This window comes from Halichoerus grypus, chromosome 14, assembly GCF_964656455.1.
Source record: "Halichoerus grypus chromosome 14, mHalGry1.hap1.1, whole genome shotgun sequence".
NCBI lineage: Eukaryota > Metazoa > Chordata > Mammalia > Carnivora > Phocidae > Halichoerus > Halichoerus grypus.
Window position 1 is genome coordinate 14585996 of NC_135725.1, and position 72089 is coordinate 14658084.

Consider the following 72089-nt stretch of genomic DNA (forward strand, 5'->3'; position numbering starts at 1 on the left):
CTCCCATTGCTGGAATTATGTGCTCATTGAAACTGTTCACTTATCGGTCTCCACCATAAATCTTAGACTCCTAGAAAGACAGGACCAGTGCTGTTTGATCCCTCCAACCTCGCACAGTGCCCCCATGTACTTGTGGAACCATTTTAGTGGCTGGAGTTGGGTGTGGTGAAAGGAGCCCCTGCCAACTGCGATGAGGCTCTTGTACTTCTTTGGGCCAGGCTCTCCCTCCCAGCCCCCACCCTGACCTCCTTTTCACCTCCATCTCTCTACTTAGAAAGAGATAAATAATAACACACATATACAATGGGTTTACACACATTGTCTTGCTTACATTATTATTCCACAATAGTAGATGAGGTTTAAAAACTCAATACCATGCTCTTAAATTTGCAAATCTTTGGAACGAGAATTGGGAACAATGACAACATTTTGAGCTTCCCAGAAGGTAACAACGATAGGGATTTTTGTGGACATATGAGAGAAGCACATACACAGATGGTTTGCCTTTTATTGGCCCATTCTTGCCCAGAAGGCAACACTCCCTGAAACAAAGGAGCCTTATATTAGAAGGGTGTGGGGGTCACAGCAGCCTTCAGGGTGGGCCTTGTCCTTGCTCTGGTCTCTCCCTGGCCTGTCCTGTATCGTTCATCTTGTTACCTCACAATCCAGGGCTTGTGTCATTTTTCTTCTCTTGAGTGGAAATGACAGAGCTATAAAACATGCGTTTCTGATTGGTATCTCTGAGTCAGGCAAGGGGGCGGGGGTGATTAAAACTGGACTCACACATCTCTTCCCATCAGCTAAACCAGAGCTGGGAAGGACAGAAGGAACTCGTTAGGGGAAGGTCCCCAGGAAAATGTTTTTGGTGGAAAAGTCAGCAAAAGTAAGGCAGATTTCCTTTGTGCTTCAAGAGAGGGTGCCACCTGAGCAGGAGGCCTCTGGCAGAATACCCATGAAGACGTCAAAACAGGCTGTATTAAATCACTTCTAGAAAGCATCTCAGAACCAGAAAAAAAAAAGAAGCCCAATTTCATAGAGCAAGAACTGTGATCGTATTAAGCTCCGACAACTATGGCATTTGGCCAAGAGGGTAAAAATACACTGAAACTCCGAGAAGCCCCATAAATATCTTGAATAATCTCAGTTTGTGTGCCAAATGTGTCATCTTTCCTCTCTCTTCTCTCTCTTCTCTCCTGCCGCTCCTCCTCTCCCTTCCTTCTCCTTTCCCTCTTTCCTCCCTGACCTCTTTCTCCTTCTGTTCTTTTTTTTCCCTTCCCCCCTCTCCCTCCAATGCTCAGTGCCCTTTGCATCAACAAACATGGACAGACCTCCGATCTGGGCCAAACACTGTGTGAAGAGCCAGGGTGTCAGGATGAATCAGTTCTGTTTCCTGTCCAGCACTAAGGGTTGTTTGATAGCTCTGCCAGGTTCTTCTTGCCCCTTCAATTGCCACCTCCTGGAACACGCTCTACTCAGCAGCCTTGGCATTTTTTTTTTTTTTAATATTTTGTTTATTTATTTGAGAGAGAGAGAGAGAGAGAGCAGGAACACAAGCAGGGGGAGTGGGAGAGGGAGAAGCAGACTCTCTGCAGAGCAGGGAGCCCGACGTGGAGCTGGATCCCAGGACCCCGGGATCATGACCTGAGCCGAAGGCAGATGCTTAACCAACTGAGCCACCCAGGCGCCCCAGCCTTGGCATTCTTAATCTGTAATCTGTAATCTAAATAGGCAATTGGGATTTTTCTTGATCTTATCAAAATTATTCTCAGAAAAACTTTTTTTTTTTTTTTAAATCCTCCTGTGGCACATCCTCTAAGGATAAACAATGTGCTTTTTATGCCACCAACATTTCAAGTCCGGTCCCCCCCTCCCCCGTACAACCCCTGACCGCCCCTCTTCCAGTAACATCTTTGCCCTGTGTGCCTCTTCTTAGAAATTCCCAGCCGCCCTTGACCCTGCCCTCAAGTGGCTTACCACCTAGGGGAGTCACATTTAGATGACTTGCTTTAAAATTCTTTAATCACTCAAGCAGTTGATAGGAAAAGTTGCACAACTGACTTGGAAACTCCCACTTCAGCAGGTGGCTGTGCTTGGGCCTGAGGGGATGGGCGGAGCAAAGAGCAAGAAGCCAAGGCCCTCAGGGCTCCCGGGGCGATTGCATAAAAGACTGAGGTGTTGATTAGCACAGGGACTAGCCAGGACACTGGGTAATGCCTCCGTGCCTAGTTAGATCAAAAACAGTTCACCCTGTACCTAAATAATACCTTAGTCTCTGTACCAGCCTGATTGAAATCAGTTAACCTGTAGGCAAAGAGCACCACTCTTCCCCACTAAAGCTTTGGGCAAACTTTTTTCAGCTTTGTGCAAAGGATTGGGTTAACTCTTGCAAAACTGGTTCACCAGGAACAATGACTAAGTGGATTTTTTTTTTTAGCATCCGGCATATTGTGTCTGAGCAGCTATAAATATATTTACAAGCTGGAATTCCAAGGACGGGAGGGTATTAGCTTGCTGGAGCTGAATGATGGGCCTTCCCCCAGCCAGCATGCTGTGGTTTCATCTTCCTCGCTTACAATTTTATTTTCCTTCTCAAAGACTTTGGGTCATTTTCTCTTTCACACAAAGAATTTCTCTCCACCCTGCTCCCGTGTGTGTGTGTGCACGCAGGTGCGCGTGTGCGTGGGTTCTGATCTCCCCAGGGGGTGGAGAATGCCATGCAGGTAGGTCTCTGTTATGAAACGTACTATCTACTTCTTAACCATTCCAGTGATGAAAGCCAACTGACACACACACGGACCACGGTGTGAATCTGAAAGCCCAGAGATGTGTTCTTTCAAAGAGGAAGTGTTTGGGGAGTCTGAACAGCTCTGTCTTTGGACACTGATGTTTCTAGTTCCAGATCTTGGCGCTGGGGCAGGGAGAGGGTGTGCCAGCCAACGACACTGGACATTGCTGTAGGGCAGTGTTTCCGACTGTGTGTTCCCAGGAACGAGCGACAGGAGGGATGCTGCAGAAGTGTTTAGTGAAATAAGGCTTTCCAATAAGGGTGCTTTCTGGAGGTACTAAGTATGCTAATATGCCTTGGGCGTAGTCAAGGATGAGTTGTAAGATGCACCATTTTTCATAGTTTTCTCTGAAGCCATGTCCCCTGCAGCCTTCTCTGGCCTAGCGTTTCGAGACGCACACTTGTGTGCTGCCTGAAGCCCTAGGGAAAGAAAAGAATGAGGGAGGTATCCCCGAATAGAAAACTCCTCTGGTCATAGTTCCTGTTGATGTGGCCTGGTGGATAATTTTCCACTTTCCACGACTGATCTGGGGAAAGTAGACCCGACTTGGGGACTGCTGTGTATGGATCTAGGGCTTCTGGCATTTTTCTCGTTCCTTTTCACGTCTTTGTCCTATCTTGGCCCCATTGAGAAATCAACAGAATCCATTTGGTCACAGAGCGGAGCCTTTCTCCAGGATGAGGGATCATCATCACGTGTATATTTAGGCATTATTTACGATCTGTTCATCTGCCTTTTTTCAAGTTCAAGTCAGTTTGGTGAGCTAAGCACGCACTCAGAGGGATCCTTTCCCAGCTCCCCTGTTTCCTCCGCAAGGTGATTTCTCTGGCCGAAACTAACTAACCCTCTTACTGCCCTTGTAGTCACAATGCTGTCTTTCCAGTTCTCTGCGCTACCAGCTTGGTCTCTGGCGTCTAGGACTCCCCCTGGGAAATATCAGACTTTCATGTCTGTGTGCCACCGGGCTCGGTCCTGGCCGCCCTCAGAGTCACCCAGGCACCATGCCAGCCCATTGACTCCACTCGGTCCTTTGCCTGGAGGATGGGCCCAGAGATTTCCACTTCTACATGGCACCCCAGTTGATTCTGATGTCTGCCCGGGATTGAGAAACAGCTCTCTAGGTTCTGCTCACACAGCGCCCTGTCCTTTTTCTTGGAGCCCCGCCTGGGTCACAATTCCAGTTCCCCGACCTTTGCCTTCAGAGAGTGGGGAAAACAGAAGTATTTGTAAAGTCCCTGTTGGGTCTCAGGTGCTTTAAATAGGTTCTTTCATTTCATCTTCACAACACGTTTATGAAGTACACATCGTTATCTTTATTTAAGGATGGGAAAACCAATATTCAGAGAGTCTGGGTAATTTTTGAAAAGGCTCTCAAGCAGGCCATGGCAGCCGAGGGGTTCAGCCTCCGATCTGCCAGCATCGACAGTCTTCTTACTGGAAAAAGTGTTGTCCCTGGGCCAACAGAATCAGCCTGATCTGGGACCTATTAGAATGCAAATACTTGGGTGCCACCTCAGACCTACCCGGTTTCTTTGGGGGTAGGGTCCAGAGACCTGTATTTTATCAAGCCCCTCAAAATGATTCTGAGGCACCCTGAAGACTAAGACTATGTATTTCCCTGCTATATTGTCTCGTCTCTTTTTCCTTCTGTTTTTGCTCAGAAGAATTGCCATATTTCTTTCCCAGAAACCCCACTATCAGCTCACTGTGCCGTTCCACTCATATCTTTCTCCACCAGCAGTTTTATGATGCACACCCTGCTCATTTCCTTAGCGACATTCATGGTGTCTGAGCAAGCATGGGGATCCAACCTAGCTTCAGGTTTTGCACTCTCTTACCTCAGTCTCTTAAATCTTCCTTTGCACATTTTAAGACATTGAAGACACTGACTTCCAGCCCCTTTTTGAATTTGGGAGTGTGTGTGCATGTGTGTGTGCACACACCACCACACCCAGAGTGAAGTTTGATCACACCAGCTAATTTCTTCATTATGTGATATCCACCACCGCTGGCAGATCCCTACTGGTGGTCCACTCTGAGCTTGGATTCTCAGGTAAAGGACTGCAAACATCCAGTGGCCTTGGAAAGTTTCATTCAGCATTGGACTGTATCTCTTTAAAGTGAAGCAAGAGCGGGGAGATTCTTGAACATGGATCTGCTGATAACATGGCACCTCCTCAAAACTATAATCTCATTCAGGATTGGATGATGTCCAAGTCAAAACAGAAATGCTCCCAGGCCACTCTGTCAGAAGATTCGGGACGGCAAACACCTCTTGCTGACTCTGCCTCTCTCTGGACGTGCAGAAAGTCCGGGTTGCTCAGCAAAAGCCTGATTACTCCGTATACCAGTTTGATCCTACCTTGCTATTCAGACGACATTTGAGAAATGAATTTATTCCAGTATCTACCTTCATACATAATGCATAATGACTGGTGAAGGACTGGTGAAGGATTAGCATTTTGGAGTTCAAAATACCTGAAGTTTCCTTGGCTGGCCGAGGCATGATCGTTCAATAGAATAAGGGGAAATAGAAGGTTGACAAGGGAAACTTAGTTTAGGGGTGTTTATTTATTTATTTATTTATTTATTCCAGTTACATTTAGCTTTCCAGATTGTTTCTTCAATACCATCTCTCACCAGAATATTCCATGAATAAATATTAGGTTATATCGCTGGGACATCTGTAATGGTGATGTTATTCTGTTCCGTGGCACACTCATGGGATTGCATCCTAACTGGAATTGCAGTTGGTAGTTTGAGAAGCATTAGATCCATTTATATCTTTCACTCTCCTTTTCTAAATGTATTCTCCCTGGATTAGAGTTCCTAGCCGTGAGTACTCTTGGGTCAGCTTAATTACCAAAAAAAGAATTACGGATTCACCATACAGTGGCCTTGCAAGAAGTATCATGGCGACTCAATTTCAAGTTCTCCTCGAATTTCCAATATATTCTTGATATATTTTGCTTAGCAGTTTTTTTTAAATTTTTTTTTGTTTTGTTTTATTTATTTATTCATGAGAGTCAGAGAGAGAGATAGAGAGAGGCAGCGGCAGAGGGAGAAGCAGGCTCCCCGCCTAGCAGGGAGCCTGATGTGGGACTCGATCCCGGGACCCTGGGATCGTGACCTGAGCTGAAGGCAGACGCTTAACCATCTGAGCCACCCAGGCGTCCCTTTGCTTAGCAGTTTATTTGCCTTCTCATCACCCCTGTTTTCCCTGAGTAACAGCACAGAACTCTATCACTGGAAGCTGATAACGGGGAGTGACTCAAAAGTCTAGCTGTTTTCATTAGTAAGCTATTTGGGGGTGAAAAGTCCACATTTTACATTCTCACGCTCACAGCACTGTACGTAAGTCTGATTTTTTTTCCCGTCTTGGGTTCAAGAGAATATTTTGGAGATGATTGGCAGAAAATAGAATTAGCAAAACAGGGCTATCAAATTTCATGTTGAAAAGATTTAGAGGGAATGATGGCATCTTATACTTAACAATGAACATACAAGGATTTCTAAAAGTTGGCAAACTGTAAGAACAACACATTTAGAAAATTGTACTATGATTTAATGTTCTGGCTCTATAGCTGATTCACTTGGTTTTTTTGTTTGTTTGTTTGTTAATTTTTGTTTTTGTCTTCCCCTAAATGTTGAAAATGAAATTTAAAGCACAGTTGATCTTGGCTTGAATAACTAGGGATTTAGTTAATATCTAAGAGCTGATCTACTTCAGGCTCCTTGGAAGTTTCCAAGGATGTGGACTAGTCTTTTTTAATCCCTCTCCCTGCCGTCCTATTTAGTCTCTACCTGCTTTAGTTGTATGCTAATGTGCCACATAGAATTCTGATTTTATGGAATTGCTATCTCAATGTATATGGGGAAAACAAGATTTAATAAAGCCCTCGATTTTGAAAATCTTGAGTTTTTCCATATTAGATTTTTGGAGGAGAAACATCATCTTAATTTATTTCTATTTTAATAATCTCCAAGGCTTAATAATTAAATGTAAGTTATGGAATGCCCCCTTTCCAATATCCTACTCATTAAACCCATGCTAAACCTCAAAAATATTGAGTCAGTGGTCTACAATTTCCCATTCAAAACCTCCATAAAGCAGAAATAGAAATGTCCTCATTGTTACTACAAACAAACAGACAAAACCAATAACAAAAACAAAACAATTTTTGCACTTATTTCCAAGATGCTATGTTGGCCTTTGCATGGGTTTTATTTATTAGACATGTTCTAATAATCTTTGTTTTTTAAGAGCAGATAAAATAGCTTCACTGCTTTAACCTCTTTGTCTCTACCTCTTGCCATAGGACCATTAGCAGTCCCAAGAACAAGGGATGCACCCAAACTTCCAATTGAGTCAACTGACTACTCAACATCCCCTATGAGAAGTCTTATACAAGAGCTTTTGTTTCAGAACGAAGTACCGGGAAATTTTTGCTTCCCCCAAGCAATGGCATGTTTTTTCCTCCTGGGCAATAACAACCATGTAATTGAACATATTTTCCTTTGTGTTTGGCTGCCAGGAATCCCAGAGCCAAACTTCTAGCCCAATTTTTTATGGCCCACATATCTGGGTTCTTCCTTTCTCCTTGATATAGATCTTCGATCCTGACTTTCGTTTATACAAAACATGCCATTATTTAAAAAAATTGCCGAAGTCTAAATAGGCTGCCTGAAATTGTTATGGAATAAAGTGTGTTATAAATAAACCAATAAGTCAATTGTTCAAAAAACAATGCATTTTGGTGGGGAGATCACTTTGCAAATGGTCTTTCGGTTCCTAACTCAACCCACAGAATCCTCTTTCATTCCAGGGCACCTTTCCTGTGCATTTCCCACATGCCAGATAGATGTGTTCCCGGCAGGGAGGTTTACAAGTGTTAACAAGGCTCAGTCTCTCAAATTCAAATAATGCAAGACAAAACGAAATGGGTGTGAAGTAGCAATAAAAACAACTTGATGTGCGGGGACTAGGGAAACAACAATTCACTTTGCAAGGGCCTGAAAGATAAAGTGGTTTTTCAAAGGCCACAATTGAGGGCAGGTCATTTCAAGCCAAGGAGGCTGCGTGAAGAAAGCATAATGTCGCTATATTACGGCGAGAAATGACAAAACAGTGTTGTTGCGGAGCATTGTTAATAAGTAATAGATTATCATTAATTTTGCTCCCCAAGGAAGACAGGTTTATCTAGAGGTGAGTAGCACTTTTTAAAAGGGACTTTGGGGAATTTCAACTGTTAATTTTTTGAGGAGCCTCCATACTGTTTTCCACAGCGGCTGCACCAATATCCATTCCCACTAATGATGCATCTTCTTCCTCCACATCTTCTCCATTTCTTATTTTTTTGATGCTAGCCATTCGGACAGGTATGAGGTGATATCTCATTGTGGTTTTGATTTACATTTCCCTGATGATGAGTGATGCTGATCACCTTCTCATGTGTCTGTTGGCCATCTGGCTGTCTTCTTGGGAAAAATATGCTTTTCCTTTTCCTTGATAAGAAAGTGTCATGGGCACTTCCCGAATTCTTCTCTCGATCATGATCAGGGCTATTTCTGAATTGACAGTCAGAATGAAGAGAGAGAGCAAATGGGGAAAGGCGAAGACAAGACAAGAAGACAAGGGAAGGAAAAAGTGATGGTGGGGATGAGCTGTATTTTCCTAAGGCAGAGAGCGTGCATGAGGATGAAGTCTTCTCAACAAAGAATTTCTCTGAATTCGGTCTGACTGAAATTGAGAAGGGTGGAGTGAATAAGGCATGGAAAGATGTCAGTGGGGGAGTTCCCGGGTCAGACTGTTCTGCTGTCAGGCTGGAATGTGGTGGTGATTTGATGGGAAGCCCAGTTTGGTACAATGAAGCCATCGTTGACATGTGTTGTGTAGGGATGGGGCAATGAGGGCACAGGTGGACGGGGGGAGGAGTCATGGCACACCCTGGGGCTTGCCTGTATTGATGTTGGACTTCCACGGCACCACCCTGAACTGTTTGACTTTGGGAGCTAATTTACGCCATCAAGAGCCGCTTGAGCAGAACCAGAGGGAAATTTCATAAACAGCGAAGGCAGTGATTCTTACTGGCTGTGGGCTTTTGGAAACAATTTACACAAGGGCTGATTTCAACATGCACTAATATATACAGTCTAGCTGGCGTTTTATATGGAAACTTTAATAAACGGTTCTAATTGGTGCTTCATTTACATAGATTAAGAGTTCCACAGGCCCACGTATTAGGGCTTAGGGATTTGGGGTCATTTAATGGAGATGCCACCTTGATTCAGAGAAATAACCAATTTTAGGGAATCCTGGCAAAGTTAACCTGATACAAAGTAGGCAGTTTTTAAAAATTTTTACTCATTTTAAAAGTTTCTATTTAAGCAGTGATGGAATAACAAAGGCTTGGAGACAACTAAAATGCCCATCAGTAAGGAACGGATTATATAAAGTACGTCTATCCATAAAATTAAATATGCACGTTTAAAATAGTGAGGCATGTAATGCTAAGGCACACTGCCTAAGATGTATGCTTAAGCTCAGAAAGAAGATGTAAAATATCGTGCAAACACTGGTATACTAACATTTGTGTTTTTTAAAAAAAGAGGGAGGTGTGGGGCATCTGGCTGGCTCAGTCAGTTAAGTGTCCGACTCTTGATTTTGGCTCAGGTCATGATCTCAGGGTCGTGAGATGGAGCCCTCCATTGGGCTCTGCACTGGGCATGGAGCCTGATTAAGATTCTGTCTCTCTCCCCCTGCCTGTCCCCCACCTCTCTTAAAAAAATAAATAAATAAAAAGAGAAGGAGTCCTATATATCCATGTCAATGTATATGCTTAGTATTTCTCTAGAAGGCCACAGAAGAAACTAGTGATGGTGGCTGGCCCTGGGGAGGGAATATCAAAGATCAGCAGTAGGAAGGAGACTTAATTTTTCACTGCATTTCTTTTCATACTAGACAGTCTTAACTTGAGTTTCTTTTACTCTTGTCCAGTGGCTTGAACTAGCTTTCCATCTCTTTCTGTGATTCAGGAAAAGAGAACCCCTGTGTCAACATCAGGTGGGAGAGCTTTGATTTTCCTGTCCTGTTTGATGTGGATTTATCCCAGATTCCCCCACAGCCTGGGTCAGGGCAGGTACTGACTGACCTTGGCATGAAGTTATGTTGTTGTTGTTTTGTTTTGTTTTAAAGGCTCTTCTTCAGATGGATGAATGAGAACAACTCCCTCCTTCGGTGTGAAGGTGGCATAGTGAACACAGTGTGATGGATCTCATTCACCACTTATCCCTGTGGTTAGGTACTGTTGTGGAGTCTGTGTACTGTGCAACCATTTGCGGTGGTCCTAAACTGGGTCAACTTGCTGGCAGGACTGTGAATTCCAACCCCCTCACTTGGCACATCACTAACAGAAAACTCAAGCTCTAGGTAGCTCTTCCCTACTTTTCCATTTGCCCTTACAGTCTTCAGGGTGACCAAGTCCAAGGAACTACTGTAAGTCAATGTGGCAAATGATAAGACTATCATAGAGAAGTGTCTATGAAAGATTTCCAAAGAATGAGGAGGAAGCAGGTCACTCTGCATGGTGATGGTTGCAACAAGTGGAGTAGTCTAGGTCAGCCGTTCTCAACTGGGACCCTCTGAGGAAACTTGGACAAAGTTTGGAGACATTTTTGGTTGCCTCAAATGGGAGTGGTGGTGTTACTGGCATCTAGTGGATGGAGACCCGGGATGCTGCTAACACCCTACAATGCACAGGGCATCATGCCCCCACAAAGAATTATCTAGCCCCCAACAGCAGCAGTGCTGCCATTGAGAAACCTGGTCAGATGATGTGGTGACAAATAACTTTAAAAAATCCCAGTGGCTTCACCCAACAACGAATTAATTTGTCCCTCGTGCGGTATGTCCAACATGGGTTGGCAGTGCAGCCCTGCTCATCCTCCTCCCATCAGGGAGTCTGGTTGAGGGGAGATTCATTTCCAAGTGGGTTTCCACCATTTCTGTGACAGGGAAGAGAACTTGGTGGGTTGCACAGGAGATTTTAAAGCTTCTGCCCAGACTTGGCATGTATCTTTTCCAATCACATTCCATTGGCCATGATGTAGCCCGTAGGCCATGCCTAAATTCAAAGCAGGTGGGACGTGCATTTGCATCTTGTACCCAGAAGGAGGAGAGAGGGAATAATTGTGAACTGCCCTCATGACTCTCACACTGATGGTCGTGGTGGTGTGGCCCTGGCCTGAGGATTCAAGGAAGGCTTCTGTTCTTGTCGCCCATCGCTGCCTAATGTACCGCCCCAAACTTAGGGGCTGAGGACAACAATCCTTTAATTTGCTCCTGGAGCTGAAATCTGGATGGGGCTGGATGGGAACAGCTCATCTCCATACCATGTGGCGTCATCGGGGGCAGCGTGAAAAGTGGGGGCCAGGATCCTCTGAAAGCTTGATCGCTCACGTGTCTGGGAGTTGGTGCTGGCTGTAGACTGAGACCTCAGCTGTGGCCGTCAGCTGGACCACCTACCCATGGCCTCTACATGCGGCTGTTTGGCTTCCTCACAACATGGTGGCTGGGTCAACGCTGCCAGTTTCTTAGAGCCTGAGTCCAGCAACTGGCACAGTGTCACTTCATAGTCTGTTCATCGAGGAGTTCTAGAGCCTGAATTTAAGGGCAAGGAACACAGACCATGTTTCAGTAGAAGGGAGGTCACAGAATCCGGGGGCCGTGTTGCAAAGCCGCTTCCCAGGTCCGTGACGGGGCTGAAGAGATGGCAAGATTTCTTTAGGTGCAGTTTGGGGGATGAGCATTCTGAGCCCAGGCATATCAGAGCTGATTTTATTCCAGTTTTTCAGCTGGTCCTGCTTCATATCTACTCACTCCTAGTGCCGACATCAACCTTGTAAAGATGTCTTGATCCAACTATACCATATATATTAAATAAAGGTGAATTGCAATCTGGGTTTATTCTGATTTAATCGTCTAAGAATAGACATCACTCATTTTCATGAAAACAAGTTAAATTATTAAAGAAATAAGGCTACCCAAATTCTCTGTTAGATATTTGTTTCTGTAATAATAGTTTAATTTACCTCAATTTGGGGAGTTGGTATATTAGTGGCATTGACTCTGCTTTGGATTCATTTTGCTTTGAACTTCATGGTTCCATTTGGACTTCAAAGCCGGCTGGACCTGACCTGAAGCACTTTCTTCTGGAATAAGATGAGGTAGGGGTGGAGGAGTAGCATAAAAGGGTCACGATCTTTCTGATGTTGAGAATTACTACCAATACCCACCTGTGTTCCTGCCTTTCCCGAGTCAATCCTAACAGCATCATTCAGAGAGCCACAGAATTTTAGAGTTGAGAGCATCTTTCAAGGTCACCTAAGATGACCTTCCTAATTTTGCCCAGGAGGAAAATGAGAGAGAGAGACAAAGTGACCTCCTGGAGTTTCGACTCACTCTGGCGCAGGAAGAGGAAGGGCAGCTGGAGTAACTGGAGGGAACCCACCGATAAACCACAGGGAATCAGATGTTTCCCCCTGCGCTCGCGCCGAGGGAGAAACAGCTTCTTAGCTTCTGCTGTTCTGCCTTCTCTTGTGACCTCTGTCCTCGCCCTTGGCTGGATCTACTCCACGACCCCGGGCCTGGACCATTCCATCTGGCCTCTGATTATGCACTGACAACTGCCTTTCTCCTCATCCTTTGTTCTCACTCCTTTGAATCCAAGGGGGCAGTTGCCCCACTGATAGCATTTGAATTCAGCTCATGAAAAATTCTATAACAAGTGCACTTGACAGTTTGATCTCTGGCTTCTCCCACACATTTGCCCTTTCTACCCTGAGAGCCATAAGCTTCATTTCCTTGGAGCAGATTGCGATTTCAATGGAAAGGAAATAACTGTGTGGCCTTCAAGCTGAGCCCAGTTCTAACAAGGACTAAACAAAGCCTAATCCTGAGCGAGAAAACTCAGGCTCCGGATCAGGCACTGAAAAGCTCTCCCCCTGCACAGCTTGGTGGTTATGATGTTAGAAAATCCCTGACCTGGGTTCAAAACCCAGCCCCGCCTTTTACTAGCAAGATGCTTAAACTGTGTAGACTCAGTTTCCCCTTATATGAAGGAGAATGTTCATTAGTGCCCACCTCAAGGAATTGTCCCATTTTTCAGTAAGTATCTGTTAGTGCATCCCGTGTGTCCACCTTCTGCAGTTTACAATCCAGGGAGGAAGAAAAACAGGAATAAAATAATCACAAATAAGTATAAAATTAAAGGTAAATAAATCCATGAATCATAAGCTCCTAGATCGAGACTTTCCAGAGCGAGAGGAATCAGTATCCCGTCTACCCCGCTCTTTCCATGACAAAGAAGCTTGGGAAAGACTTCCCTGTGGAAGGGACGTTGGAGCTCAGATTGCAGAATGATTACGAGGCCTTGGTTACGGGCAAAGGGGTAACACAGAGCAAATTCGGGCAGGAGAGCAAGGGATACATTTGAAGGTAAGGCAGGAGAAAGCTTGAGCCTGCTGCGGACTGAGGACGGACAGCCAGCGTGGTAGAACCCGGCGGGGGGAGTGAGCGAGGCTCTAAGTGCGGGACCAGATCACTAGCCGGCCTCGTAGGTGGCAGGAACGTGGGCTTGACCCTGGCTGGTTTTAGGTAATTGCAGGACCAGATTTGCATCTGAAAAGATCAGTCTGGCGGCAGGGGGTAATGAAAGGGAGTGGAGTAGTGGTTCTTAGTCTTGGTTTAAAGCGAAGCTCTCAAACGATTACCTGGCCCACCCCCAGAGATTCTGCGGTCATCCGTTTCTAGCGGATCCCAGTAGATTACAGTATTTGCCAGGGTTGAGATTCACCCTGAACGGAGGCTTCCGTCGATGCGGGGAAGTGCTGCAGCAGCCCAGATCAGAAATGATGGAACAGGTTCCCGGCCGAGGCAGGGGGCCTCTGGGTCTAGGGCAGTGGTTCTTCAAGTTCTGGATTTCCAATCCCCTCAGAGGGCTTGCTAACATGCAGATTTCTGGGCCCCTGGATTCAGTAGGACTGCGGTGGGGCCTGAGAATTTGCATTTCTGACAAGTTCCCTGGATATGCGAATGCGGCTAGTTTGGAGACCACACTTGGAGAATCGCGGATCTGGAGAGAAGCTGTCAGATTTGGCAGTTAAAATAAACAGGATTTGGTGGTAGATGGTTTATGCAGCTAAGTGTAAAGGAGGATTCAGGCAGTCTTTTCTGTTTGCTGAATTTTGCAATGGAACGTATGGGCAAGTCCTGTTCGCTGGCATTCAGGGAAGGGGTGATCGGACCAGAGAAGACCATGAATTCAGTGCTGCATGTGTATTTGCGTGTGCCTTTGAAAGAACTGAGTGGATATGTTGAGTAGGGACATATATATGGAGCTCAAACGGAAGGTGTTTACAGATATAAATTTGAGGGTCATTGTATAAATGCTTTTTGAAGCCAAGGACTTACCAACGGGATAATTCAATTCTCTTCCTTTCTTTTGCTCTTATCCTCAGTTTGAAAGCTTTGGCTTCTCTTTTTCTTGGTCTTTCCAAAGTGCCATAATCCTTCCAGCCTCCATGCCTTCTTATCTGCTGTTCCTTCTGTTTGGGAGAACGCTTTCTCTTGCCCCTTCCATAATTTTGCTCCTTTTCCTCCTTTGGAGTCCACCCCGCACCGCCTCCCCAGCTTGGTCCTGTGTGGCATTAACAACCAGGTACCTTTGTTTCTTTCTGTAGCGTAAATCAGAGTTGGCTTTTATGTGTGTTTATGTGTGTGATCATTTGCTAAACGGTCATCTCTCCCACGACAGTCTCAGACACCATTGCTGCCCGAGGGCTTGGCTCAATCTCTTACACTTAGGAAAACCCTCTGAGACACTTGATGAGTGTCCAGCATGTCAGTCACGGAGACCGTAGCTGTTTTAAGCAGCGGCGATTTCTCAGGAAGGGGGAGAAGCGGTTGAGTTTTGTGAAGCTGTTTATTCCGTGATGAGAGTTTTGCCGGACTCTGGGTGTGTGAACCGGCAACTGCGCCATCTGGTGGAAGCAAGCGGTGCAACAACTATGATCTCGCAGACCCGGCTCCGCGTTGCTTAAACCATGTTGCCCTGGGAGAAAAGACTCATTTCTTACACTTAAAAAATAAGAGTAAATTTTATTAGAGGGAAGACAGACTCTCTCCCTTTGAGAGATCTAGTTGGAGAAAATGGGATATTTATTGAAAGTAGTGTTGACTTTTCAAGAAGAGAAGCATCGGAATCGAGAGGGGCTTATTGAGAGGACTCATGTAGAAATAAGGAAGTTAGCGGTCTCCACCCAAAGCCAGAATCAGAGAAGAACAGGAACAGGCATATAGCTGGGCTTCTCAGACTGATTTGCATTTTGGAACTGGCCAGCCAATGTTGCTCATCTCTAGCCATCTGTCTTGTAAGCCCTGCAGTGTCAGGCTTAGGTATCAGTTACGTTCTCCCTTCCTTGCTCACCATTGGGGCCCTTCCTCTGCAAGGGGCGAGGTGTCACTCACTGATTATGGTAGTAACTCGGGCTCTGCAATGTGACATGTGGGGGTCTGAGAGTGTGCTTATGATTTTTCTTTGTTTCTAATTTCTCTTATAATGGGGAAGTAGAGGGAGTAGGGAGAGAGAGACTCTCAAGCTGACTCCCCGCTGAGCACATATCTTGACCCTGAGCTTGATCCCACGATCTGGAGCTCAAGACCTGAGCCAAGATCAAGAACAGGGCGCTTAACCGACTAAGCCACTCAGGTGCCCCTAATTCAACTATTCTTGCCACTACCATTAGACTTACTGAAGGACATGAAACCAAATGGGTTGATTCTGGTCAGTCACTTCCCCAGATATGATGTCCCCATTAGACAGAGCTTTTGTATCTGGCTACTTCATAGACCCCTGCCCAGACTGCATATTGTTTGCTCAAGAGTCTGGTGTCCTCTCTTCTTCCACTCAGATATGACTATTGTTGGGGGTCACATAGTACAGAACAGAATAACTGTATCAGTGAAAGTGGCTTTCATTTGAATAGGCTTAAATCATAAGGGAATTTATTTCTTATAAACTGGAAAGTCCAGCATTAGAATGACCTTCAGGTGAAGGTTGATCCAGTGGTCCAATGTTGTCTATTTTTTTCCACTTCACTATCTACACTGTTGGCTTCATCTTCTTTTTTAAAGATGTATTTATTTATTTGAAAGAGAGAGAAAGAGAGAGATAATGAGCAGGGGAAGGGCAGAGGGAGAGGGAGACAAGCAGACTCCCTGCTGAATGCAGAGCCTAACACAGGGCTCAGTCCCAGGACTGTGGGATGTGTATTTGTGTGTGCCTTTGAAATCATGACCTGCGATCATGACCTGAGCCGAAATCAAGAGTTGGACGCTCAACCCACTGCCCCACCCAGGCTGTGTTGGCTTCGTCTTAAGGTTGCTTTCCCTTTAGGCCCTCTTCCAGGCCCCCCTCTATCCCTTTGCCTAAAAACACATCGTTTTTTCTCCATTTCTTCTTTTAAGGGCTCTCAGATGCCGATGACTCAAGGCCAATGCTTGCAATTGCCTCTTTTTCAAGTCCCATCACCCCAGAAACTGGGTAATAGTTTTTCTAGTTTCTAAAACATGGAGGTAGTATTCCCAGTGACTGAGTGTCATGTGTGTTGCATTTAATTATTCAGGTAGGTATTTATTTAATTTAATTTTGCTGCTAAAGATGGAGGCTAGTTTATTTTAATGCAACAACAAATGCAACACAAAGCACAGATCTTAAGTGTACAGTTTGATGAGTTTTGCCGATGTGTACATCAATGTAACTACCACCCACATCAGATAGAGAGCATTTTTAGCCCCTCAAGAAGCTCCCCATGCCCCTTCCTGGTCAGAACATCCTTCCAGGTATTTACTTCTGAAGAGAATGATAACTGCTTCAAACCTAAAACATGGAGAACAACAAAATGTACCCCAATCCATATATCATCCTCATATTTATCACCAAGACCCCATGATTATAAAGATTTTGCCATACAATATTCATTGATTCCCCTTCCCTTGATGTGTGTGCGTTAAGTATTTTGAGCAAGTCCCGAATATGGCATCATTCTATTTTGATATGCATCTCTAAAAACATGGAGACTTTCTTACATAACTACAGGTACTGCTATTATCCACGACTAAATGACAAGTCCTTGGAGTCATTTAGCACACAGCACACATTCCAATCAGTCCAATTGTCTTTGTGTAATTTATCTGTTCGGATTGGGATTCAATCAAGATCCAAAGTAGTAATCTCCAATTTCTCTCTTCCTCTGTGTTTCTCTCTCTTTTTCTCCTTGTCATTGACTTGTTGAAAATACTGGTGAGTTGAGCCTGTAGAATGTCCTACATTCTGGATTTGTCTATTTCCCGGAGCTGGTGTTTAACTTGTTCCTCCAGCTGCCATTTGCTTTATCAACCAGAAGTAAGCTCTAAAGCCTTAATCCAGTCGAGGTCCAGATCTTTGCAAGAATATGATGTTGTGTATGTCACATTGCATCACTCCATGAGCAACATCATATCTGGATGTTCCACTTTAATGACACTGATTCTTGAATTCAAGTATTCATCACCTGATCTCCATTTCCTTATCAACCTTTTATCAAATGGTTTCCACATTAGCTTTAAATGTTTGCTCTACAAATATTTATCAGGGCTGCTACTGAGTACCTTTTCTATATGAGATATTGGGGTTAAAAAAGGTGGGCAAAAGAAACCTATTGCTAATAAGTATAAAGACTGTTCATGTATCCTCAGCCTATCAGTATACCCCCCAAAACTGGGGGTACCTATTTTGGGAGCAATTTCCTCACCAGAGGAAAATAGGAATGACAAATGCAATGGGAGCCAGTGCTTCCCTCATGTCTAACGAATCCTATTACCTTTCCTTCCTCCCCTCTTTCTCGTTACGTTCTTTCCCTTCATTTTCCCATCACTTTGCCTTCATGATGTGCCAATTATACCGAGGATTGGTGTTGGAGATGTGGCACGCTCAGTTATCCTTGTTCATATGCCGTGGTGATTCACGGTGGAGCTGTGAATCTGGCTCCGTAGCAGATCATACAACAATCTAATTTTGTGAAAGAGAAAACTGAGCCACAGAAACCGGTTTACTCATCCAAGTTCACACAGTGACTGACCCTAATAAGAAATGACTACTTTATTAAAAGTACCGAGTATCACAACTTCTGACAAACAACAGAGATTTCCTAGGAAGAAAGTTAGTCAGAAGCATGGAGTGGAAATCTACACCAAAGTCCACCTCATAAGAAACTGTTTACACTGTCTCCTCAGGGAAACTTGGGATAATACGCATTTAACAAAGTTGTTTTGGGGCAGCTTCAAGTAGCTGAGAGTTGTATGTTAGTAGGTCTCCTTTGTGGAATTCAAATGTTAAGGGCTTTCCTTCCACCTTGAAGAAAATACATTACTAACTAGAGAGAAATGACAGTTGAAATATTAGGGGAAAAAAAGAAAAAAGGAAAATCCACTAGAGCCTCTGGAAAGCAGTGTGTCAGACAGCTGTGTGGGAGACAGCATGGAAAGATTATGTTCCTACTTCATTTTTGTGAGTGCGGAAGATGCACCGGCCACCAGCCACCAGCCACCCTGGTAAATATTTGTGGTCTCGAATTTCACAAACTGCAGCACAGTCGTCTTAGCTGCTCCTGTTACGGAGCCTTGGCGACAGGATCACCAAACTGCCATGTGGGAGCCTTCTCAGATGACAAGATGTGGGATTCCTAATCAGACAAGTCTATTAGGAAAGACTTTCGCATGCTGCCTCTTGGGAGAAAGGCTCTGATGGGCCAGAGTTCTGGCCACCGAGTTGTCTTCCTGCACAGAGAAGAAAGGATGACATGGTGCCCTTCACGTGGGGCAGACAAAGTGTCCTTGCCAAGGGGGTCAGTGGGGCACGGGGCCTGCCTGCCTCACAATAGTGCACATCGGCTCGGATGGACTCAACTCTGTGGCGTCCCTGTGCTCTGTGACAGATTTCGGTTTCTGGAAAGGGAAGGGCCACCTTGAGGGCATCTGCTGGTCACCCTCCAGCAGATTAAGATTGAAGACGGGTAGTCGCCTTGTGCAGCAACTGCATGAATGGCCACCTTTTCCAAGCTTCTCCCCACGAGGCACTGAGGATAAAGACAAGTTCGTACTTATTAGGGGCAGAGAGAAAGCGCGCTGGTGATGATACCCAGATAGAGAAGCCACGGTGCCTTTGATGTTACTGGGATCCGTGTTGGGTGGGTTCTGTTTGGTTCCCTTAATGGGCATTAATGATGATCACAACAGTATGGATAGTGAAACCTGGATGTCAGTGCAGACCCTCTGTTTTCTGTCTTCTCCGGGATTTCTGCGCTTTCCCAGGGATGAATGTCAGTGCAGAGCTAGCTCCTCCAGGCTACGTTGAGAACCCACTCCGTGTTCCCAGCCTCCCATTTCCCATGCAAGGTCCCTTTTCTTTACCCCATGCTGAACCAAATGCCATGTTCATCACCCTTTCTTGGAATGACACGAGAAAAACACCCTCATGGGGCATTTATGGGTAACAGGTTGGAGAGCACAGATGGGCTTTACATCCTAGCAGAGCAAACATCTGAAATGGAAAATGGAAACAGAACAAAACAAAATAATCCTCAGCCCCAGCCGTGTTGCTTTCTTATTATCTCTTTGTGCACTCTTTGACATCTATAGACTCCCCCTCAGAAATGGAAGTAGACTCCTATCTTCAGTCTCTGCTCTGGGGATCATCCTCTTTTCCAAACACAGGTGACCATTTGTCCCCGTCTCCCTCTCCTCGTCCACCAGCCTTTGCAATTGAAAGGGGACCACAGAGAGATTTATTTTCCCAGGGACATAAATTATTTCCTCTCTCAGTTCTTCCAACTTGGAAGACAGATTTGATTGTGGTCAGTTTTAATGAAAAGCAAGTTTGTTTCTTTTTTTTTTTCCCCTTCGATACTAGAAGAATAATGTAATGGAGCACTGTGAGGTGTTGATTGTTCTCTGTTATCTATTATTACTACTATCTTCGTCTGCCTCCCAAAGGTTGCTGAGAAGTGTAGCAAATACGGTGGACACAGAGCTCTGATAATAGCCTTACTGAACTCTCCAAGGCCAAGGGCCTGGTTTTAAGCCATGAGATGAATCTTGGCCTTCTTATTGTCCGGAAGGCCAAATGAGTTTCACAGTCTTCATCAATGAACCACACTGAAGGGGTTCTGGGAGAGAGGAAGATGAGGTCTTTTGGGGGAGAGCAGAATTCATAGTGTGGAAACTATTCCTTCCTACTTTCTTTGCATAGTGGAGAAGGACTTGGACTTGTTCCTCTCCTTGTCCTGTGCACTTGAGGATTCCAGAGCCATGTTTCCTCCTCTCTGCTTGCTTAGGTGCTGACAACGATCTCCTGTATAAAGTTCTTACTAATGGACCAGCAGAGTGAGGGACACTATTTGGGCAAGGAGAAAGGGGCAGGAGAGGCATGGCCTAGGTAGGAGAAGGAGTACCAGAGGACACCTGTGTTTCCCATTTTATTTGCAAAGATAATGGTATTTTCCTCCATCAGATGAGTGCCAAAGAAGGTAGATGGGGTGAAAGTTTTCTTGGAGATATCTCCCAAAAAAGCTGACCAGTGGGTACGTGGATCTCAGTATTAGAAAGTCTGTAGATTAGGGGCACCTGGATGGCTCAGTCGGTTGAGCATTTGGCTCAGGTCATGATCTTGGGTCCTGGGATCGAGTCCCACATCAGGCTCCCTGTTCAGTGGGGAGTCTGTTTGTCTCCCTCTCCCTCTGCCCTTCCTCCACTCGTGTTCTCTCTCCCTCTCTTTCTCTCTCTCTCTAAAATAAATAAATAAATCTTAAAAAGAAGAAAGTCTGTAAATTGAATTCCCCAAGGAAAGATCTGGGGGGAATGGGTGCAAGAGGGCCAAGTTAAAGCTGGATTTTCCAAATCAGAGACAGTGCAGTAAAAGGCCCCTCAGGATTCTCCAGTGATCCAGCACATGCACATCCACCTGCCACGCAAGGGGACTGATGACCCACCTGTGTGGACACTTGCCACGCAAGGGGACTGAAGGCCCAGCCCTGCTGGTGGTGGAGAATTGACAGCTCCCAGAAAGGGATGTCAGAATTGCTGTCAGTAGCTTGTAACTTCTCAAATGTCAATGTTGCCCCCTCCCTCTTCTATTGTCTGAAGTTTTGGGGGGCAGGCACAGGTTGGAGAATGGGGAGAGGAGAAAGGGAGAAAGCAGTTGTGAGAAAGGAGACCATGCTTCAGTGAATACTGGAAACTGTTCATACCTGTTCATGAGATGAAGTTTAAATGTTCAGGAATTTTGCCGGTCGTTCATGGGTAGCTTGAGTCAGCCATGGTGGGAGTATTCAAGAAAGCATTCAGTACACAGTGGACACCAGCAAATGCTACAAACCGGGGCCTTTTGATTTTCTCTCCCCAGGAGAGCTGGTTTACCACCTTCTCGCCAGCCCAAGCAGAAGCACATGGGGGACACACAGAGCCCGAGGTGGTAACCTGTCGGACTGGTTTAATAACCAAAGGGGAATTGAAGAATTTTAATACTAGAATGAAATATAGTTAGGGCATCCCGCTCCCCAATAAGAAAAGGGAGACCAATGAAACAAAATTGTGTCAGTTATTAGAAAAGCAAAATACCATTCTATATTTTTACCACAATGGGCAGGTTACTAGGGGAGAAAAAAATAATGTTCCCTCCACCCTGTGAGTTCTAGCTAAGACCTCTGTAATAAAAGACAGAAGGCAAGAGGAAAGCCAACAGAAGTTCATTAATATGTATACCTGATGTATACATGGGAGAGACCCCGGAAAAATGAGTAACTCTCCGAAGTGGCTTAGAATTCAAACTTAAATAGCATCTTAGTAGGGGAAAGGGAGACAGGATAAGGCTTCTTTGGAAGAGAGTAAATGATCTTAGGAAAGATGAATGGGTCCTTAGGAAGGATAGACGGGGGGTGTGGCAGTTTGTGATGAAGCTTGTCTGGATGTTACCTCAACTTCTAGTCCCCTGTCAAGAGTACTTCTTCCCTGGTTAATAAACCTCTCAGGAAGGGGATTTATGACAATTGATTTCCTTTCGGAGGATCTGTGTTTAGGCAGATGAGGGGAGTTCAGAAGAAAACCTCTTCCTGCATTTGATGTTTTTCAAGTGCAGGCAGCTCAAAATAATCAAAGTGGCCTAGTGTGGAGTGGCATGTCCTCAACTCTTGTAGTTGTATTTTGTGTCGACATGTTCCACTACCCTTCTCTTCTGTTCTTGATTGAATGATGTCCTCCCTAAAAGGTGTGTTGAAGTTCTCACCCTCAGAAAGTGAACTTATTTGGAAATATAGTTTTTATAGAGGGAATAAAGTTAAAATAAGGTCATTGGTCCTAATCCAGTATGACTGGAGTCCTTATAAAAAGGGGACATTTGGACACAGAGACAAATATGCACAGAGGGAGGGCTATGTGAAGACACCTGGAAGGCAATCATGTGGCTGGAATGGTTCATCTAGAAGCCAAGGAACCAAGGATTGTCAGCAACCACTAGGAGCTAGAAGAAACAAGGAAAGATCCTTCCCTAGAGCCATCAGAGAAAGTGAAGTCGAAGAGTTAGGTTCTTGTCTCAGAGTCAAAGAATGAATCTTGTAGACAAAGGAGAGTGAGTAAAACGATGGAAGTTTATTAAGTGAAGATACAGAAAAAGCTCTCAAGAGTGAGAGGGGTCCTGACAGGGTTGCCAAGGAGGGCCTTTAGGGTTGGTCTTTTATAAAAAGCTGACCAGGGAACTTAAATACTTTTAACATCTCTATTGGATAACACCTTCAATAGCTTACCTCCTTTTCAGGGTCTGGTTATTCTTTGTTGGCTACGGGTGATTGTCATAAAGACACCCACCCCACACGCCTAGGGCAGGGTGGTCCTCCACCCCACATGCCTAGGGCAGGGTGGTCCTCCACCCCACACGCCTAGGGCAGGGTGGTCCGATTTGTCCCTTTGTCTCTGGTTTCCCCACACCTTCACATTTTGGGGATTTCTGTGAGCCTGATCACATAGCTCTCTACCTCTCTCTCCCTACCTAGCCCCACCTGTCCCTTACTCAGAAGCATGATCCTGGCAACACTTTGATACTGGACTCTTAGCTTCCAGCACTGTGAGGCGATAAATGTTATTATTTTTTAAAGATTTTATTTATTCATTTGAGAGAGACAGAGAGGGAGAGAGAGAGAGAGTGCTCAAGTGAGCACTAGCAGGGGGGTGGGTGGAGGGTGGGCAGGAGCAGGACAGGGAGAAACAGATTCCCCGCTGAGCAGGGAGCCCAAGGCTTGGCTGGATCCCAGGACCCGGAGATCATGACCTGAGCCAAAGGCAGACACTTAACCATCTGAGCCACCCAGGCGCCCCAAATATCTGTTATTTTAAGCCAATTTTTGATACTTGTAATGGCAGCCCCATGAAATTAATAAAGCCTCCAAAATCCAAAGCAATAATAACTACCATTTATTGGTTATTTCCAATGTGTGTATTGTATGCCAACCGGTTGCTTCATTTATTTTACCTGAATTAGTCCTTACAGAGCCCTGCAAGGATGAGGAACTGCAGCTTCTGTTGGTCATTGCTAAAGAACGTCACAGAAGTTTCAAAGAAAGGAGGAGCCTCAGGGGCGCCTGGGTGGCTCAGTCGGCTGGGCATCTGCCTTCCGTGAGACAAGAACCTAGCTCTCCCGCTTCACGTCTGCCCCTCCCCTCCACTCGTGCCTTCTCTCTGACCCTCTCTCAAATAAATAAATAAAATGTTTTTTTTTTTAAAAAAAGAAAAATAAAGGAGGAGCCTCAGACCTCTCAGAATCAGCAACGGGGAACTGTCAATGGGTTTCTCAAGGCCGACAGTGAGGAGCTGGGTATTTAATGGGGCTAGGAAAGGGTGAGGGGTGTTATTGTCATTCCATACATATCTATCCGTTATTCCCATTCACTCAAACACTGGAAATGTATCTTTTGGCCTAAGAGACATGGCTGTAGACACAAGATGATGGTGAGCCACCAAACAAATAAGATATTCTCAAACAATTCGCAATTAATTCAAGGTGTTGAGACTCCTAAGCATTGAGTCCTCCAGGGAAGGAACTGGCTCAATTTGCCGCTGGCTGGGTGTTCCAGCCACCCCGGGGCCAAATGCTTCAGGCTGAATGATTTAGCAAGAATAAAATCGCAGGGGCCCAGAGCAAAGCCAAGCTGAGAAGCGAAAGTCTTCTAAAATGCCCATCTGAGGACTTGTGAAATAGTAGCAGGGTTGAGGGAAGTCAGATGGGGAGGGGGGTGGGTTGGGGAAAAGAAAATAATTACCACGATTCTGGAGCCAGGAGGATCACTCCATCGGCTGAGATATGTGGGGTCAGCTGTTTTATAATTGCTAGACCAGCTGATTTTGCAGCTTTGACTTAAATCTTGAAACTAGAAAGCTCATGACTTAGAGCCTGGGATAAAAATTGGAGTTTCAATCTAATATCAACTAACAAATTTAGTAGCTTTGGGGTCAGAATATCTTTTTTATTTTATTTTATTTTTTCTTTTTAGAAGGGGGGAAGGGGCAGAGGGAGAGGGAGAGAGAGAATCTTAAGCAGGCTCCATGCTCAGCATGGAACCCGATGCGGGGCTGGAGCTCATGACCCTGAGATCCTGATCTGAGCCGAAACCTAGAGTCGGATGCTTAATAGACTGAGTCACCTGGGCGGCCCTGGGGTCAGACTATTGTCATGAAATGCATTTTTGTGTCTGTCAGAAGACAGCGGTGACAAATAGGATGTTCTGTCTTGGAGATCACATCTGCTAGATGAGGATGATACTTGAATCTTGGAAGTGGCAGAGGTTTTTCTCGAAATTCAAAGATTTGGGTCCTTCCACAGGGGGAGAGAAGCTTTGGGTGATTGCTGGGTTTTCCTGGGCTGATCTTTGGCTCACGCACAGATCTCGCATTTTAGACCCACGGGAAGTCTTAATTTACTAAGTGTCTCTCTGGTGCTGGGCTTTATGCCAACAGCTGGAAAAACAAAAATGAAAACGCGCTTCTTGACGTCAGTAAAAGTCAAGTAAAAGTCTTGTGGAGATCCAGACATTCAAACGATTATTAAATGTGATGTAAAAATGACTTCCAGAGGTTTGCACACCGTGCTTGGGAAGCTCCAAGTTAGGAGGGGCTGACTTCCTACTGATGGAGGGCGGGTTGTCAAGGAAGGCTCCGTGGAGGAGGTGTTAACTACAGGATTGGAGTTCATGCCTCAGGTCGGCCAGATGCCAGATTACAAAGGCTCTCACAAGCCAGGTTTAAGGGAGCCATTTAAGTCTTTTAAGCTGTACAATGACATGATTAAATGTGCACTTAAGGAAATCTCTATGGCAGTGTGCAGGATGAAGTGACAAAAATCTACACTTTGGTACACTTAGTTCTAAATAGCGATTTTCCCTTTAACTATGTCTACACCTTCCTGACTCTATTCAATCAATAGGACATACAGACTTAGAAACCCTGTTTTACACCCCAGCACCTGGCTCTGAAACGGACTCAGCACATGCCTATCTATGCTCCAATCTTAGAGTCGTACAATATCGTTTATGGAAATAAGACTAATGACAGTTTGGCTGTGTTCCAATGTACAATCTCTTGATTACCACCACCACCATGGGCTCTCCCTCTTTTAAATGAGCTTTTCCATTGTAGCTTCAGCTTTACAAAATAGACACTTTAATAATAGATCTCCTGGAACACGGTTGTGTGGTGTGACGTATTCTATCTAGCAAAATCAAAAATAAGATGGAAAGAGCTATCCTACAGAAATCTTACTGTTCCAAGCCACTGCTGGAATTCTTCTTCCTGTCATTTAGAAAAAAAAAATGAAATCAAGCACTCTCCTACATTTAAATATTCACAAAACCCCAGAAATTCTTAGTAATAAATTCTAGCAGAATACATATTTTGTCTTACCCTATATTCTACAAGCATAGTTCTCGAACTTCAGTGTACCAGGATCACCCACAGGGCTTCTTAAAGCAGTGTTGGATCCTGCCCCAGCATTTCTGATTTAGGGGTCTGGGACATTTCCTATTTCTGACAGGTTCCCAGGTGATGTTGCGGCTACTGGTCCAGGGACCACACATTGAAAACCATTGCTCGGAAATAGTAACAGCTAACTTTTATTCGGTACTTTCCATGTTCCAACTGTGCTCTGTGAATTCCTTATTTGTATTAGCCCTTTTAATCCTCTTGGCAACCCCAGGATGCAGGCACTTTTGAAGGGTAGCTGAATAAGCCACCCAAACTCTGCCTCCTGGGCATAAGTTTTATTTTGAGCTGATTATTTGAGAAGCAGCAGGGATGGGAGAAGCTCTGAAGTAGAAGTTACCCTTTTGTAAAAGAAATTTACACTTATAAAGAAACTCTCCATTTACAAGAGTGTTTTCCTCTGGGTATCCGGAAGAGAAGGATGACTCAGTCACAGAGAGTCTTATCAACTGGGAAGGCACCAGGCTTAAATCTGCCTAATAGCTTTATCCGTGTTTATCAAGCATTTCCTAATAACTTCCCTGTAACTGGCCTCTGCACACCTTTCTTTCTTTTGTCTTGAGCTGAAGATGGTATTGAAGTCCGAGTTCCGAGTGTCTCCAGAGAGTGACTCGTTTTCCCCTGGGGATCTCTCATGCATCATGGGGCACACATGTGAATAAACTTCTGTTTGTTTCTCTCCTATTCATCTGTCTTTTCCTACAGGGGTCTGAGCTAGAACTCAGAAGACAGAGGGAACATTATTTTCCTCCTTTGTGACATTATTACAAATGAAGAAACTGAGGATTGAGCAAGTCAAGTCACTCAACTCAAGGTCACTCAGCCAATAAGCGATGGACTTAGATTGAACCCAGAATTATATCTGATAATGATTTGCTGTGATTTTCCTATTAGTGAATTCCTACCTGCAGGGCCACCACCATTCCAGAAACTACGCTGACTGCACTTTGTTGGTATGTTTTGTGACTAATGTTCCCTGATGTGAACGTTGTTCTTTGTGAAAACATTCATATCTTTAGATAGAAATTTACTTTCTCACCAATGAACATTTCTGATTACAGAGAAATTACCAAATCTGCTGACTCATAACAAAAATAAAGAGCATCTACTGTTTAGTCTAAGGCTTGTCGTTTTGGGAGGTGGTGGGAGGAAAGAAGATTGCCACCCACTGTTGATCATTTTCACCTTCTTTTATTCAATGGCATTTATAGTACTGTGTATGGAGGTGGTCTTGATTACTTTGTGGAGATCATTTCTTCTACTGTACGGATGGCTCTGATCAATGTTTAAGGCATCTTGGGGAATAAGGGTATGATCCTGACTCAGGGGAACTTGGCCATGTAAATCACTTTGTTTTAAGTGCTTTGGCCTCTGAACATCTAAAATGGACACCCACTTTATTGGCTTGTTAACTCATTTCTATGGTCACTGAAGGCCCAAGCTACAACTTCATGCCTGACCACACACCAAGGATTTTTTTTATTGCTTATTTTCCTGGCTTTTTGCCTGTTCTCTTTTCTCTGTCCATAACCATGTATGTATAATGTCCAGAATATTCTGTCTCTTTCTCTTATACACACATACACACATGTGCAGCATTTTTCATGGATAAGTTAGATCTGAAATATTTCTTTTTTTTTTTTTTTAAGGTTTATTTATTTATTTTAGAGAGATTGCACAGGAGTGGGATGGGGGGGAAGGGCAGAGGGAGAGAGTGAATCCTCAAGTAGACTCCCCACTGAGCATGGAGCCTGACACAGGCCTCGATCCCAGGACCCTGAGATCATGACCTGAGCCGAAATCAAGAGTCAGCAGCTTAACTGACTGAGCCACCCAGGCGCCCCTAGGTCAGAAATATTTCTATGTTCTGAAGCTAAGTATAAAACATCTCCTCTGACCATGGCCCTGTCATGCTTCATTTTAAAGCTATCTTCCCAGAATATAATGGGAGGAAGGGCCATCATCACTTGGCAATAATGTTTCTTGTAATTATAATCTCATTATCAAGGAGAAAACATTAATGCCCAATATGCTTTTAATTTAATGCCAATTTTCACACATGAAGACATTGCAATATCTACAATTCTTCTGCTGATAAACTCTCATTGTAATCCTGAACATAACTACAAAAAGGAACTGCATATTGAGACAAACCATGAAAATTAGCTTAAAAATGAGCCACACTAAAATAAGAACATACCACTACACCCCTGAAAGTTTACAAGATTTACCAAAAATTATCAGTAAGGAATTGTTTATAAGAAACTCCTTTACTCACCAGCCCAATATCCTCACATTTTTACCCACTGTTTAAAGGGAGCTGGTGATGGCCTAAAATGTTTTTAGCGCTGATGGTGTAATTTTCCTGTTTATCATATATCCAGTAAAGTATTATATATTTTACTTATTTTTCTTGTTTATTCTGTCTCCTTCCACAAGCTCTGTGAACAGGGGGTTTTCATCTGTTTTGCTTCCTACTGTATCCTCAATGTCTAAATAGTGCTTGATGCACACTAGGCATTAAATAGACACTCGAGTGGAGCACCTGGGTGGCTTAATCAGTTGGGCATCCAACTCTTGATCTCAGCTCAGGTCTTGATCTCAGGATCATGAGTTCAAGCCCTGTGTGGAGCCTACTTAAAAAATACATAAATAAGTAGATGAACACTCTAGTCAATAGAGAGTAAATGAATCAGGGGATAGATGAAATGTATTGGCTTAATATTCATCATCAGAACTGAAAAACAGTTTAAAGAACCTCTAGTAAGTTATGTAGGATGAATAGTGATACAATGGGATAGAGAGATTTCCTTTATTTCTGAGAACTAACTTCCTTTCAAGAGGAAAATAGGATGAGTTTACACAGGCTGTGTTAAATATCTGAAAAGGTAAGTCAGATGGGGAAGACAAATATGTTATCAACTATATGTGGAATCCAAAAAAGCAAGACTCATAGAAACAGAGAGTAGAACGGTGGTTGCCAGGAGCTGAGGACAGGGTAATTGGGGAGATGTTGGTCAAAGGGTACAAACTTGCACTTAGAAGATAAATTGTGGGGGATGTAATACACAGCATTGTGATTATAGTGAACCAAACTGTACTATGTATTTGTAAGTTGTTAGGAGACTCGATCTTAAATGTTCTCATCACAAAAAGGAAATGATAATTATGTGACATGATGGGGGTTTTAGCTATGGTTAGTGATGGTGGCAATCATATGGCAATACATGAGTGTATCAAATCAATACATGTACACCTTAAACGTGCACAATGTTGTATGTTGATAATAGCTCGATAAAAAAAAAGAAAATAGGCAACAAGTATTGAGGGAAAATTTTGTAAAATAGATTGTTTCTAAAATACGTATAGTTTAATCATTGTTTATATACTATTTTCTTCCCTTTAAAATTAAATAATGTGGATGGAAACAACAGGTTCCACAAATGAATAGTTTCTGGACAGTTCAGACAACAAAAGAATTATTTATAACATATGCCAAAAACAATATGGCATTTAATCACAACACAGATTTAGAAAGGCAAATCACTTGTCACCATATCACAAGGAATTCAAGTAATTAGGTGATGCATTACTTATCTATTGCTGAATAACAAATTACCCCCAAATTTAGCAGCCTAAAGCAATCATTTATTATCTCACAGTTTTTGTGGGTCAGAATCCAGGAGCAGCTTAACTGGGTGTTTCTGGCTTGGCATCTCTGTACTTTTTGAAAGCTGCCATAACAAAAAAGCACTGACTGAGTAGCTCAAATAATAGAAGCTTATTTTCTCACAGTTCTGGAGGCTAAAAGTCTAAGATCAAGGTGCTGGCAGGGTTGGTTTTCTCTGAGGCCTTTCTCCTTGGCTTACGGATGGCCACCATCTCCATACTACTTCACATGGCCACCCCTCTGTGCACACCGACCTTGCTGTTTCTTTTTGAGTGCAAATCACCTCCTCTTATGAGGACACCACTGAGATTAGATTAGGTCCCACCCTAATGGCCTCATTTTAATTTAAGGGCCTCTTTGAAGGCCCTCTCCAAATACAGTCACACTTTGAGGTAATGGGAATCAGGACTTCAAAATATGAATTTTTGAGAAGACACAATTAAGGACACAACAATCTTCCATGAGGTTGTAGTCAGTTGTTGATTGGGGCTGCCGTTGCATCTGACAGATTGACTGGGGCCGGATGACCTTCCAAGCTCACTCATGTGGCTATTGGAAGGCCTCACAGTTCCTTGTTGCCTTATAGCTTGAGATTTCAGTTCCTGCCATGTGGGCTTCTCCAAAGGCAGGCCAACTCATGTCATGACATGGCCACTGGCTTCTCCCAGAGCTAGTGATCTGAGAGGGAGGGAGGGAGAGGGAGAAAGAGCACCCAAGATGGGATATTCAGTCTTTTTACAATCTAATTTTAGGACCATTACTTCTGCATATTCTATTAGTCACACTGACCAATCCTGGTAAAATGTGGGAAAGGACCATACAAGGGTATGAATTCCAGGAGATGGAATCATTGGTGGTCATTTTTGAGGTTGACTACCACAGTTGGATTAAAAATAAAAATTCATGTATTCTGCAAAAATTTATGTATTTATATTACTTAAAATATTTTGATCAGTTCATGAAATATGACATTGAAATGTTTTTAGTGACTATGATAGAGATTATGCTTTCTGGGGTTGAGTTATTTTTATTAAAGAGGCGTTTGAAGTTCTTTGTCAAACAAATTTGTAAATGTTTTGAAGATTAGTGCCCTAGGGTATATTCTAAATAAAAAGCACCAGGAGTTAGCATAGTAGTTGATGCCAGCCTCTGGTGCTAAAATGTCTAGGTTTTTTGTTTTGTTTTGTTTTTTAGGTTTCAATAAATTTAAATCAACTTTATTGGGATATGATTTACATATAATAAACTCCATCTATTTAAAAGGTACAAACTTCCAGTTACAAAATAAGTCACAGAGATAAAAAGTACATCATAGGGAATTTTAAAATATAATAAATTAAAAAAGGTACACTTCAATGAGTTTTGACAAATGTATATTCTGTGAAACCACTACCATGATCAATATACAGAACATTTCTATCACCCCAAAAAGTTCTCTCTATCAGGCAACCACTGATCTGCTTTCCGTCAGTATAGTTTAGTTTATATTTTCTAGACTATCTTATTGGTTCTGTTTCTGTGGAGAATCCTGACTAATAGTCTTGAGTCTTAGTCCAATATTTTCAAAACCAAGTTTAAAATATCCAACAGGGTGTACTATTGGGAGTTCCAACTCAATAAGGGCAAAGTGGAATTTTTTCCCATTTTATTCATCCAATGACTTAGTCAACAAGAACTTATGGGATGTCTATTATGTGCTAGGTAGGTATGCAAAGTGGAGTTTTGGCCTCAGTTCACTGAGTAGTGGAGTCAGCAGATATGGTACAAAAATTAAGTATCACCATTCCCTGTGACAAGCACCATCCTAGAAATGTGCAGGGCAGAGTGGTAGTTTGGAAGGCGTGGAGGTGCACTCTACAGGGGTGAGAGTAGGGGCTGCTGTAGGGAAGACTTCCTGATCAGTAGGCTTGACAGGGAGGAGTTCACCAGATGGGCAGGTAAGATGAGCTGATGGGGGAAATAATTTCAGCAAAGCAAAAGACATGTACAAAGGAAGTTCATGAAACAGCTGTGGGAATTAAAGTAGCTAGGTGTTCAAGGATTGCAAGGGTTAATCATGAATTCCAACTATGATGAAACTAAAGTTACTGAGGTATAAGGGTTCCCAGTTTTTTCTCCCTGTGTGCCTTTTAAAAGGAGTTTTGGTATAACTCCTTTGTCCCTTTCCCTCTCCTGCCCTCCAAGGAGGTCCTGCTCTGTCACTGCAGTTTGAGATAAGGGAGGATGGGAGGGAGAGAGGGAAGGAAGGAAGGATGGAAAGAAAGGAGGGAAGGAGGGAAGAATAATAATAATGAGGAGGAGGAGGAGAAACAGCTAGTATTTTTTCAGCATGCCCTTTGTGCCAGGCCCTAGTCTAAGCATTTTATATGTATTAACTCATGTAATCTTCACAACCATGTGAAGCAGATGTTTCTCCCATTTTACATATGAGAAAGCTAAAGAACAGAAATCGAATACATTGCCCAAGTTCTCAAAACTTGTCAATGCCAGAATCAATATTCAAATTCAAGCAGTTTATACTGCCTATATATAAATCATATATATACACACACATACATACATATATATAGCTGATGATATGATTTATTATAAGGAATTGGCTCACATGATTATGGAGGCTGATAAGTCCCAAGCTCTGCAGTTGGCAAGCTGGGGACCCCAGGGAGCTGATGGTGTAGTTTCAGTCTGAAGGCTGGCCAGGCTCAAGGCTCAGAAAGGGCCAATGTTTCCATTTGAGTATGCAAGTGGCAAAAAAAAAAACACCATGTCCCAGCTTCAAGGTAGCCAGGTGGAAGGAATTCTCTCTTATTCAGCATTTTTTTGTTCTATTTAGACTTTTAACTGATTGGATGAGGCCCACCCCTATTATGGAAGGCAACTGCTTTATGTAATCTATTGATTCAACAGATTAAAGACCAGAAACACCATCCAACACACCCCTGTTCGTGTTTGACCAGATGTCTGGGTGCCCATGGCCCAGTCAAATTGATGCAAAATTAACTATCACACAGACTAAAGCCTGTAGAGAACTGGTAGCCCTTCACAGAGGAGAGCATTAACACTATATTATATTATATATATATAATATATATAAATAAGATTTTGTAGGCCAAGTAGGAATGGCTAATAAAAGGAGGGGCTGCAATATTTCTGTAGAATCCTTACCAAGGCAAAGGCAATGGGAAATTAATTTTCATCCGTAGAACGATGAAATCGAAGTAGATGACTTTGAAGACTCTTCCAGGCCTAAAAGTTCCAGTCTCTCCTCAATTTGAGGTTTCAAATCTGAGTAAATGGGAACATTAAGAGAAATGAGTAATGTAGGAAGGTTTGGGGAAGGTTTGGAGGGAAATGATATCTTATTATTTACTAGTTGTATGGAAAACTACTTATTCACAAGATTTTTAATTCTCCAAGAAACGTTACTGGTGTTCTACAAGACATAGCCTTCTGAAACTACTCATTTTATTTGCTTTCATTGTACTGTTGGGGTCATGATTTATTATTAGGTCCTTTGGAGAAAATTATTTCCTTCAATCAGAAGTAACTGCAAAGGGGCTGGTACAGCCATTCTGGAAGACAGTATGGAGTTTCCTCAAAAAGTTAACAGTAGAGTTAACCTATGACCCAGCAATTGCACTACTAGGTATTTACCCCAAAGATACAAATGTAGGGATCCGAAGGGGCGCCTGCACTCCAATGTTCATAGCAGCAATGTCCACAATAGCCAAACTATGGAAGGAGCCCAGATGTCCAACAACAGATGAATGGCTAAAGATGTGGTGTATATATACAATGGAATATTACTCAGCCACCAAAAAGTGAAATCTTACCATTTGCAACGACGTAGATAGAACTAGAGGGTGTTTTCTCAATCAGAGAAAGAAAATTATCATATGATTACATTTGTATATGCAATTTAAGAAACAAAACAGAGGATCACAGGGGAAGGGAAGGAAAAATAAAATCAGATGAAATCAGAGAGGGAGATGAACCATAAGAGACTCTTAACTATAGGAAACAAACTGAGGGTCGCTGGAGGGAAGGTGGGTGTGGGGATGGGTTAACTGGGTGATGGGCATTAATGAGGGCACGTGGTATAATAAACACTGGGTGTTATATGCAACTGATGAATCACAGAACTCTACCTCTGAAATTAATAACACACTATATGTTAATTGAATTTAAATTTAAAAAAAAAAGAAGTATCTGCAAAGGATACAAAGAGGAGGTGGTCAAAGTATGAGATAAAAATCCTAGACTATATGGTGCTATGGAAGCCAAAGGAAGAAGTCAATCAAGAAGGAAAGGATGAGGACAAGGGATGAGACTGTTCCAGAGAGGTTAAGGCTAATGAGGTTTTAGGAAAAGGCTATCAGATTTGGTGATTAAGATATTGAGCTCAGTTTTCGTTGAGGACTGAAAGTCATGGGAAGCTGCGCAAACAGACTCCTGTTATTGCCCTGATATGATGACATTGAGGCGGGTTCAGAAATCAGGGTATTGAAAATGTTTCTATCAATGTTTAGCAATTTGAGGACGTGAGCAGAAAAGGTAGAGGATCGGGAGGGGTGGGAGTGGGGCATGTCTGGTACTTGCTGGGGTTCAAAGGTTTAAATGGTGCCAATGGGTTTAAGGATTGCAGTTTGTTGGGAAAAACAGCATTGGCATATCTGACTATGGGATTTTGTTTCAGAGAGGTGGCAAATGAAGTGAGAAGGTCAGCAGAGAATTCAGAAGAGGATTTTCAAACTGTGATCCCTGTTTCAACTTGATTAGTATGTCAGAGTCAGGCCAATCTGTGCTGATCTTAATACCTTCCCTCACTAAGCAGCACAGATGCTTGATTTTGATTAGCTTCAGATATTAGGGCTCGATGCTGGGTATCTTTTGTTTGCCCCCCAGGTCCACTCTCCACCTATGACCTGGGAGACTGACCTGTAAGGATCCCCTCAAGGGATTATCTTGTCCTCTGGCTTCGGTTTGGATTTGGCCATTAGGGAACACACGTGTGAGATTGGAGGGAGGGAAAATGTGAGGGAGACATTTATTCCTCTGGTTCCCTTCCTACAGAGTCGTCTTGTTCTTGCCCCTTCAGGCCTAGAGGGGTAAGAACACCCGGCTTTCTTAGCCCTTTGGGATTTCTCTATATTCTGCCACACCTTTGAAATTGCCTTTATAAGTTATTCTGCGTATGCTTTACTTCCTCAAATTACCCGAGTTGAATGTTCCATCTGGAGCCCGTCTGACACAAGTTTTATATAAGATTTCATTATAAAAAGTTGTCATCACTAAAAAGATGTTTGGAACGAGTAGACTAGGACAGAGGTTGGCAAACTTTTTTTCTAAAGAACTGGATAGTAAATATTTTTGGTTATGCAGGTCATACAATATCACACAATGTCACCACTCCTAGACTCTGCTGTTTTAGGGAGAAAGCACCCATGGATTTTAAGTAAATAAATGAGTGTGACTGTGTTTCAATAAAACTTTATTTACAAAGACCAGGCAATGGGTTTTCCTTTTGGCCTATGTAGGCTGTAGTTTTACTGATCCCTCATCTAGGACAAGCAGTCTTCTGTCTAATCTATGAGAGTGGTTCTCAGTCTGGGAAGATGTTGCCCCCTAGGGGATTTTTGGCAATGTTTGGGGACATTTTTGATGATCTCAGCTGGAGGGAGGGGGATACTGGTATCTACTGGGCAGAAGCCAGGTATACCACTAACTTTTCTACACAACAAACAATTATCCACTCTAAAATACCAACACTCCTGAGGTTGAGAAATTTGGTCTTGGAGAGGTTAAGTAGATTGTCAATTTGCTCACCATATCAATGTGACTCAGTGAAAAGAATCACAGAATTAATTCTATAGCTTTTTTTTTTCTGGCTCCAATTTTAACATTATTTTACAGTACTTCTTAGAAAACTGGGTTACAATGCATTTATAGGAAATGTGATGGTGTCCTCAGAAATTTTTTCATCCCTCAAATCATTAGGCATATCAATCCACCTTAACTTACTCTTTTTGCCCCTAAGTGTCTTTTGGATAGATAGTGAAAGTGTTCATGCCTCTTTCAGCAAAGTTGTATCTGTCTGGCATCCTGAAGCTGTGTTTTGGATTTTCCTTGGCTTGCTAGTTCAGAGTAAGGACTGCCTGGTGAAAGGGTTACGTTTGGTCCAAAGGAATAATTATGAACACGGTGTAAGTGTGGGTGGTAGGTATGTGGGGGTGGGGATGAGTAGCTGAGTCTGAGAAAGAGGGTGTGTTGTCTCTGTGTGCAAGTCAGCGGGTGGGCTAATGGAGAAGAAAGGCCATTAATGAAGGTCTCAGGAGTCGGGAGAGGGGGGACATTTTATTTACAGGGAAAGGGAAGGAGAATGACAGTTGGAAAAATGAATGGTTAGGAAAGGTATGTCAGGGGAATGTGGCCCTGAGCTGGTTCTTATGATTATAATCATCCAGGGCTCTGTGTTTCAGACTGGCCACCTTAACATTTCAGAAGGGGAAGGAGAGGAACGGGTGATTCTGACATGACTTATTGTACTGTGAGTTTTAAATGAACCTATATATTATCCCCAAACTACTAAACCCGAGCAAAATTGCAACATTTGTATTCCCTGAACTGAACTGATATTTCGTTTGACTAATGTCCTTGTTTAATGACAGGAGAACACAAATTCCGCCCCCACCCCTCCCACCCTCCCCCACATTGTCAATTAGTGGACAAGTTGAAGACAAGGACACATGGAGTTCTGTGTCTGGGTGATGTCATAATTCTGATCAGCTGAACAGCCTAGCAGTGGCCTTGAAGAGATGCTTAACTTTTGGAAATCACTTTTTTATTGCAACCAAATCTATTAAGTTTAAAGGTCCATAAAGATGAGATAAACAGTCTAAAGGCCTTTGAAATTCATACAGTGTGTTAAAGGATTTAATCACTGTCACTTAAATATGGTGATGGTAAAGCCATGTCCATACACTGGCAAAAATCAAATCATCGTCTGCTTAATGGGGGACAAAAATTTGGAGAACAGTGGATGAGATATTACTTATATGTGATATCAGAGTTGTTTTTGCAAGCTTTTCAAGAGAACACTTTGACCTTAGTGTGCTGCAGTAGGAAAATAGCCCTATATCGTTTTAGTCTTAAAATTAATTTTAGAGCTCCTGTTTTCCTACTGGGCACTTTTGTCATCGTCTAATTTGTAGACTGACAATCCTTGTAAGATCGGTTTAGACTAATTCTGACCCTGAATACGAATGAAAGAAATGCAAGAGAGACACTCAACCAAATCGAGCCAATGTATTATATACACGATTTAATTTTAAAATCCTGGCTAATATTGGTTATCTCCTATGTTCCAGGCAATATACTCAACAGTTTACATGGGTTACTCTTTTAATTCTCCTGATTAACTGGGGGGTATGTATCGTTATTGTCACCCTTATTTTACAGTTGGAGAACACTGAGGTATGAAGGCATTACATCATCGTCTCAACATTACACAGGAAGTGTTGCTGTTGGAATTTGCATGCCGGCAATTTAATTTCACAGCCTATACTTAACCACTTTTTTATACTGCTTTCCTCCTCTATATTTTTGGCAGTGAATATGAGAAGATAATTTTGAGGGCATTACGGTAAGTTAGATATTAATAACCCAGGTAATAAATCATCTGTCTATAGTACAAACAAGCTGTTTGGTCTTGGGGAAATCACAGAAACCTGCATCAGTAAAATGAGGGATTGTTCTGAGTGGTTTCTAAAGTGTCTTTTCTACTTCTAGCAGGATTCCAAGATAGTGTGATAGATGTATTTTTTAAATCATATCCTTCAATCAAATGGTCATCCTTTTAGTATTAAATTATTTGGAATAGACACTTCCCAAATTTGGAATAATTGCCCAGTTCTTCTTTGACCTCACTGGTTGATGTTTCCATGGAATTAGAAACTCCACAGCAAAAAGGGAGAATATTGTATAAGTCATTCCTCTTCGTCAAAGGGGTATTTGGTATAGAAAATTCACAGAATTTTGGAACTATAAAGGGCCATGATCTAACCCATTCACATTATAGATGAGGAAGCTGAAATCACAAGGCTGGCTTGTAGTAGAGCTTGCTACAATTATCTGGATCCAGATCCCAGGCCTCTCTCAGTGCATCACAATCACTTCTGCCTTCATTTCCCCCAAGTCCTGAAAAACCACTGGCCTATTTTAGTTTGGGCTGTTTAGTGGAACAGAAAGATCTGAGTTTGAATCTCAGTTCTACTGCTTCCCCAGTGTTTCACATTGGGGAAAGTTAAAATGAAAATATGTGTGTTTATTCATATATATATATTTATATATAATGTCCAGGGTTTATATGTAATGTTTAGGATCATCAGATTGAACCTCAAAGCCGAGTACTGACCTACAATGGGGGCTGTGTTAGAACTAAGCAATATATCTGCAATTGTTGAATAAGAACATATGGGAACAGAAGTCAACCTAGTTTGTAATTGAGGCCAAATGATGGAATGAAGCTGGTCTGCTGTGGTTTTCAGTCAGTTGAATAGAGTTAACTGGTGAAAAATCAAACCATAAGAAGGGCACAGGAGGATGAGTGAACCAAATTCCAAAGAACCTGCCCCCCTTTCTCCCAAATCCGTACAATGGTCACAATGAAGAGAACGGCTCCACTTTATGAAAGCCATTATTATCTGTCAAGTTAAATTAGTGTTGTTGAACTCAGCGTTATTAGCATTGTAGGCCTGTTTGCTTTGAGTTTGTCAGGTTGTTTCATTTTATTATGTAAGAACTACAATCATAAGTCGCTTATATCTCATTTTGTATTATGTATTTAAATGTTATTATTATATGCAAGATTAAGTAAAAAATTAGAGAGATAAGAGGGCGTTTTCTTTTTCAAGAACTATTCATACTTTTTTTTTTTTCTAGGCATGAAAAATGCTTGATTGTCCAGTATGAGTAAAGAAAAAGAGATAAAAATGTAAAATTAAAGAAATTAGTAAAAACTTTATTATCATAAGTTGGGATTTGAAACATCACTATAAATTCATAATGCTGGGATGGCTGGGTGGCTCAGTCGGTTAAGCATCTGCCTTTGGCTCAGGTCATGATCCTGGGGTCCTGGGATCGAGTCCCGCATGGGGCTCCCTGCTCAGGGGGGAGGCTGCTTCTCCCTCTGCCTGCTGCTCCCTCTGCTTGTGCTCTCTCTCTCCCTCAAATAAATCAAATCTTTAAAAAAAATTCATTTTAGAGAGAGAGAGCATGAGAGAGTGAGTGGGGGGAGGGGAAGAGAGAGAGAATCTTTCAAGCAGACTCCCCACTGAGTATGAAGCCCTTTGCAGGGCTGTTTCACAACCCATGAGATCATGCCCTGAACTGAAACCAAGAGTCAGAGGCTCAACCAAATGAGCCACCCAGGCATGCCCAAAATAACAATTCTTAATTCACAATGATATGAATGTAATCACATCACTGATGTTCATAGGAGCATTGTTAAAAAAAATAAAATATTGGAAACCATCTAAATATTCAAAAATAACATGTACTCACATATAAGAGTGTCATTTAAACTTTGTTGTAGAAAAATAATTCATGATTTAGGAAAAGGTTTAAGATACATGATTAAGTAAAAACACAAGTTATAAATATCATGCTTATAGTATATTTCAGCTTGGCCAATATAACATAGGTATAAATATGCAGAGAAAGAAAAGTGGATGAACACACAGTGATTCAGTGAATAGTCACTATATCTGTGTGGGAGGATTACAGGTGATTTTATTTTATCTTCTCTTTATTTTCCAATTTTCTATAGTTAGCATGAATAATTTTGTATTTCCTAAATATAAACAATATAATGTAACAAATATTTATTAAACTAAAAAATCAAAATATTTTTTAAAAATGATAGCATATGGAAAGACATATTATTTTCAGAGTAGAGATAACACCTGTGTTCAGATTTTGAGACCTTGAGTAAGAAACTACTGATCTAGGTAAACTTTTTTAATTTTAAAGATGAGCAAAGAAGACCCCCCAAAACTGAGGTGACTTGCCCAAGAAGACCATCTTTACCAAGCAAAGCAAAGAAAAAATTCAAAAGTAGAAAATGTGTTTATACTTTTAAAATTACATTTGTATTACTTTGAAGTTAACTTGTATTCATATTTGTGTGCACAAATCTTTTTGCTTATCTCCTAGAGCTAGAGAAAAATGGCCAGATTTGGTACAAGTGAATTTTCCATGGCCTGATGAATAAGTGACTAAAGATTGACCTCCAAGAAACTCAAGGTCTGGCCCGTGTGGATTTATAGTGTTGCCCCTCAAGAGGTATTTTCAAAGCATTGTGTAACTAGCTGGCAATTCACCATTTCAGAGAAATTCAGCCTTGCAGGGGGATCCTTCTCAAAAGTCTCCAAGTGATTTCCAAGGAGACTGAGACCATCAATCAACAATCCTGAGTCAGCCAAGGAAAGTCCTTTGGCACACGATGGAATGCGTGAATGTTTACACCAGGCATTTTATTTAATTTTGTATTTTTAAATTTTTTTTAAAGATTTTATTTATTTGTGTGTGAGAGAGAGAACACAATCAGGGAGCGTGGCAGGCAGAGGGAGAAGCAGGCTCCCTGCTGAACAAGGAGCCTGATGGAGGACTCGATCCCAGGACCCTGGGATCATGACCTGGGCTGAAGGTGGATGCTTAACTGACTGAGCCACCCAGGTGACCCTCTTTTTTTTTTTTTTTAAAGATATTATTTTTTATTTTATTTTTAAAAGATTTTATTTTACACCAGGCATTTTAAATTCATTTTCAGCTGACTCAAAATATAAAACAAAAGTATTTGCGGGGCAACAGAATATAATTGACCACAATTTAGGGCACGAAGAAGAGAAACACCCAATGGGGAACAGGAAAGAAACCTCAATAGGGAAATTATCTAATGAAACTTTCCTAACTTTGCAACCAGAGAGCTTTATTCTGCCCTAACTCTGTGTCTATTTTCTCACCTTATCAGACCTGAGTTCTGCTCTGATTTTCTTTCGGTGTTGACTGAACTGAGGATGCAAGGGAAAGCAAAAATAAAGGTCTCACAAAAATCCAATAGTCATTGCCAGGGGCTGGGAAAAGGAGTGTGGGGCGGGACTGCTTAATGGGTAGGGTCTCTTTTTGAGGTGATGAAAATGTTCTGGAACTAGGTAGTGGTTATGGTTGCAGAACACCATGAATGTACAAATTGCCACTGGATTTTACATGTTAAAGTGTGAAAATGGGGTATTTTATGTTATGTGAGTTTTGCCATAAGAAAAAAATTAAGGTCTCAAATGCAGTGCATTTTATTCATTATTTTGCCAGAGAGAGAGAGAGAGAGAGAGCGCACAAGCAGGGGGAGCGGCGGGCAGAGGGAGAAGCAGACTCCCCGCTGAGCAGGGAGCCCGATGCGGGGCTTGATCCCAGGACCCTGAGATCATGACCTGAGCTGAAGGCAGATGCTTAACTGACTGAGCCACCCCGGCGCCTCTGCAACACCTGATTTTTAAGGAAAAAGCAAAGCATAATGCTAGATATAGTTTGTTAAAATGGGCTCTTGCTTCAAGGAGTCTTAGGATGAAGTCGCAATGCAAATGGCTTATTACAACATGGGCAGAGTAAGTGCCCAAATGCTAATGCAAATTAAGTATATTGGAAACAAAGACAAATGCGAAGACCATGTAATATCTGATTGCCTTCCACTTCTGCTCACTGCATTGAGAGTTTATTTCAGCGAAAGCAGTTAAAGAAGACAAATGGTATTAGTTAAGAAGCTGGGAAGAAATACCATCAAATCTGTAACTAATAGTCATTGGGGCTTAACATTTTATTGTAATGCACTTTTAGCTTGGGCACGAGAAGCGTTTCCATCCTTAGTGAAAACAACTTTGGCAAAATGAAGAATATATACAACTGGATTTTTAGCAATACAAGAGCAATGCTCTCAGGAAATAAAGCTCCTGTTTATTGCCTCCTCCTGTGTGCTTTTCGTGTGTTATTACTGATCCTCACAGCAACCCTGCAGGTTAGTGTATCAGAGGAGAACCTTGACAGTAGTGAGGGGACATCTTGAACATTTCCCGTTTTCAATTCCAAAACACAGACATGGCTTTTTGGCTTTCTTGAGTCACATTTCTTTCAAGAATCAGCTATTACTTGTGGATATTCTCATGTTTCGTTTAAAAAACAATTTTCCCCCCTAACTATTAGAATTTTAGTTTTATCTCTGCTTTGATAGCCATTTGAATAAACAAATAAACCAAAATTACCTTAGTGAAAGACTCCTTTAAAGAACATGAGTGGAGAACAGGAGCTGGTCATGCTAAGCTAGCTCACTTAACTGTCAAGAGTTTGTTCCAGAATATCAAACTCCTACAACTGCCCAGGCCTTGCTTATTCTTTATATATTCATAGTCTACTGGCGTGAACATAAATTTGCGCATCGTGATAAAGAAGCTTTATTATTCTATATCCAAAGATTTTATTTATTTATTTATTTTTTAAGATTTTATTTATTTGAGAGAGAGAGACACAACAAGAGAGGGAACACAAGCAGGGGGAGTGGGAGAGGGAGAAGCAGGTTTCCCGCCGAGCAGGGAGCCTGATGCAGGGCTCGATCCCAGGACACTAGGATCATGACCTGAGCCGAAGGCAGACGCTTAACGACTGAGCCACCCAGGCGCCCCTATATCCAAAGATTTTAAAAGTTTGAATCTTTGGACTCGGTGATTCTGTTCCTTAGAATTTATCTGATGGGAACCTGGGTGGCTCAGTTGTTAAGCATCTGCCTTCGGCTCAGGTCGTGATCCCAGGGTCCTGGGATCCGGCCCCGCATCGGGCTCCCTGCTCAGTGGGAAGCCTGCTTCTCCCTCTCCCACTCCCCCTGCTTGTGTTCCCTCTCTCGCTGTCTCTCTCTCTGTCAAATAAATAAATAAAATCTTTAAAAAAAAAAAAGAATTTATCCTAACGAACATAATCGTAAAAGCCACAAAAATTTATGTGAATGCTGATAATAGTTTTAGCTAGAACAATATTTTAGTTAGAACAATAGTTTTAGCTTTAGTTAGAACCATAGTTCTAGTTAGAACTTGCAAGGTGCCCGTTAGCGGCATATTGTCTCTGAGCTCCAAATCCACCCTTCTTCGCCTTCTTTGTGTTACCGTAGCTAAGCCCTCTCCGCATTTCTTTTGCCAGCGGGCTGGATGTTCAGTTTCATCAATAGAGGGCGTGTAATGAGGTAGTTGCAGGAAGACCCTTTCAGGTTGCGGTCCTCCAGGCAGAGACTGTGAGAGCCTAGCAGTCTTAAGGAGGAACTTGAGCTGCACCCTCGGGCCATCTTTCTCTATCAGCGGCCTCTTCGGAGCATTTTCATCCGTCTGTACCCACCAGCAATCATGGGGCCACTTCTACAGAGCACCTCTGGTCCCCCGCGCGTAGCCGCAAAGGCAGACCGGCTCCCACTCAACCACACTCAGCCGCAGCGAGGAACTGCTTTTCCAGACCAGCACCAGCCTGGGCTCTCATGATAATGAGCACGTGACTACACTTCCTTTGCTGTTAAATGGTGAGTTGGTTTTAGGCAATATTGTAAGGGGCGCCATAGCTTTGAAAAGTTGTCTTTTTTATTCGAGTGTTGTTGACATGCAATGTTACATTAGTTTCAGGTGTACAACGTAGTGATTTGAGAATTTTATTTATTTATATTTTTAATATAAATATAAATGATATAAATATAATATAAATATATTTATATTTGATGAATCAAATATTCTGTAGTGCTTGGTAGCCTTGGATGGTGATGCTGGTAGAAGCCCTGGAAGGAAGGGAAGGCAAAGGCAGATCCAAAGTGTGTGTTGATTTTGGTAAGGACAAATTGCTATCTGCTCTCAGATAGTTGGGCTCTGATATAATTAATACTCTATCGGGTGTCTTGGCTAGTTTCCCCGAAGAATGGTGCTATATCAAGGGCTTGGCATTGGACTCTGCTGCCGACGGGTTGGGAACTCAGCAGTGGAAGTGCATTCAGCAGGGGGTGGCCTCGATTGCAGCACTATGACCACCATTTATGGGCTCCTGGCATAGGCACTGGGATGTCCAAAGAGGGGGCTAGCTAAGAGTCACGGGATGGATCATCCTGTGCATATGGTCATTGAGAGTCTTCTCTGTAGTGTATGCTCTTTTGTGGGCATTAATGTGAGATCTGCTTTATTTTCATTCCCGTAAGTTCGTCCACATACCTCTTTTCCAGACTTCCTTTTCTCTGGTCATCACATCTTTTTTCCTTAGAACATGCAGAAATGATGATATGTGATATACAAGGCTAGTTTAGAAAAGGCCATGCTGGTTTCTCTGGAGATGATTATTTTGGGACCTGCCAGTGCTCTTCAATTCAAGTTCATCAGGAACACCTTTGCAGTTAAACAGGTTGCATTTATTACTTGCAGCAGGGAAGAATGAACATCACGGGAACTGTGGAGTGTTTCAGTAAGAAGGTGTTAGCAAGAACCTATTATAGGATTTGGGATTTGGTTGGGTGATTGGGGGAAGGTTTGAGAAAGCATAGATTTGGAGCACCTAGGTGGCTCAGTCAGTTAAACGTCTGCCTTTGGCTCAGGTCATGATCCCAGAGTCCTGGGATCGAGCCCCGCATCGGGCTCCCTGCTTTGCAGGGAGTCTGCTTCTCCCTCTCCTGCCTGCAGCTCCCCCTGCTTGTGCTCTCTCTCTCTCTGTCAAATAAATAAAATCTTAAAAAAAAAAAAAGCGCAGATTTGGTCCAGATTGGATGCTGTCAGAAAGTGGAGTTAATCCTACGGTTGGGTATTTTATAGATGTCATAGTGGCATTTTACCTGTGCTTACACAACATTATGAAGTGGTCTTGTTTTATCTTATGGTCTCAGGGTAACTTTGTCTGAGGTCAGTATTCTATGAGATTGCTTATGTCCAACAGGAGAATAACATGGCCTGACTGTAAATGTCAGGTCAGTTCTGAACACGAGGACATCACGTCTGAACATGAGTTCTTTTTTAGAACTTTCAACTGTCATGTTAGAAGTTTGGCCACCCAGAGGAGTGACCACATACATACATATAGAGAGAAATTGTCCAGAGTTTAAGTCTCCAGCTATTCAAGTCTTCCAACCTGGGTGACAGACATGTGAATGGAGAAGACTTTGAGATGATCCCAACCCCGCCATTGTCTGAGCACAACTCCTGAGACCTGGACACAGTGAGAACTGCCTAGCTGAGCCCAGTTGACCTCCAGATTCAGGAGTAAAACAACTGTCATGGATTTGCACCTCTATTTTGAGGGGATTTGTTGTGCAGTGATAGATAACTGATACAGTTGTCCTGTAAACAGCTCAATAGGCCTGGAGCTCAGGAGAGAGAGACTTGGCCTGGTGGTATAGATTAGGACATCCTTTAGCAAGGAGAAAGCTCTTGAAGTCATTGGAACCGATGAAGTCACCAGGGAAATAATGTACATTGAGAAAGGAAAAAAAGGACCTATGATGGCATCTTTAGTAACAACAGTGAGGGGATCAAAAACAAAGAAGCATTTGCAAGGAGACTGAGAAAGAGTGGATCAGGTGATAAGATGACATCCAAGAGAGATGATGTCAAGAAAGTCAAGACCGAGTGATTCCAGAAAGAAGGGCGTTTGTCACAGAGTCAAATGCTGTGGCAGGAGATCAAATAAGACAAGGATGAAAAGTGTCTTTGAGTTTAGCAACAATGAGTTTACATTGTTGGCAAAAGTAGTTTCCGGGAGGTCGGGGTAGGGGAGTGGGGGGGGCCAGGAGTGGCCGCAGAATCCAGATTGTAGAGTTAAGGAGGGAAGAGAAAAGGAGAAGGAGGGGACCAAAGCCCGAGCTGTCTTACTATCATATTGTCTTTTTCCATACTATTTGTATATAATTCTTTTTCTACTATTCAGTAACCCTTAGAACAATCACATCATGTCTTGAACCCTACAATTTCACAAGAGCATGGATAGATTATATCTTTATGTATATTTAATGTTGTACTTTAACCTGTGGTTTCCAGTTATAAATATATTATTCTGTGCGTCTCTGTGTGTCTGTCATTATAAGCAATTCAAATATCCTATTGTTTATTTCTCTTATAATTAAAATAGTTTATCATTTAAAATAGTAACCTCTACTCAGTGTTCACTGGTGCCTTGTAATTACTTCAGAAAAACATTTCAGTTTAAAAGTTATAAACTCTAGAGGCGTCTCTGCAGGAGGAATAGCTTACTTTTGCCAGAGAAGTCTGGGGGAAATTATTCTAGTCATAGCCTGCTAATTCATGGCCTGCTTGTCACGGCTCCCATTCCAGTTCACCCTCCTGGGAGGCTGGAGTGGGACCCTGCTTATCCAAGTGGGGGGGTCAAGGCCCCCTTGGTGACAGTGAATGAGTTGCCAGGGAGTTGTGGAGAGAAATTCTTCTCAGTTCAACCTGTAAGTTGATGTTGCTATAATGGCCTCATTTGGCTCCCCTAAGCCTCTTTTTCACCTCTTTTCAGGGGAAATCTTACCCCATCTTTTTTATTATTTGCTCATGGTTTCATTTTCATAGATGTGTGGTGGAAAGCACTATGATGAGAATGGGAGTAAGGACTTTATTTATTTTTAAATATTTTTTAGATTTTATTTATTTGAGAGAGAGAGAGAAAGAACGGGCAGGGGGAGAGGCAGAGGGAGAAGGAGAAGCAGACTCCCTGCTGAGCAGGGAGCCTGACACAGGGGCTCGATCCCAGGACCCTGAGATCATGACCTGAGTGGAAGTCAGACGCTTAGCCAACTGAGCCCCCCAGGCGCCTGGGGGTAAGGACTTTAAATGAAGTTTACAGTTCAAAGGACTTGAAATTTATATTTCAAATGTCACTTCCAAGCGGGGCTTTACACATGGACAGAACACAATGAACAGATTTGGAGGATGACATGTAGTATGCATTTGAAACTCCTGTTGGCATTCCTCAGCTACACTTGCTGTAGCATCTTTTTACAAATCCTATGGTAATCTTGTAAGGATCACCATAGAGTACACCGTAGTACTTAAAAACACTCTTTGGTTAGATGCAAAAGCTTAAAATCTATTATTTCTGAAAGCCATTTTTGGCATTTCTTCATATGTCACAATGCCAGAAACCTCTAAAATGGAAAATTCCTGGACATTTCTCAGCATCTGAGAAGGCCTGCCCGGGGCAATAACTGACTCTCTGTGGAAGGAATTCTGGGGTGTGGAGGATGATCTCGTGAATGCTCAGAAGGGTTTGAAAAGGTAGAAAGAAAACACTGTGTATTGAGCACATTTTTATGCTGCTCACTGTACTAGAAGCTCATATTCTACATTTAATCATGTGTGGTATGAGGCTGAGAACACAGAGTGCTGGGAAGGATGGTCTGAGCTGTCATCAGAAGGGAAACTGTGGCATGTGGGACATAAAACCAGCTTGTGATGGGGTTTGGGGTAAGGTTGGAGGAAAAAGATCTTGGCAAATTTATTCTGCACAAATACTTGTGTTACCCTCACTTAGGCACTTTTTGTGACTTTTTCTCTGGGTTCATCTGGTTGGCAGATGGATGCAAATGTCTTTTAGCCCTAAGGAAGGCACACAGAAAGCTCGCATGAATCATGGCTGTTTGATAAATAAAAGAAACTGGGCTTCAGAGGGTTTCTGGTGTGTGTGTGCGTGTGTGTGTGTGTGTGTGTGCGTGCATGTGTTTGCATGTACACGTGCTTGTGCTGAACACACCACCAGTGTAAATCCGATTTTTAACTGGGAAGATTTCACGTGCTTCTGTAGTGTGGCCCAAGTGGATATATTTTTAGAAATGAAAAGTAGAGCATGTTCCGAAAGTTCTTTTCTTCAGCCATCAGAGACAGCGAGCCTTTATTTATAGTAATTTGAGGTCCCCAAATACCTTCAGCAATATTAATGGGGCAAACAGAAAAAAATTAAGCGGTCGATGATTAGATCATGTGTTATTTTACAGAGAACTTGATTTCTCTTGCCTTTGGAAAATATAGGCCTACTTTTCTCAACTGTGATTAGAACTAATTCTTCTCTGAGATTTGCTTAAAAGGAATGTTCTTGCCCAGGCAGCAAGAATATGGTCAGTGCAACTGTCTTGGTCTTCATGATTCAAAGAAAAATACATACTTAGGTATCAGATCCTTTGAATTCAATAATATGCATGATAAAGGAAATATATATGGAATAGAAATATGCATATAATGGAAATACACGACAATAACTAGAAACTGGTCTGCTATTGGGCCAGTACTATATGCCAGATTCTTTACATCTATTCAATACCTCATTTATATTCAAATAATCCTATAAGGTACGTATTATGATCACTCTTTGTTCCAATGGAGTGTCAAAGATGTTAGGTAATTATTCCAAGGACACTGAACTGGTTAGTGGTAGAACTGGAAGTTTGAACCTAGGTTTGGCTGACTCTGAAGCTTGTATTCTTTCTACTCAGTCTCTCCCTTAAAATCCTAACACTTACTGGGGATGACAGAATTGGATAACTAAAAAGGCCACGACGTTTATTATACAATAATGTCCATATGGAAAGAACCATTTACTGAACTTCTACCTTCTTTCAGGCATGATAATAAATGAGGTGGTATCTAGAAATCAAAGATGAGGTGTCCCTGCTCTTGTGGAAACCGTGGGCAGGAGTGAAAGTCTGAAAAGAATATTAGTGATTAGGATGTGGGATGTCAGGGGCTATGAGAAAGGTAAGGATAAGCGACTGCTGGGGCCTGGGAAAGGCCACAGGCTCTGTGCGCATGTGTGGTGTGTGTGTGATTGGGGTATACGTTAAAGGACATTCCAGATAAGGGAACAGCATGTACAAAGTCAAGGGGTTGACAGTATATGGCTTATATGAGAAGCTGCAGATTGTTTGCAAATCATAGTTATGGGTGGCAGGGTGATGAGAAATGAGAATAAAAGGTCTTGAGAATGGTGAAATCAGGAATTCTACTTTTTGTAATGACCATAAACTTTCAAAATTGTCTTGATAAGATAGGTATTTTCCTTCTGCTTTTGATTTCTCTCTTTTGACGACACACTGCAATAGTCATAGTATTTTCCCAAAGAGGAAATGCAGTTAGTACACAAATATATGGGGAAAATAGGATTATTGGTTATGAAAGTAAAGAACAAAATTAACCCAACCAAAGAAAAAAGCTAATGAAAATATGCAATATTGGTAAGAACAAGATGAGATAGGCATATTTGTGTTTTGCTGACTTGTCTATAAATGGATTCAAATTTCTGTATACACAATACATATTAAGATGTTTCAAATGTTTATGCCCTTGTATTCAATAGCATTGGTTTTGGAACTCTATAATAACAAAGTTATTATAAATATTTATTGCAAGTCTCTTTAATGCTACATCATTAGAATCGGTCTAAGTAGCCATGGTACATCATTTTGATGCAACTTAATGTACCATTAAAAATTATGTTTACGAATAACATTTAAAATTCACTTCGTACAATTCTAGCTTAAAAAGTGGGGTACTGGGGCGCCTGGGTGGCTCAGTCGTTAAGCGTCTGCCTTTGGCTCAGGTCATGGTCCCAGGGTCCTGGGATCAAGCCCCGCGTCGGGCTCCCTGCTCAGCAGGAAGCCTGCTTCCTCCTCTCCCACTCCCCCTGCTTGTGTTCCCTCTCTCACTGTGTCTCTCTGTCAAATAAATAAATAAAATCTTAAAAAAAAAAAAAAGTGGGGTACTGAAATATATATATATATATATTTTTCTCCCCCACTCTTCTATACTCTCTAAACATGTACATTAATAAAAGAAACTGGAAAGAAATCCACAGAACGTTAGTGGTGGTATTTGGGTTTGGGTAGTAGTACTAGGGATAATTTTTTTCTTTGTACTTTCATGCATTTTCCACATTTCCTTTAGTGACTTTTTATAACTTTTATGAAAGAAGTATTACTACATATTTTTTGTTGATGAACAAGAAAAAATGTATTATAGAGTCCAATTTTATTTTATGTTTCCTGATGTCTGGTAAACTTCTCATATCTATAGAAGATAGATATGGCCGGGCTGGGCAGCAAGTGGATGATGATTTTTTAAAAATTCCCAGTGTTGGCAAACTTTCTCTTGGCATAGTTCTGCCGGACTTGAGTGAGATCTCTCCCAAGCCACTTGCCTCTTAGACTTTCTAGAAAGAGAAGTCATGAAAAATTACTATCTACCATCTATGAATTACTAGGTGCTGCAGGACCTACCAAACAGTATGACTCTTTATTTTGTGAATGACACTCCAAGGATACAATGCCTCACAGCTAGTCTCACATCAAATGCAACCTTCTTCACCTACTGTTTCCTCAAAGATGCCTTGTCTTTAGAAAGTGAGGTGTTCGGGGAGGCAGAGACAGCAATCCAGTGACTTGGAAAGGCTCAGCCTTCCACATACCTTGCCTATTTCAAAACATCAAATCTGAACACGCATCTCTTTGTCAGGAATGGATAATTACAAAAGACCTCAGTGAAGCCTATCCAAATAAGAACGCGAAGCAAGAAAACACGAGCGTTATGAAACAGGAGCACAAAGCCACTACTAGAGAACAAGCCAAGATGAGAAGACATGAGGTTTGCCGGCTGGTGCCCTTGTATCTTTCTGTCCCGGATCTTCCCTGTGCTTTTAATTCTGTCACTCATAAAGAATCCAGCAATGTGTGGCTCTTTGATTCTATGGTATATAGGAACGCATTCTCCTCGAGCCGTGTTTCTCAGCCAGGGATGATTTTGTCTCCTATGGGACATTTGTCAAAGTCTGGAGACAATTTTGGTTGTCACAACTAGGGGGCTGGTGCAATTGGCATCTGGTGTGCAGAGGCCAGGCATGTGGCTAAATATCCTACAGATCAGAGGCCCAGCCACCCACAAGAAGAATTTTTTTTGTCCAATGTATGAATGGGGCCATGATTGAGAAACTGCCCTTAGAGAAGAAGCCTAGAACTTCTATCAGATTTTTTGTTTAATCAATGAATGAGAAAAATTATGGGAAAAATAGACACAAATATCAGCAGTCCTCCATGGTGTTCAGAATCCCTTAGGTCCAGATCACTTTAGACATTTGCTGCTCACCCGCATCAGCCAGTTTGTCTACTTTCTGAAGTTTAGAGATTTCACCGGGACATGATTATTTCAATTCCTGTTGTTTTCTCTTTTCAGAAGCCGATTTTAATTGCCTAGTGTGGAGATGTCTAAGATAGAGATCCCGTTTTTTTTCCTTTAAGATTTTATTTGTTTATTTGAGAGAGCGAGCGCACAGGCAGGGTGAACGGCAGAGGAAGAGGGAGAAGCTGACTCCCTGCTGAGCAGGGAGCCCAATGCGGGACTTGATCCCAGGACCCTGGGATCATGACCTGAGCCGAAGGCAGACGCTTAACCGACTGAGCCACCCAGGTGCCCTCTTAGCTGAATTAATTATTACTCGGATGGTTGTGAAACTATGATTTGCTGATTTGTATATTTTATCTCCATTTATTAATTGAAAGTCTGTAGGGAAAAGTTTTCTTTTCCTTTTTTTTCTGAGTGCTGGACCCTTTTCACTTACTCAAGACTTTCCTAGTCAACCCATCCTTCACGCTGATAATCCAAGAAGTATGAATCCTCCCCCTGGTTCTGTCTGCCTCCGTCCCCCATTGGCAAGTTTTCTACAAGCTTCTCATTGTACTGGGGATGTAGTAGCTCCTAACAATTTTCCTCTGAGCTCTTCATTTCTTAAAATTAATCTCTCTGTAGTAAGTCATAATGATTCAAGTCTAAATCATTCTTCTAGCATCAGTATAGAAGACTAAATTATGACAATATTAGAAGACTTATTTCCCAAAGAGCACCCAGAAAGCCTCACGGGTATCTGACAATAATAAACATAATCTGTTTTCTACCCAATATCCAATAGGGTCAGACACGTAGCTTGAAAATTGTCCTGAAAAACAAGTTGACAAATAATTTTACTAAAGAATCCTAGAAAGTCATTAGCAAAATCCCTCTTATTCTAAGTAGTCCAGGCCATGTTCTTGGATGTACAAGATATTGCATAAATATCTTCATAACTGGAAAATTATAAGAGAATGGGCATTACAGTAATAAGGAAGCCCTGAATTTTTTAAAAATAAATATAGTCTAGAGCAGGAATAGCCACTGAGTAAATTCTGATGTGGAATCCGAAGGAAATTTTTTGAATTTCTGTGATTTTCAGAGTCTCGTTTGACGTAGTGTAGATGATGATCATGTCCCCCATTCTAGAGACTTCATTTAGGTCTCGGCTTAAATGCAACTTCTCAGAAAGTCCCTTCCTGGTATCCTGATGAAAATATACCTTCTCTCCTCCCCCATTATCTTCTTATACTATTCCAATCCCTTTCTATCCTATGACTCTGATTTTCTATCTAAAAGGATCTTATTTATTTGCTTATACATTAATCATCTATCATTCCCCATACACTATAATGGTTGCTTTCATTCCATGAATAATTGAAGCCCAGGAGCCTAGGAATTATTTTTAAATCCTTCTTTTCCTTGTTCTTTCCTACAGGTCTTCTGTTTCATTGGCTAGTCTTAAGACTGTTCTAATTCCAAACATGTCTTGAACTTGTCTGCCTCTCTCAGTGTCCACTGCCCTGGCTCTTGTCAAAGGCCACCATCAGCACTCAGTACACTGTAGGGGCCCCTGCCTGCCATCCCACCTCACCATACCCCTTTGTAACCCATCTGCACAGAGGAGCTGGAAAGACTTAATAAAAATCCAGATGGTGTGTTCACTATTGTTCTGGAACAGAGCCTGGCATATATGGGTTCTCAATAGTATTGGCTGAATGAATGAATAGACAGGAATAAATGAGCAGAGAGAATGAATTGGCAGAAAGTCTCCCTCTGTCTTAGCTGACAGAGAGGGTTAGGGACACTTGGTTAAGGTCACAGAGCTACCACATGTCCGATTTAGGACTAAAACCCAATTTTTCTAAGAATGGTCAAGGGTTTATTTATAGAAAACACATTGCCATATCTCATTCTTTCTTACTCTCAACAAATAAATAGCATTTTATTTTACTTTAATGCACAATCATTGTTCATCTTGATTGGAAAATTGATACCTATTTACTATAAAAGTTGAATTACTGGAGCGCATAAAGAAATTAAGGAGTAATTCATAATCCTCCTATGCATGAAACTTTTACTTTCATTTGTATACTTTTCTTCCCCATTTTTATTTTTTACCATAAGTATGCATTTATTTTTATAATCAGGAAATATAGAGAGTTATATTGCTGTATAAAGAATTTCATTCCTGGGAAATAACGGCTGGTGATATTTTAATGAAATTTATTCTAATATTTGGTGGGTTCGCTTGCAATTTGTATGCTATGAATTTCCATAATGTATGGAAAGACATTTCAGAAGATGCTAACTGTAAGTTTAAGAAAGTAGACTTCATGATTTTAAACATGGCCCACATAATTAATAAATATAAGAAATTTGCATACTACACCTAATCCCCTGAATTCTTATAGCAACTGGTTGTAAGAACTGCAAAATATTCACAGCTATAGAAACCTAATTATTCCTTAGAAAAATCCTTGGAGAAAGGAAAAATAAACTTTACAGCTTTTTTATTAGGTAATGTAGCAATACCATAATTCTACCTATATATCTATATCTATCTTTGGAAGCCAATTAATAGGGTGCCTGGGTGGCTCAGTCGTTAAGTGTCTGCCTTTGGCTCAGGTCATGATCCCAGGGTCCTGGGATTGAGCCCCGCATCAGGCTCCCTGCTCAGCGGGAAGCCTGCTTCTCCCTTTCCCACTCCCCCTGCTTGTGTTCCCTCTCTCACTGTCTCTCTCTCTGTCAAATAAATAAATAAAATCTTTTTTTTTTTTAAAAAGGAAGAAGCCAATTAATATATATAAAATATTTGACATTTTCCCAGAGACTTTCTCTGCAGGTTGTTTTTGGATATATGTATAAAGCAATGAAGTAATTTATAATTTTTTTAAAGAGTTTTATTTATTATTTTAGAGGGGGAAAGAGAGAGAGAGCAAGCGAGCAGGGGGAGGGCAGAGGGAGAGAATCTCCAGCAGACTCCCTGCTGAGTGCGAAGCCCATCCAGGGGCTCCATCTCAAGACCCTGAGATCACAACCCCAGTGGAATTCAAGAGTCGGAGGCCTAACTGACTGAGCTACCCAGGTACCTCCTGAAGTAATTTATAAACTTCATCACTGGTTTCCACATATTGGCAGAGTCACTCATGTGAAATATATGCTTAAAATTTATATAATTGCTTTAACATTTGTTACATTCTTACCTAATACATAGGGGAATAAATTAAAGAAATGTTAACATCAAAGTTATACTTTCTTAATTAAACAAGAAGGACTGTATTTATTTTAAGATTACGTGTCATACTCAAGCTGCCTTCGAAGGTAATTTTGTTTTCCATTGTCCGTATTTTAAAATGGCTACTGTTTTCTCATTGTTCATCTCAGTTCTTAAGGTGCTATCTATCCCTCACTCCAACAACCCAAATGAACCCCAGTTTGCATCAGAATCATTTAAAATAGACCAAAGAACTAATTTCATAGCCCAATTTTCAAAAGCATTGTCCACCTGTATCTAAAAAATGTATTTCTGATGTTTTCAATCTAAAATTAAAAAAAAAAATTAAGTGTTCAGCATGGTGTCTGGCACAGAAAAAGCACTTGATGACATGTCTGACAATGCCTTTGTGACCGCCATTTTTATTGATGACGTATATTGGTATTACTAAAGGTTAATGGGATGTCTGCGTTATGCGCCATAATATTATCATTAGGGTGACTATATGTCATAGCGGGGGGATTCCTGGGGGAATCACGGTTTATGTCCATTGTCCCTGTGTCCTCTCCGGCTTTACATTTTAGCACTCTCAAAAGTGTCCTGATTTGGGTGGTCAATTGTCTGGTCACTGACTAACATGCAAAAGGAACCGTGATGAGAAGGCCCGTGATATCATCACTCATCTTGTGATTTGGCCTCCCCTCTCTCCAGGCCAAGTGAGAGGTTGAGCAGCCTGAATGGTGGTAAGCTTCCCAAATGTGGGGAGGGACATTTAAAATTCATATATGCACTCCTGCCTTTTACACTTTGTAGATGAAGAATCAGACAACATTTGAGAAACAGAGACCACAAGGCTCTATCTCCCATTACCCTTCCCATCAGGGTATTTTTTAGTCGGGATTTGGTTTTGGAGAAAAATTTAAAGACATTTCTTAGATACGTCCACCGTCTCATTTGGCAGACAAGGTGGACTAGAATTGTGGTCACAATGATGTTCGTGGATGTGGATAAAACTAGTGACACCTGAGTGGCCATCTTTTCCATACCAGCTATTTGTGATTTATTTTGAGGTTGTAGGCACTACTTCTGTTCTTGCCTTTTCTTTTTTTCTTTCTTTCTTTTCTTTCTTTCTTTCTTTCTTTCTTTCTTTCTTTCTTTCTTTCTTTCTTTCTTTCTTTTCTTTTCTTTTGCTTCAGGGTCTGTCTAATCTGTCAACTCAAAACTGTCCAGATAATTTCTTTGCCACCCTCCAGTCTGGCCGATCTGTTGCTGCTGTGGTTTGTCAACACACCTCAGTGAAGTCCTATAAGAACTTGAAATTATGTTTCACTCTGTCTCCTAGGTCTTTGTGACCATGTCAAATGGATGCACCATGTCACAAACTGTCCTCTTTACCGTCCTTTCTTAGAGAAAGCTCAGTGTGGCTCTAAAAGCTCCTGGATTTAGTAGTGGCTATATAATTTGTGGGGCTTAGTGAGAATGGAAAATGTAGGGTCTCCTTTTGTTAAAAAATTATTAAGAATTTCAAGATGGAAAGAGTAGAACGTTAAATCAAGCATGCGGCCCTTCTATTTCTGGAGTCCTGTGTACATAGACATTGGGCCTGTGCAGTTGGCCCTCCTTCTAAGTTTCATTTATCAGTCTCCTTCATTCTCCTTCCAACTAACAGTTATGGACCACTATGCTTGCTATTGAAAATAAAAAATATGCTTACTTTTAGATTCTAATATCCCTACTTTTTAGATTCTGATGGCTAATATCCCCCACGAGGTAGGTGAAATAGCACACACATTTTGGCTATATTTTTGTTTCCTTCAGATCATATGCTCAGCTGTAAATTCCTATACATCAGCCTTAAATTGCAAATCCTCTCCTCCATGTTCTTGTGATCTATGTATTAACTACAGGAACCCGGCAGTCTCTATCTCCCTGGATCTCTTACCATCCCACGCTTGCCTGTTCCATTCCTACAGACAAGTTTGCTCATGCCTGGGTAACAGATTATGCCAATAAAAGTGTTTGTTGAAATGAGTTTAAGGCGGGGGCTCAAACTCCGATGTCTCTAAGGATTGGGCAGGTAATACGCCATAAAAAGTAAAACCACCACATAGGGATTGACTCGTTACTAGAGAGAAAAAAGATGCCTACTCAGCCACAGAGGATTATTGCCATGTGAGATGTATTCACAGTGTTGTCAAGTCTTTTCAAAGAAAAGTTAGAAATCTAAAAAATTATATGAAATGTTGTTTTTCTGTTGCCGATTAATTTCATTTTTAAAAAGACTCAATATGGGCAGAGAAAAAGAATAGTGGCCCAAAGTTGACCCAAGAGATGTCAGTTTCTAATTTTTCTTTTTGGTCAGATTCAGTGAGATATGATTCATATGTAATTAAATCACTCTTTTATGTATATAGTTTTGAGTTTTGACAAACACCTACATTTGTGTAACAATCACCACAAGCAAGATATAGGACAGTTCCATCATCACCAAAAGTTCCCTCTGCCTCTTTGTGGTAAGTTTCTCCCGCTCCTGAACCACTGGTATGTTTTCTGTCTTTACAGTTTTGCCTTTTCTAGAATGTCATAGAAATGGAATCATATACTATGTAGCCTTTGAAGACAGGCTTCTTTCACTTAGCATAAAGCATTTGAGATTTATCCGTGTTGTTGTGTGTATTTGGGTGGTTTTTATATAATTTTCAAAAGCATTTTTCCTTCCTTCTTTCCTTCCTTCTTTCCTTCCTTCCTTCCTTCCTTCCTTCCTTCCTTCCTTCCTTCTCTTCTTCCCTCATCTATTCTCCTTTTTCTCTTTCCTTCTTCCTTTCTCTCTCGCCTTTTGAATATCAATTGTACAAAAGTGGGTTAATCTTGGTACTTGTTTTCTAACACACCAACGTTATTGACTCATGCATGACTTTTATTTTAATAGCTTTATTGAAAGAAAATTGATACACGATAAACTGCACATAGTAGTACAACTTGAAAACTTGGATGAAAACTCGCACTACCACCATCACTGCATTTTCTAGAATTTCACATAAATGAAATAATACAGCAGGTCCTCTTTTTCTGTCTAGCTTCTTTCGCTCAGCATGATCATTTTGAGATGCATTCATGCTGTTGTGTGTATCAGGAGTTTTTTCTTTATTATTGTCAATTAACATTCCATCATAAGGATCCATCGCAGTTTCTCGATTCACTGGTTGATGGATATTTGGGTCATTTCCAGTTTTGGCTGCTGTAATCATTCATGTAAAGTCTTTATAGGGACATAAGCCTTTATTTCTCTCGGGTAAATATCTTAGAGTGGAATAGCTAGGTCATATAGTAAATGTCTTTAACTTTTTAAGAAGTTGCCAGACTCTTTTCCAAAGATATGCCATTTCACATGCCCACCAGCTGTGTATGAGAGTGCTGTTTCTTCCTATAACCAACCCTCAGTATAGCCAGGTTTTAAAATTTTAACCATTTTAATAAATGTGTAATGGTATCTCACTGTGGTCTTAATTGCATTTCCCTAATGACTAATGATGTCAAGTGTCTCTTCTTTTTTATTTTATTTTATTTTGTTTATTAACATATAATATATTATTTGTTTCAGGGGTACAGGTCTGTGATTCATCAGTCTTACACAATTCACAGCACTCCCCATAGCACATACCCTCCCCAACGTCCATCACCCAGCCACCCCATCTCTCCCACCCCCCTCCACTCCAGCAACCCTCAGTTTCCTGAGATTAAGAGTCTCTTATGGTTTGTCTCCCCCTCCAGTTTCATCTTGTTTCATTTTTCCCTCCCTTCCCCTATGATCCTCTGCCTTGTTTCTCAAATTCCACATATCAGTGAGATCATATGATAATTGTCTTTCTCTGATTGACTTATTTTGCTTAGCATAATACCCTCTAGTTCCATCCACGTCGTTACAAATGGCAAGATTTCAATTTTTTGATGGCTGCATAATATTCCATTGTGTATATATATATATATATATATATATATATATATATATATATATATGCCACATCTTCTTTATCCATTCATCTGTTGATGGACATCTAGGTTCTTTCCATAGTTTGGCTATTGTGGACATTGCTGCTATAAATATTGAGGTGCACGTGCACCTTTGGATTACTACATTTGTATCTTTGGGGTAAATACCCAGTAGTGCAATTGCTGGGTTGTAGGGTAGCTCTATTTTCAACTTTTTGAGGAACCTCCATCAGGTGTCTCATCTTGTGCTGATTTGCTATCATTATCTTCTTTGGGGAAATACCCGTTTAAGTCTTTTGCACGGTTTTTTTGGGGGGTTGTTTTCTTATTATTAACTTTTGAGGGTTGTTATATATATTCTATTATTTATTCTGATTATGAGTCCTTTTTCAGATATATGATTTGCAAATTTTTCTCCCAGTCTTTTCATTGTCTTAATGGGGTCTTTTGAAGAGCAGACACTTATAATTTTAATAAAGTCCAATTTATAAATCTGTTATTTTATGGATTGAACATTTGGTGTTACCTTAAAAAATTTCTGCCTAATCCATAGCCTTCTATGTTTTCCTCTAGACTTTTTATGTTTTTAGGTTTTACACTGGGTCTGTGGTCCATTTTGAGTTAATTTCTGTATATGGTATAAGATGCAGATTGAGATTCTTTTTTTTAGTGTATATCCAATTGTTCCAACACCATTTATTGAAAAGACTATTGTTTTTCCCCTAAATTGTCTTTGTGCCTTTGTTGAGAATGCTTTGACCATATATCGGTGAGTCTATTTCTGATTTCACTCCTGTTCCAGACGCCTGTGATAGCCTGCTGGCTTCTCGAGTTCCCTCTCTGTCCTGGGTCTTTCCCACAGCCTCTACCCATTCCTGGCATTTGCCAGTTTCCCCCAGATCAGCAATGGACTCCCAACATCATAAATGTCTTGTCTTATGACTGGCTTCTGCATGGGTATACCAGGTACTGGGGGTGGACTGAGGTATCTTGGTTTTCATTCCTGAAGTGAATGTGGCCTGATCAGGGCCTTCAAAGACAGGGCAAACAGATATAGTCAGGAAGGTCCCTTTGGCACTGCAAATTGGATGCTTTCCCCCATGAGAATACAAGGTTTTTCTCTCTCCAATACCAGAGAACATATTGGACATTGACATCCTATAGTCAAACTCTGCAAACTTCTATCAGTGAATCCTGCCTTTGGGGAAGAGTATTCAAACCAGTACTGAGGGGAAACACCAAGTGGGTGCCCCAGTGAAGAGTGGTAGCTGTCAAGCAATATAAATTGCCTGGGGGTATAAAGGAATAGAAGAAACTATCTGAGAACTGCACTGAATAGGTATTGTATGCCCTGCCCATAGTGATTTCATTAGCCCAGTATGAACGGTAAAAGAAGGCAGACGGCTCATGGCAGTTGACTGTGGACTACCAAGAAATTAAACAAGGTGATGACCCCATCAAACAGCTGTGCCCTACATTGTATTTGTGACTCCAGAAGACACTAAATGGCAGAGACAACAGGAGAGAGCGCCCCTAGGATTTTGGTCCCAGCTTTGGAAGGGGCAGAAAGCTGATACAGTCTCATAGAGGACAGCTCCTAGCTGTGTCCACAGCACTCCTCCAGGTAAAGCCTCTCGTGGAGCAACAGCAAGTCAAGGTGAGAACTTTCTTCCTCTCAAGGGATGGGTTGAGCATAGGTTCCATCAACCCCCTGCTGTGGCTCAAATTCCCACTCTAAGTGCATCCTCTTTGTAGCAGAGGGGCACCCTGTCCACCAGCCCACTGCCTCTAGAAATTCAGGCACTCTTGAGGATGTAGACCCTCCAAATGCCCCTGCTTCCATTCCTTTGGTGGCCCCTGCCAAGAGACAACGAAGGAACTTCCCCCGGATGCCCGGTGTACAGATGGGTCTCACAGGGGCAAATCACCCGCATACACCGCAGTCACTATTCAGCCCAACACTGACACCATCTGGGTGGAAGAAGGAATGAATCACAGCAACCGACAGGCTGGACTCGGAGCAGCTTGGCTGGTGATTGGTTACTCACGCACCCTGGCCATTAGTCCTTTTCACTCATAATTGGGCTATTTAAAAAAGATTAACCTTATGGCTTGGACAATGGGAAGCCAAGGTGTCTATGATCATGAATCCTCATAGGGGCACCATACGTGGAAAGACATTGGGTTTGCCTGCGAGAGCCTGGGGCAGTCCGTACTTTTCCATATTCTGGCCCATAAGGCTTTGACACACCCTGGCAATCGCTTAGGCATAAGCCCTAGGAACTAACCCTTCAGTAGATAACAGCAGGTGGGGTACACGGAAAGAGTAGCCACTGCAGTGCCCAAGTGGGATGGCACATTGCCAAGGATGCTTCCTTGCCCTGGAAATACAGTGCCTTGGTCAACGCAGTAACAAACAGCATGTTCTGTGTGACCTGAACAATGCCCAAGGCCACTACCAAAGGAGTCTGTGGGGTCATCCGCTGGAGTTCTCAACCAGTGAGGGATTGGCAAATTGATTATATTGGCCCCCTGCCTCCTAGTAAGGATCCTAAATGTGCCTTGCTCTCTGAGTATGACTTATTTGGCCTAACCCAAGCTTTCTCCTATTGCCACGCAAGCCAGGCTGCCACCATTAGGGGATTAGAGAAACTGAGTACCGTGTACGGATACCCTTGCTGAATAGACAGTGATCAGGGGTCACATTTTAAGGGTCATGATGTGCAAGACTGGGCAAAAGAACATGACGTTGAACAAAGATTCCATTGCCCCTATAATCGCAGGCAGCAGGTTTGGAAGAAAGGAAAAGTCATGATAAAGCAGCAGATTAAATTACCAATAGGTTAAAACCACCTTGGCTGGGCAAACTAAAGTATTATCCCAGGCTTTGATACATTTGAATGATCAGTTAGTAGGTCCTGTTGTCCTGTGTCCCAGCAGACTGCGGACACCTGCTGAAACACACAACATTATAAATGTATGGAAGTTGTAGGAGACGTCATTGCCCCGACTCTCACTGTGGATCGACACGCCATGCCGCTGAAAACACCAAGCCCCTTCACGCCAGGGAGAGATGTTATCTACTGAAATCTGCCATAGGACATCCCACCTTGATGGGTAAGTTACCTTGTATCTCTGAGTGAGGAGGAATTGCTCAATCTCTACCCGGATCCCATTGTCCTGCTGCAAGCTGGACCTGTGGAAACACACCTTACCTGGAGTACAACATGCACCTTTGAAGGAGGGGAAAAAGACAGGGGTGCTAGTCTGGCATATCCAACCCCCAGTCCACAGTGCTGCCTTCTAGACCAACATGCATGGTCAAGTTCCTAAAGCTACAAGCCCCAACATTAACTTCAAGAATCAGGCCACAGGTGTAATTCTTACCGAAGGGAAAGATCTTCCCATACAAGTTCATACTAAGTATCTGTCATTTTGACCTTAAATTTCTGCTTCTCCTGTGGTATCCAGTCACGGGCACCTGATAGAAATGTCTTTCTACAGTGGGTCCACTTGTATGCCCCACAAAGGAATCAGTCTAACTGCTAGAAATGTGGGCAGCTGCCCCTCTCTAGCTCTGCAGGACTACTATGGTGGGTATCTCCCCTCCAGGTTGGGGATTAGAAGGCACTAAAGCAGTACATTATGGGAGAACAAGCTAGGATTGGCACTCTTAATTCATGATATTACCGATACTGACCCAAACACCTGGTTTGTGGCCCACGCTATTAATAACATTGGACATGGGTATTTTTTTCTGTCAATCCGACTACACAGGCAGCCTGTCAAACTGCTCACCAGAGGGGTCCTAAAAAAACCAATCAGAGCCATGGGTAGCTACATTCAAATTTGGGATGGGTTCATATGGGTATTGAACTTCTGAGCACTCGTGCGCTCCTATGTTGAGAACAGAAAAACCACTCTAAACAGAACCCACCCAATTATACCAGGGGTATAGGCTGGATGTCACCAGAACTCTGCAGTCATTCTGTCACATTAAAGGATATTGGCTGGTTTGGTAGTGACTGGTCATGCTGCTCAGGTATTGATTGGGTAGCCCCAGTTGGGTCCCAGTGGTTGTGTGGCACAAATCTTTGGCCGTGGCTTTCATCTGGGGGGCTGGCCTGTGGCATCCTGGATTTTCCCAGGACACAAAGGAGAATCCACCTGACAATAACAAGAGTTGCCAACTTCCCTCTCCTCAAGGCCCAATGGTCATGTTCTGGGTTTTCCCCTGGTACAATCATCTGGCCACCGTCTTTATTCCCTATATTGACCTGGAGGACATGATAACACAGATAGCAGCCCTTATTAAATTCACCCCACAAGCCTTACGTGATAGCTGACAAAGCCTATCCTTACTGAACCCTGAAATGTCTCTGATGAGAAAAACTGTCCTCTGAAATAGGACGGCCTTGGCCATTATTGCTGCCTCACAAGGAAGCCACCTGGGCCATCATCCATGCAAAACGTTGTGTGTTCATAGCTGAGGAGTCTGCTCATGTATCCTCTTTATCAAAGCACATGAGGATACAAGCAAGCACCCTGAATGATTTGACCCCCAGCCTAACAGACTTAGTAAGTCAGTGCTTCAGATCACAGGGCTCTTGGTGGGGGAAAAAAAAAAAGTTACTTACTTTGGGAATCATTGTCTTAATCTGTGTATCTTCATCTGTGGTACCTGCCTCTGGTATGATGAGTCACCTCCATGAGAATGAGCCCCCGGCTGACCACTCAGGGCTCACTGTGAAAGAGGGGAAATATGTCAGATCCCAAGAGCCAGTCATGAGGGGTGGAGTGTTGGAGAAGGTCATCCAGAGGACATGACTGCCGGTTGACCCTCCAGCTGGTCCCTGACAATTGGAGGCTCCTCTTCCCCTCCCCTGTCTTTGCAACATACACTCTGTCCACCATTCTCAGGGCTGGAGCTGTTTTCAAGGACACGGCCTCGAGAGAGCGTTGTTGAGACCATTTGAACCCCATTAAGGCTTCCGTATGAACTGTGAAGATTCTGGCGGGCGCGTACAGAGATTTACTTGTCTCGAGGTTGCCTAAGATAAGCCTTGTAAGTACATTCCCTTGTTTTTTAAAACTGCCACCTACTGGGGTGCCTGGGTGGCTCAGTTGGTTAATCATCTGGCTTTGGCGGGGCGCCTGGGTGGCTCGGTTGTTAAGCGTCTGCCTTCGGCTCAGGTCATGATCCCAGGGTCCTGGGTTCGAGCCCCGAGCTGGGCTCCCTGCTCAATGAGGAGTCGGCTTCTCCCTCTCTCTCTGCTCCTCCTCTCCCCCACCCCCACCCCTGCCCAAGCTCGTGCTTGCTCTCTCTCTTGAATAAATAGAATCTTAAACAAAACAAAACAAAACAAAACAAAAAACAAAAAACTGCCATGTACCCATCTTCAGTGCCCTCCTCTCTCCCGCCCCTCCGTGGGCCTGGGCCTGTTTCAAGTTCACCCCGAGGAACTCCAAGGTTTCGGACCAACATACCCACACCATCAGCGGTCTTGATTTGTGTTTCTCTAGATAAGATCAGGCCTTTCTTCATATGTCTATTGGCCATATGTTTCCTTCTTTTGTGAAATAACCTTTTACATTGTTGTTCATTTTTTTTCTTGGGTTACAGGCCATTTTATATCTTCACATGTGAAATGTTTGTTCAGATCTTTTGTCATTATTTTTTTTCCCTTTTGGGGTTCATGTCTTCTTGTTGAAAGATAGAGGTTCTTTGTTTTTATACTCTCATGAAGTGCTATGTGAGATGTAAATCTACTTTAGTTTCTTTGAAACATCTTTTGGTGAATAGAATTTTTTTATTTTAAAGTAGTTGAATCCATCTATTTTTAATGTTATAATTTCTGTCTTTAATATTTTGTTTAGTTTTTTGTACAATTTTCTGGATACAAGACTTGCAGAACATCTTTTGTTATTTTACTCATAAATTTATGATGGTTTTTATTAGAATAGTGTTTAGAGCTATTTTATATATTCATATTTAATATAAATTAAATTACGTATTATTCTCACCCTAGGTTATATGTCCAATGATTTACAATAACATTTCTTGATGTCTTTATAAATTCTCAAGTTGAAGAACCGTTCTGGGCATCTTTATTTTTTTATTTATTTATTTTTTAAAGATTTTATTTATTTATTTCAGAGAGAGAGAGAACGCAAGCATAAGCGGGGTGGGGATAGGGAGAAGCAGACTCCCTGCTGAGCAGAGAGCCCCAGGCAGGGCTCCATCCCTACTTTGGCTAGAATCTACGTACTAGTCTTTATACGCAAAAAGGGTCAGATCTGTGCACAAATCCATTTGTGAAGCCAAAAGCTACTCTGGTGTAAATGTGCCATGGGGATCCATTTCAAAACACTGCTTCCTCTTACCAAGGTCAGTGGCTATCACCGAAGTAACCAGAGAATGCCTGTGTCCTCACTCTCAAAAAGGCAGCTTCTTTTGCGACATTAAATTACAGCACTTTCTGTCCCTTTCTTTTCAATGGTAGAAATCTCTTTTATCATTTTAAAGCAAAGATTGACCACCTTTCAATGAGAAGTTCTGATAAAGAGGAAAGTTTTAAAATTGTGTCCAGAAAGTAGCAACTTCCTCTCACAGCCAGTTTTATTGTCCAGGAGTTGAGAAAATAAATACAATGTCTCCAGGTTTCCCCACATTGGAGACTGATGGCTAAGTTGAACGCTCTATAGCTTTGCTCTTACACCCGAACTCCAGATGTAGGAGTATCTTGTTCATTTCCTCATTTCTTTTACCAAGTACATTTGGTGGTCAGTATTTCTCAGTAAGAGTCCGGAAGAGTGCACTCCCACTGCCCTCAGTATTTGTAATTCTGACAAAGCCCTAAAATGGCAGGGATTCAAAACAAGGCAGGCTAGCACATACATACTGGGTTGAAGCCAGATTTGCTCTGAATACAGCTTACACGATCAGTTTAGTTTTATTTCAAACACGAGCCCCAAATACAACCCTTTTGACCTGAGTACTCCATCCCTAAATGGCAAACTAAACATTCATGAAAATTTAATGGCGAGGAAATTAGTACCTTCTTATGTTTCAGACTGTGAAATGGCACCAGGGAGCACTTTCAGAGACAGGCAGAAGTGTGTGGATGTGCTGGACCAAACCTGAAACATTTGTCCCTTCAACCTGTCATCCTTCATTAAGTCAGCCGGCCGCTAAGACAACTCTGACAGGACACCATCACGATGCCACCCAAGAAAGGTATTTCAAAATAAAGACCTGGTTCTAGAATATTCTACCTTCCTTAGAGATTGGGAACTTTAAATAGATTTTTTCCATAATTTTTCTTCCCTCTTTGGGGCTTTCCCTTTTTTTATATTTCTGTGGTTTTGGGTCTTGAGAAATTGGAATGGGCTTATTTTTTCCTTTAATCTCTTTTTTTTAATGGACATATGTTTCACCAACTAGTAAGTGTTCAAACTTATCTTTCTTTCATTCGGGGAGACAGTGTGGGGAAGCAAAATACACTGAGGTTCAGAGCAACAACTGAAACTGGGGGTTCTGTGTCCCAGCAAGGGATCTCTTGTCAGATTGGTGGGGGGGGCGGGGAGCACAGCTTTGTGAAGGAGACCAGTTCTGATGCAGTTTGTGAATTAAATACAGTTCCGAATTAAGTAAAGCTGAAGGGGAGAGGGAAGAGAATTAAGGCAGAGAAAGTGAAGAAAAGAGGCGTAAAACCCTCCTGTGGGGGGTGTATGTGAAAGGCTGAGCGATATGATGACACACATTTTTGGTTGCTGTGACTTGTCACAGGGGTACATTTTCGGTACCCTGGAGATAGTGTGCGGCGTGTTTGGCTGTCACTCTGTGATGTTTACCGAGCTTACATTGGCTCTGTTTGCAGCCTCATTTCAGTCCCCAAAAGACAAACTGGTAGAATTTTCAACTAGGGAGTAACCTGGAAATACATGTTTGCTTTTCAGCATAGAACTTCTAATGCAGATGGCCTTGCTCAGTCTTCAGCTGACTTGTTGAATCTTAGAATGGAAAGTGGAGACAGAGACCTCGCTTAGAAATGATCTATTAAAGTCACCGAGCTTCAGGCTTGTGTCTGGAGAACGTGAGCAGGATCCTATTTAATAGGCTTAGTTGTTTTATTGACTCCAAACATCTGGAGAGGCTTAGGAATATCATTATCAAAGTAGGTCAAAGTTTTCAGAAAACAAAAACAAAAGCAACCACTTTTGTGAGGCTCTACACGCATTTTCAAAGAAACTGTTAGAAATGGCCCAAAGATGCATATTGGCTTTTAATAGGGTGGGGTTGGTTTTCCATTAATAAGGACAGCACTTAAATCTTATTAAGATGTTCGAATTCAGCCCCTTTAGGGTTTTCCAACCTGGGGTCCTCAAGTTCCTGGTTTTGGTAGTTATAATGTTTTCAGGCTCATTTCAGATCTAAGAATTCTTAGAGAAACTTGCAATAAGGCTACACAAGCTCTCCTAAATGCCAACCATTTCGTTAAACAAGTAAGAATGGAATTGATTATTCTTGCTGTTTATTCATGCTATTATTTAACATTTATTAATCTTATTGCTTTCATAACAACAGATGTTTTAAAGTTTAATCATTTTATTTTGATAGCGGATGGAATATATGTTGTGGCAGAAAATGTGTAAATTTTTGAAAAGCGCATTTTAAAAAACAAAAGCAAAGAATCCCACCACAAATAGATTACTGTAGACATTTGGTTTTCTTCTTCCAGACTTTGTCTATGAAAGTTATGTTTGGTTTATATTTAACAAAATGGATACAAATTAATTGATACACAATGAATGTAGTTTTTGAGACAATGGTCTGGTTTCATAAGAAACTAAAAGAACAATAGCATTGCCTATTTCGGTTACATAATATCATAGTATCATAATAATTGTTTCCATTATTGAGTGCCTATGACATGCTAGGCTCTCTGTAATATGTAGTGACGAATTACCATGATGGTTAGATGTGGAGGGATAACAGATGATATCTTACTGTGATGGCTACCACTTTCAACACGCTGGGAAGGGACATAGCAGGTCAACTGGCAGGTGCATTGCTCGGCATGTTGAGCTTCCCTAGACAGGGCACAAGAAAAAACTGCTTATGGGTAACCCATGAAGAGATGAAGAAGGCAAATTGGTCTGCTTCGATCCCCCCTGTCTCCTGTTTTCACCTCATGGAGTTAGCACAACACATCACTGAGTTGTGTTACCTGCCCCCTGGCAACAGGGCATCCCTGTAAGATGCCAGATCCTACACTCCGTGGTGTGCTGTTCCATTCAAGCCTGGAAGTGGCAGAGATCCTAACACTCTGGGCTTGCTGGTGGTCGACTCTGCTGGCTGCTTGGCGCTCCAAGGGCAGGTGATTGGTTGGGACTGGGATGCTGCTGGAGCTGTAGGAAGGAAGGAAGCATTGGAAGGAATTTGATGAGGTCCATGAGGTTTGTGTCTGGCACAGAAAGGAAGGATTCCAAAAACATTTAGAATATGGAAATACTAGTACTTTGTGAGAGTGAATGTGGGAAGATGAGAGAGGGGGTGTCAAAAATGGCTCTTGTGATTCTGGGTTCAGCAACAGAGTAGAAGGAAATTCCAATAAGTAAAAGACTCCGGGGGAAAAAAAGGTTTGCTTGAGGGTATGACTTGATTATCTGCAAAGTATTTTCTGGTGATAGAGATTTTGACTGGGAGTTGAAGTTCCTAGAATCACATAACTTCCCAGGAAGAGTGTATAGCATAGCAAGGAAAGATAGCCAACAATGGAACCGGGGGACAACTTCCACATTTAGTGGTGAGTGGAGGAGGATAAGCCCATGGAAGAAAAAGAAAGGATGGGTCAGAGGGATAAGAGGAGATCCTGCAGATCAGAGAAGCTAAGGGAGTGGAGAATTTCCAGGAAGAGGACTGATGGTCAATTAAGAACATCAGTGTATTGCGAAGAAGTATCTTGCAATGCAGACTAACCATTTGTAAAGATGATGATAATTCTGGGTTGTAATTTAAAATGTAATCATGTTGCTCTCTGTCTCTCTGTCTTTGTTTAGAACAGATTAACAAAGTGTTAACTAGAAAAGCCCTTAGAAATTTTTCTTCAGTGCATGAATAGAGTCTGTTATTTATAGTTAGAAGCTGCCTTTTGCTAAAATAGTGCTCCTAAATGCTTTAAATGAATTAATGCTTGTGAAGGCCACTTGTAAACCCTGAAATGACATGCAAAATGAGGGTGGCGATCATTGTCATGTTGTTATACTGTTATTTGGTCAGATGCTTTTTTTTCCAACAATGCAAAATAAACCCCAGCTCTGCTTATACAGCTTCTTCAAGGTTCTAAATTTGTGATGCTCATATAGATGATGTCTTACTATATTTAAAGATGAATAGACAGCATTTCCTAAAGAGATAAATAATATATATAGAAGTGTTGGAATTATAAATTATCATAGAAATTCCTTCTATTCATTCACTTATTTATTTGGTCACTTCAATAAACAATGCGTTTGATTCTTTTCATGTGCTCTGAGAAGAATGTGATGTGGCAGACTCATCCTTCTCAAAGAGTGTATAGATTAATATATTCGGGTCAGTACTGAATGGTTATTGGAACAAAACCAGAATCAAAACATTGCTTTACAAGGTACAGAGGGCCTTTAAAAATTAGGAACATTGATGCATTTGTTTCTCACTGGGCCTGTGATTTCAGGATTTCTCTGCAATGGACAGCACTTCTTGGGTTTGAAATGCCCATCAGTGATGACCAAGGGATGATAAGGGAATGATAAATTATTGACACTCCTATTTCCACTTCTTTAATTCCATTTTAAAAACCAGCCTTGTTGAGATACAATGTATGCACAATAAACTGTACACATTAAAAAGGTACAATTTAACAAGCTTTGACAAATATATACATAGTGCTGTAATGACCAACACAATCAAGACTTCTGCTCCTCCCAAATGTTCCTTAGTTCTCTTTGGCATAAATCCATACATTCCACCCCCAACCGCCCCTACACTCCGCAACTAGAGCCAAGCAGTTGCTATGCTGCTTTTTTGTCATGGATTACTATGCATTTTCTAGAATTTCATGTAAATGGAAACATGCAGTAGGTACTCTTTTGTGCCTGGCTTCTTCCGTTTAACATAATGCTTTTGAGATTTACCCACATTAATAGATATACCAATAGTTTGTTTCTTTTTATTGTTGAGTAGCGTTCCATTGTATGGGTGTACCACAGTTTGTTTATCCATTCACCTGTTGTTGAACATTTTAATTGTTTCCAATTTGGGGTCATTATGCATAAAGCTGCTGTGAACATTTGAATATAAGTCTTGTGTGAATATATGGATTGAAATTGCCGGGTTGTATGGCAAGTGATTGATTAACTTCATAAGAATCTGCCCAATTCTTGGGGCGCCTGGGTGTCTCAGTTGGTTAAGCCTCTGCCTTCAGCTCAGGTCATGATCTCAGCGTCCTGGGACTGAGCCCCATATGGAGCCCCACATCAGGCTCCCTGCTCATAGTGAGCCTGCTTCTCCCTCCACCCCTCCCCCTCTCCCTCTCCCTCTGCTCCTCCCCCCTTCCTTGCCCTCCCCCGCTCATGTGTGCACGCATGCGCACGTGCGCTTTCTCTCTCAAATCAGTAAGTAAATAAATAAACTGCTCAATTCTTTTCCAAAGTGGCTATAGAATTTGTATTTTCACCAGCGACGTATGAGAGTTCTAGTGATCCGCATCCTCACGAAAAGTGGATGTTGCAAGTAAATCTTTTTAATTTTAGTCTTTTGAGAAAGTGTGTTGTAGTACATCCCTATGACTTTCATGTGCATTTCCCTAATGACTAATGATGTTCAGAATGTTTATGCTACTTTCTTTCTTTTGTCCCATCTTTTCTTTGTTCTTTATTCTCCTTTCTTACCTTTTTCTGGATTAAGTATTTTTTTAAACCATTCTATCTCCACTATTGGTGTATTAGCTGTATCTTTTTTTGTCACTCTATTTTAGTAGGTTTACAATATGCATCTTTAGCTTATCACATTGCACTTTCAAATAATGGTATGTCACTTTACAGATATTTTAAGAAACTTAACTGTAGTATAATTTCATGTCCCCCTCCTGTATCTTATGTTACTGTTTTTTGTACATTTTATTTCCATATATATTAGAAACCCTACAATCTATCATTCTTATTTTTGCTTTAAACATTCAATTATCTTTACAAAGAAATTTGGAAAATTAGAAAAAAAGTCTTTTGTATTTACCCATATATTTACTATTTCCAGTGTTTTTCTTCCATATTTCAGATGCATTTTTTTTTCTTCTGGGATCATTCTTCTTCTGCCTGAAAACTTCCTTTAGTATGTCTTGTAGGACAGGTCTGTGGGCAATGACTTCTCTCAAGATTCGTATGTCTGAAAGAGGCTTTACCTTCATTTTTGAAAGATATTTTTTGGTGGGAATGGAATTATAGACTGATAATTTTTTCCCTTTTTCTTTTGTTTGTTTGTTTTCCCTTTCAGTGCTTTAAAAGTTTCTCTCTTTCATAGTTTCTGATGAGACATCTGTAATCATTCTTATCTTGTGTCACTTTTGTCTGGCTGTTTATATGGTATTCCCATTATTACTGTTCATTCTGGCAATTTGTTTATGCTGTGCCTTGGTATAATTTTATTCATCTCTTTTTCTGTTTGGAGTTCACTGAGATTTTTGGACCTTTGGTGTATAGTTGCAATCAAAAAAAATTTTTTTTTTTAAGAGAGAGAGAGAGAGAGCGCCCCCCCATGCGAGTTGGAGAAGGGGCAAAGGGAGAGGGGGAGAGAGAATCCCAAGCAGGCTCTCCGCCCAGGGAGAGTCCGATGCTGTGCTCAATCCCATGGCCCTGAGATCACAACTCGAGCTGAAATCAAGAGTCAGACACCCAATAACTGAGCCACCCAGGTGCCCCAGTTGCTATCAAATTTTTAAAACATTTTTGGCCATTATTTCCTCACTTTTTTCTGACTCCCCCTTCTGGAACTTCAATTACATATGTGTTAGATAATTTAATTTCATCCCACAGGTCAGAGATGCTCTTCCATTTTTTTTTTTTTTTAATCTTCTATTTTACTTCTTTCATTTTGGGTAAAATCTCTGTCTTCAAATTTGATGCTCTTACCTTCATCAATGTCAAATCCACTGTTGATTGCATCCAGTGTATTTGTCATTTCAGATACCCTATTTTTCATCTCTAGAGTTTGATTTGTATTTTCACAATATTTTTTTATTTTTTCACATCATGTCCTTAAGCACATGGAGTGTATTTATTTGCTGATTTACTATTAATGTGTGCTAATTCTATCATCTATGACATTTCTGGCATTTCTGTCTATTGATTCTTTTCATTGCTCTCGTTGTTGGGAGGTATTCATTTCCCAACTTCTTTGTCTGCATGGTGATTATTTTATTTGCTGTTGGAGATGTTGAATTTTAGATTTTTGGGTCCTGAATTCTTTGGTATTCCTTTAAATATTGTTGGATTATATTCTGGGATGCAGTTAAGTTACTTCAAATTAGCTAGATACTTTTGAGACTTGATCTTCAGCTATGTTAGGGTGAGCTCAGACTAGATTTAGTAGATTTAACTTGGTCTAGGGCTCTAACCAATGCTCCATGAACTAGGAGGTTTTTCCTCCCCAAGTGGAAAACCTCAACTGTTCCTGTCTCTTGTGAGCTCCAGAAATTATTCTGCCTACTCTTTTATTTCTGGTATTTCACCTCACACATTCTAGCCGCTTTGGGCTCCCTGAAAATAGAACTATGTCCCCTCAGCTCAGTGAGACCATAAGCCTCTGTTTGGGTCCCCCCTCTCTATGTTGCAGCCTAGCAACTCCGTAGGCAAAGTGATCAGTTCATGTCAGGGCTCATCTCATTTGCTCCCTTTCTTTCCAGGATCACTGTCTTGGGCTGTCTGTGCAGCAATGTCTGAAAGGAGATGTTTCATATATTTTGTCTGGCTTTTTAGTTGCTTAAGGTAAGAGGGTTAATTCATTCCTACTTATTTCATTGTAGCTGGAAGCAAAACCTCTGTACCATGTTTATAGTATGCTTTGACTTAATTA

The 72089-nt window shown here is 41.8% G+C and overlaps 1 long non-coding RNA gene across 1 annotated transcript; it reads left to right on the top strand.

The window, feature by feature from the left end:
- The first annotated feature begins 14421 nt into the window (after positions 1 to 14421).
- On the top strand, positions 14422 to 40562 carry LOC144380029 (uncharacterized). Its single transcript, XR_013443744.1, has 4 exons — positions 14422 to 14503; positions 26608 to 26855; positions 37031 to 37214; positions 39785 to 40562. It is a non-coding gene; the product is annotated as an uncharacterized LOC144380029 (long non-coding RNA).
- The last annotated feature ends 31527 nt before the right edge of the window (positions 40563 to 72089 follow it).